Here is a 72,089-nt window from a genome sequence, read left to right on the forward strand (position 1 = left end):
CCTTTATTGTTAGTGTTCTGAGCCAATTTATGGCTGCACCATACACCGGTCACTGGGATGCTGCCCTTCGTGTCTTAATATATCTTAAGACCTCACCTGTCTTGGGTATATTATACTCCGATCAGGGTCATTGTCGTGTAGGTGCCTTCACAGAAGAAGGAGATGGTCGGATATCAGGGTTCTCAGATGCAGATTGGGCAGGTTGTCCGATTTATTGATGATTTACCACCGGATATTGTGTGTTTGTTGGAGGAAATCTTGTATCATGGAAGAGTAAGAAGCAACACATGGTTTCCCCCTCGAGTGACGAATCGGAGTATAGAGCCATTGCAGATGTAACATCAGAGATGACATGGGTTCGTCGTCTTCTCAGAGAGCTCGGGGTTGTTTCTAATGACTTGATGAGGTTATACTGTGATAGTCAGTCAGCCATTCACATAGCCAAGAATCAAGTATTTCATGAGAGGACAAAACATATTGAGGTCGACTGCCAACTTATCAGAGATCGAGTAGTAGGCACACAAACTGATCCTCATTCCATTCAACCAGTTATGTGAAGACAAATTTTCAGCTAGCAGACATTCTAACTAAACCGCTCTGGAAAGCTCAGATAGATTTTATTTGTAACAAGTTGGGCATGATTAACATCTATGCTCCAACTTGAAGAGGAGTGTTAGTTGTATTTAGTTATAATTAGGGTTTTAGCCCATATAGTTGGCTAAAGCCCATGGGCCTTTTATGGGTTGATAGCTAGGGTTTATTTGTGTATAAATAGATGTAGTTGTTTATGTATTTCTTACACCTTCAAGTAATAAACATTACTTCACTACAACCATCTTACTCTTTACATGGTTTATGCAATAACACCATTTGAGGCCCTTTTAGCATGCTACCTGCATTACTATTCGGGTAGTGCGGATCATTGGGAGGAAATTTTCAGCCAGCCTCATCGAGTTCTTGACTTGCACCTTGAGGACAAGGTGAATTTGAAAGGGAGTGAGTAATGTTATGAACATTATGGGTCCGAGCCCAGTTAACATATATGATGGTTACCTGGTAGAGCAGATCGAGTTGCACACAACAAACACCTCCTTATTCGAATATTAAACATAAACTCACAAACTATGATCGAACTTAAAATAAAAACTGAATTACAAGTCTATAGAGTACTTTTGCTGATGTAGCAAGAACCCTTTATTCCTATACTCCACCTCGAGACCGAGAAAATGCCTTAGACGGCCTAAATCTTTCATTTTAAACCTCATATATAGATTACTTTTAGGTTGGATGATTTCATCTTCAAGGCCATCCGTAATTAATAGGTCATGAACATATACAAGGACTATAGCAACCTTGATTGGCTTTTACAAATACGCTCGCAACTGAAAGAGTGCACACAAAGCTGTTATGCTCTAGAAACTCAGCAACTTTCCCATACCACGTTCTCTGTGACGTCTTCTTTAAACAAATAAACCGTAGAGCTTCTCTTTGACTAACATACATACCCTTGGTGCTTCTTGCTTTCAAAACTGGCGAGTTGCTCCATGTATATGACATGATCAAGGTCACCGTATATAAAAAGCGTTGTTTGCATTTATTTGCCATAGATTCCAGTTCTAATTACTTGCAGCTAGGGCAAGCGAAACTGGAAAGTGGTTAATTTAGCCACGGGGCTAATTGTCTCGTCATAATCTAATTTGTGGGGCCGAGATCTCCATCCTTTCTGTTCTTGATGATACCACACAAATATACACCGGATCGCTTTCTTCTCGAGTTTATGTCTCAAGTAACTTGGCACAAAGACCTTACATTTGGGCTCGAGTTTATGTCTCAAGTGACTTTCTTCAAATAGCTTACATTTGCTTTCTTCTCGGCGTCGAGTACGTAAACTGTTTCCAATCTATATATCTTAAACTTCTCAGAACACTTTCATATATTCGGGCCCAAACAGTGCATAGTTACCAACTGAAGTAATCTGTGGGGCCGAGATTAATGTTTTTACATTTGCTCTAAATATCTCCTAACGAAGAATAACACAGGGTAACTAAGGTTGGCGCCTATTACAGGGTCATGGATGTCAAACCGTTGTTGGTTTTAGACCCGAAGCAAAATCATAAACTACTTCTGTATTAGTATTGTATGTGTGTACACAAGTAAAGAAAAAATAATATTGAAAAATATTTGTTGTAGTGGAAAGATGATATAAAGTAAAAGGCTATAAATAGCTGACGGGTGGTCCATGGGACCTTAAGTGGTTTAAGACCGTTAATATTCATGTGTTTAATTGGTTTATCTTGTTGAATTGGATTACGTTTACTCGTGTAATGGCAGATATGAAAAGCTAGATGATGGAATTACGAGAACGTAGGCGAAAACGGTCCCCACCATAGCCTACGGTAGGTACCGTAGGCTACGGTGGTACCTGCAGGTTTTCCATTTTTTTCTAATAAACAAACTAAGAGAAACTAAAAAAAACCAAAAATGATTAACAACTTATTTACCAAAAATTAAAATTCAAAATTACCCTACCCACCATGAAAAACCCGAGTTGTCCCTAACACGGTAAAGAAAATCATAAAAATTTCCCCACACTTGACTTGGACAAACTCCAAAAAGAGGAAGGTAATTTTTAAAACCAATTTTTGAATAAAAACTAAATTAACCTATACTAAAATATACAACATACCTTGGCCTCTTAATTCGTTTCCTCATTCTGTGAGCGTAACAAGTAACTCACCCGGTCCACATCGAGCATATTGATGTCCTTTCCTTCCAAGTAAGGTTTAAGCCTTTGACCGTTCACCACCTGTTTCGTTTGTTCTTGGACATCTTCTATCTCCACATCACCAAACTGACCCACTTTTGTGATGACATATGGGCCCATCCACTTGCTCTTTAACTTACTCGGAAATAACTTTAGCCTTGAATTATACAACCACACCCTTTGACCCACTTCAAACGTCCTTTTTCTCAACTTTGCATCATGGACCTTTTTTAGTTTATCTTTGTATGCGGAAGCACATTCATAAGTTTCATCCCGGATTTCCTCAATCTCATTCAACTTCAACTTTCTCAATTCACCCGCTTCCTTATAATCCGCGTTACCATTCTTGATCGCCCAAAACGCCTTATGTGCCAACTCCATTGGTAAATGACACCCTTTCCCATAAACTAACCGATAAGGAGTTGTGCCAATAGGAGTTTTGTTGGCAGTCTGATATGCCCAAAATGCATTATTTAACTTAGAAGACCAATCCTTTCTATCGACCCGCATTGTCTTCATCAAGATTTCTTTAATTTGGCGATTGGACACTTCGACTTGTCCACTTGTTTGTGGATGATAAGGAGTAGTAATTCGGTGATTCACATTGTACCTTTTTAAAAGTTTCCCAAAGTTGAAATTCTTGAAATGTGACCCACCATCACTTATAATAACTCTCGGAATGCCAAATCGAGCAAAGATATTGGATTGAACGAATTTGCAAACTACCGAATGGTCATTGGTTCTTGTTGCTACCACTTCTACCCACTTGGACACATAATCAACCGAACCAAGATATATAAAAATCCATTCGAGTTTGGAAACTGGCCCATAAAGTCAATTCCCCATACATCGAAAATCTCTAACACCAAAATCAGTTGCAATGGCATTTCATCCCGTTTCGAGATACTACCCAACTTTTGGAAATTCAAACAATGTCGGGCATACTCACTTGCATCTTTAAAAATGGTGGGCCAATAAAACCCACATTGGAGCACCCGGTAACCCGTCTTTTGATCGCTAAAATGACCTCCGCACGCCGATGCATGTGCATGAGTCAAAACCTCCCACACCTCGGAATCGGGAATGTATCTCCTTATCACTTGATCCGAACCAATCTTGAACAAATCTGGTTCATCCCAAATATATTGTTTCACTTGGGCCATGAACCGTTGCCTTCTTTTCTTCACCCAATGACTTGGAATAGACCCCGTTGCTAAATAGTTCACAAAGTGGGCATACCACGGAGTGGTCGATACGGTTAACAGTTGTTCGTCTGGAAACCGTTCATTTATCTCTATCGAATCGTCAATACATTCAAGTGGAATCCGAGACAAGTGATCCGCCACTACATTATCACAACCTTTCTTGTCCCGGATTTCAAGGTCGAATTCTTGCAACAATAACACCCATCGAATCAAACGCGGTTTCGCGTCTTTCTTTTCCATCAAATACCTTACCGCACTATGATCCGAGTACACCACAACTTTACTTCCCAAAATATACGACCGAAATTTATCCAAGGCGTACACCACCGCAAGTAACTCTTTTTCGGTAGTGGTGTAATTTAATTGCGCCTCGGATAAAGTTTTGCTTGCATATTATATTACCGCCGGCTTTTTCTCCACTCGACCCAATACCGCTCCAACCGTGCTATCACTAGCATCACACATGATCTCAAACGGGCTTGACCAATCCGGTGATTGTAGAATGGGTTCTTGTACCAACTTCTCCTTCAAACTGTCAAAAGCTTGCAAACATTCATCAGTAAACTCAAAGGGGACATCCTTCAATAAGAGATTACATAAAGGTTTTGAAATTTCACTAAAACCTTTAATGAATCTCCTATAAAATCCGGCATGTCCCAAAAACGATCTCACCCCTTTAACATTTTTCGGGGGTGGTAAAGATGAAATTACTTTTATTTTAGCTTGGTCAACTTCCATTCCCCTACTTGAAACCACATGACCCAACACAATGCCCTCTTGCACCATGAAGTGACTTTTTTTCTAATTCAACACCAAATTTGTCTCAACACATCGTTTTAAAACTTTTTCTAAATCAACGAGACACGACTCGAAAGTTGAGCCAAAAATAGAAAAATCGTCCATAAAAACTTCAAGTGATTCCCCGACCATGTCAGAAAAAATGCTTATCATGCATCTTTGAAAGGTATCCGGGGCATTACAAAATCCAAATGGCATTCGCCTAAAGGCAAAAGTACTATATGGACACGTGAAGGTGGTCTTATGTTGGTCATCGGGATGAATTGCAATTTGATTGTAACCCGAATATCCATCCAAAAAACAATAATATTTTTGACCTGAAAGTTTTTCAACTATTTGGTCAATGAATGGTAGTGGAAAATGGTCTTTTGAGGTTGAATTATTTAATTTTCTATAATCGATGCACACTCGCCACCCGGTTACCGGTCGGGTGCGATTTGTTCACCATTATCACCTTTTATTACCTGGATGCCGGATTTCTTGGGCACTACCTGTGTCGGGCTCACCCATGCACTGTCCGAAATGGGATAAATGATCCCCGCATCCAACCATTTGATAACCTCCTTTTTCACCACTTCTCGCAAATTCGGGTTCAACCGTCTTTGAGTCTCCCTTGTGGGTTTAGCCTCCTCATCAGTAATTATTTTATGCATAACAATGGAAGGACTAATACCCTTTAAATCCGCCAACGTCCATCCAATAGCAGCCTTATGTGCTCCCAACACTTTTACCAACGCCCTCTCTTGTTCTTCCACCAAGTTAGAAGCAATGATAACCGGAAAAGTTTCATTCTCCCCTAAAAATGCATACTTCAAGTGACTTGGGAGTTCCTTCAATTAAACCTTTAGTGGACACTCCAAAGACGGCTTTGTGTCCGAATTGATCTCCGTTGGCAAATTCTCAAATTGATGTGTCCATGGGAGCCTTCCCTCTTGCATAGCTAAGACATCCTGTTTTTGTTCTTCCATCCTCAAAGCACACACGTGTACCTATTCAGAATCATCACAAATACAAGCTTCTACACAATCTTCATCATATTAATGAAGAATACAATGGTCCACCAAATCTGCCATAAAACATTCTTCACCACTCAAAGAATTAGAAACGTTAGTAAAAACATTAAGGCGCATTTTACGATTACCAAACGCCATGTCAACGGTACCAAATCTGCAATCAATGATTGCATGATCAGTGTTCAAAAATGGTTGACCTAAGATAACATTTTGTTGTTGACTTGGGTCACCCGAAGAATAGTCTAACACCAAAAAGTCCACAGGATAGTAAAAATCCTCCACTTTCACAATAACACCCCGCACGATTCCACGGGGAAGTTTATGAGACAAATCCGCCAATACAACCGTGGTCTCAAAACGTTTTAAAGGACCAAAGTCATATTGGTCATAAAAACCCCCCGGGAGAATGCTTACTCCGGCCCCAAGATCTAGTAACGCCCTAGACATTTGAAAATCGCCTACTTGAATATTAATTAAGGGCGTTCCCGGATCTTGAAGCTTAGGAGGAAGATCTCCTTTTAAAACCGCACTTACCCGCTCATTTAAATCCACCCATTTAGGCATTTTTTGTTGCCTCTTTTGAGTGCATAGATCTTTTAAAAACTAAGCATAAGCGGGCACTTGTTTTATTGCCTCAAGTAAAGGTAAATTTACCTTTACTTGCTTAAAACTTCCCACATCTCTTCTTTTTGAGGACCCCTTCTAGAAATGATGTTTTTCTTACCCGGGTCGAGTAAAGTCGAGGGAAATGGGACCGCAATTGGTTCCACTTCCTTATTTTTATCATTTAAATTTGAAGTTTGACCCGGATTTTGTAATGGTTTTTCAAAAGTGACATGTTTAGTGGGTTTATTTGTTACAATTTCACATCACTTTCATTACTCGTAATATCCTCAACTTCCCCATCAACCACACCCGGTGATAAATCCTTTTTGTATTCTTTACAACTTCTTAAAACACTAACGTGGGTAATAGGAACATTGCGAGAAGAGTTATGAGAAGGATTTACCTTTGTGTCGCTTGGCAATTGACCCTTATTCTTCTTCAAGTCCGACACTTCAGTTGCTAGTTGACCCGTTTGTGTGGTCAACGATTGGATGGCCTTATCTCTAACTTCATCTTTTTGCATTCTCACTTCATCAAGTTGATTTCTTCGTTGCATGTCTTGTTGCATCAACTTCAACATGTCCATAACCTCATTTCCACTCGATGAACTTTGACCAGTTGACCCGCTTTGACCGCCACCCCCTTGACCTTGAAACCCTTGATTGTTCTCGCCATGAAAATTACCTTGGTTATTGTATTGTTGGCGTGGAACATAATTGCCTTGATTTCCTTGAAAATTTGGGTTAGATTGAGTGGCCGGGTTTCCATATCAAAAATTCTGGTGATTTCTCAACCCGGGGTGGTAGGTGTTGGAGTTCATGTTGTAATTCCTACCACCTTCCCCTTGCAATGCATTCACCTCTTCCACCGGTGCTTGACCTACCTCACACACCTCCGAAGCATGACCCAACTCGTTACAATTTGTACAAACATCAATTACTTGATTAGTGGTTTGTACATTTCCTTCTTCCACGGCTTGCACTTGCGGTCTACCAACCGCCGGTCTTGCCCTTCGTCCGGTTTGAGTCTTTCTCTTTGATGTAACCGCAATTTGTTCCAAATACGCCCAATCATCTTGTTCATAATTGGTACCAAATGTACCATTAGTGATCGACCGCAAATCCCGTTCATCCTCCATACTCAACCCTTCATGAAACGCATTCAATAACTCCCAAAGAGCAATACCATGACGAGGACAATTTTTGATCATCATATTAAACCGCTCAAACGCATCATGAAACATTTACCCCGTTTGTTGTTGGAAGGTTCTCAAACTTCTTATCGCATCGTTTGTCTTTTGGTCCGTGTAAAATTCTTCCAAAAATCTTCGTTGCATTTCGGCCCAAGTATAAATAGAAGCGGAAGGCAAAGTGTAAAACCATCTCTTTGCCTTGTCTTTCAACGAAAACTGAAATAAAACAAACTTTACCTCATCCGATGTAAAACCTTGACCCCCAATTGTGTTGCAAATGGAATCATATGCCTCCAAGTGGAAGTAAGGTTCCTCCGTTGCTAGACCTTTATACTTCGGAAGACTTTGAAGGGAATTGGTTTTTACTTCAAATGTCCTCCCTTGATGATTGAGAGGAATAACCAATGTTTTGAAACCTGGCTTGGCCGGTCGGACCGGGACCCGGTAAGCACAACGGTCTGGGTGGTGCAATTAGCCCGTTTTCTAAGTAACCGGCCGGGTTTCAATTTTTGGCGGTTGAACCGGACTGGTGAGCCGGCGGGCTAACCGGTAATTTTGGTTTCTGCTTGCTTTGAAGTATATTCTGGATCTGAAAATCAAAATCTATTTAACCCTAAAGACTCCATTAGCCATCTCACATCTATTTTGCTTCATACTCGCTTAAATCTAGTCGGCTATGGTTTGAATTTGAGATGAATATAGAATACCAAGCAACTATTATGTTTCTTAAAACTAAATTACAAGGAAAAACTAGAGAAAATAGATATTAGTAGATGGGAAGAGTATGTAGATCTAGATTGTAAAACTGATGGGTAGAGAGCGGCAGGAAGATGTCTTTTGTTTGCAAATTTTAACACAACCCTAACTAATTCCTTTTAAGTGTTAATAATCTGGACCTTCTCAAGCCTCATGGATTTTAAAGTGGGCTATAGATTTGGGCTTGTAAAACCTTATAGATAATAATAAATCATATAATGAATCTGAATATGTAATTCTTATATTTTATATTATATATTTATATTTATATTATTTGTGACATATCCGGGTCGATGACCGGTCCAACCTCCCGGTCCGGTCCGACCTATGACCCAGTAAGGCTTTCGGGTCGATGCCCGGTCCGGGTCTGAAAACATTGGGGATAACCACCAGAGAAGGATTATTAGTAATTATAGGTCGGAAGTGGGCTTCAATCCCCCTAATCGTCTCTCTTGCGTGCCTTCTTTGTACCCCCATTGGTACTCTTGGTTGACCCATTTGCCTATAAACGGGCATTGGCTGCACATATTGTTGTTGAAACTGTGGTTGGGGCATTTGCGGTTGGAATTGTTGATCTTGAGGCTGCCCTTGCGGTTGTTGAATAATTGGTAACCAGTGGTTGTTGTTGAGCTTGTTGTTGAATCGGTGGTGGTTGTACGTTTTGTTGGACAACCACCGGTTGTTGCTGAGGTTGTTGTTGAACAATCGGTGGTGTATTAAACCCTTGCATCGATTCCGATGGTTGCCATTGACCATAGGCCAAATTTCCCGGATTTACCATTTTTCCTCCATCACCTCCCATGTAGTAACCTTCCACTTCATACCCTTCAAATTCACCATTAAATCCATATCCGTATCCGTCACCTTGTGTTCTTGAATGCTGCATAAACGGTTGGGGTTGGTATTGGTAGTTTTATTATGATTTTTGAAAGGGTGGTGGTTGATATTGTTGAGATGATGATGACGCACCAAAGTTAGGAAAAAGGTTGGTAATAGGTGGCAATGTAGATGATGTTGAGTAGGTGTATTGAGCAGCTATGGGTTCAGTTGTGGGTGGTGGTTGGAGTTCACTTGATGCTGTAGGTATATTTGTAGTAATCGGTGGAGGTGGATTTGGTGGAGGTGTAGTCAGAATTATTTGAACCGAAGTGGGAACTGGTGAATCCATGTTGTTTGATGCGGTTGGAGAACCAAGAAGCTTATTCTCTCTAAGTAAGACTCGGTTTCTTTGAAGTGTTCTGTCAATCTCGGGATCAATAACTAGCGGTGATGACCTGTTAGAGCTTCTAGTATGCATACACCTGTAGGTACCTGCACACTAACACAACCCGCGTAAACCCGAAAATAACAGACTAAAACTACTAAAGCTAACACACGTTGTGCACTACTCCCCGGCAACGGCGCCAAAATTTGACGTGAGGTCGAAGACTCACTCAAAAATAAACCGATTACAACTAATTAGATAGTGGTAAGCGAGTATCGAACACAGGGAGTTTGTGGAAAATGTGTTACTAAGTAGCTTTGTAATTAATCTATATTAAACTAAATGAAGAAAATAAACTCAAGTATTTTGTTGGTTGATTTGATTAACAAAAAGAAATGAAAGCAATTTAACGAGTTTTAAAACAATAAGAGAAAATATGCCTTCCATCGGTTTCAGGTTTCTATGAATGCCAAAGTTAATGTTTAAACTGAGATGAACAATAAATAAAGTTCATGCTTATGTAAACGATTGCGATAATTGAGGATCAAGTACTTGGATTATACAACGCAAGGTAATCACTCAAAAACCAATTAGTTTATCCAACCCCGAATCCCTCCCGATTAATCTCGATTGCTTAAAGCACCAAGAACTGATGGTTTAGAACACGAATTCAATAAACTAACAATCTATCAATCAATGCATAAACACCATAATAATGAAATCAATAAGATCAAACTATTATCTCAGAAATTGCATAAACATTCAATCAAACATTCATGAATAAACCTTACAATCCGAGGGAAAACACAAAGGGATTTAGCCGAGCATGATTCGGTTCATCATTCCTTAAATTAAAGTTTGCATATGAATCGAAAGCGAGTCTCTAATGATTACCACACTCACAATAATGTTATTTAACCCCCAAAGTCGCCTCTAGGTCGCTCTAGGATCAAAAGATATGATAAGGATCTCAAAAGCCGCCCAAAAATACAAGTTATAACGTTTTTACGACTTTCCTCGTCAGGTCTACTGTAAGCTGGTAGCTTACGGTGGCTTCCAAATACCCTAAGGTGGCTTAAAACTGCCTTACGATAACCATTTTCATCAGGTTCCACCGTAGCTTACGGTGGCTACCGTAAGCTACGGTGGCTTTTAACAAAGCCACCTTGTTTTCATCATATCTTTCTCGTTTCAACTCCGTTTTCTTCACCGTTTTCGCCCACGTTCTCGTAATTACGTCATCTATATTCTCCTACCTGCAATTATATGAGTAAACATAGTCAACTAATTCCACAAAATAAACAGGTTGTATGCATGGTTATTAACGGTCTTATATCACTTAAGGGTTGTCCCATGGACCACTCGTCAATAGCCTACAAATATATAACGGAAATAAACCATTTCCAAAAAAAAAAAACAAATATATAACGAAAATAAACCACTTCCAAAAAAAGGTGTAGTCAAACAAGACAAAAACAAACTTAACTAGTCCATGTTCTCCAACGTTCACATCCTACCAACTCCAGTCAACCTTGGATAATTATTTTAACAACTAAAGGAAACAAATACTAAACTACAAACTAATAAAAACCGACTCATTAACCCACCCGTCAAGATTAAACCCAACATTCATCCCCTTAATCTCGACGTCTTGACCTATGCATTCATCCAAATGCCGTGTAACATGCCGAAAACTTCCATACCAATTTTCACAAATTTAGAAATTTGAGGGACTAGTTAGTCATTTAGCTAATATATATATATATATATATATATATATATATATATATATATATATATATATATATAACTCTCATGAAGTAACACATGTTCGATGACTAATCGCATGAAATCTACATGTGTCCAATGACTAATCATATGGAATGACATGTGTCACCACATGTCAACATAAATGGACACGTGTCATCACAAGAATGAATGGTGGCGAGCGACGGTCTGACCAAGGGTGTGAGTTTCAGTTATAAATAGTGGTCATGGGTTGCTCATTTGTGACATCCCGAACACCAAACCACTCTCACTTTCTCGAAGTTTGTGCCACCGAGTTGGAGTCCCAACTCCACTATAGAGTTTCTTTGTTTCAAACCCCGACACCCTATGTATAGTCGAAATACTCCTCGTTCGTCCTTAAGCGTTATACCCATTGTAAGGTAATTGTTATGTTTAATATATTTTACTTCATAACTTCGATCTTAGTCGAGGGTATAGCCTAAAACTTGGAAACTTTATATATATATATATATATATATATATATATATATATATATATAAGCCTTTTATATATAAAGGTTTAGAAAAAAATAAAGGTTTCTTTATTATTAAGATACATAAAGTTTTACATACAAAGGTTATTGTCAATTTACTTTCTTCTAAACGAAGAAACATCAATATATATATATATATATATATATATATATATATATATATATATATATATATATATATATAAACAAGAAAAGTGTGTCGGACATGTAGTAACTGGAAGGGTGACAATACCGGCAGTCGAGTTTCTTAGACAAAGTAAATCGTATGAATCCCAATAAACCACGGGACCCGTTTACTTTCCTGGAGAGCTTGATGAGAGTGTTCGAACCTATTAGGCCAAAGCATGCCACACCAAACGTCATACAAACTAAAGTAATCATTTTGAATAAAAATGACTTTTATATCAAAAGAAATGTTTTATCAAGGTTTAAAGCTATAAATTGGACTAAAGGTCTGAAGCTAGATCATTCGATCTAGATAAATTATTAAGCTATTATTCTCGAACTATAGGTCCTAGGTAATCATTCAAACACAGAGAAATATGTTAGTTGAACAACTTATCAAAAGGTGAATACGTCTAAAACTCTCTATAGGCATGAATACGCCCAACCTTTTTAATAGCTTGAATACGCCTAACCTTTTTAATATCATGAATATGTACTATTTTTTTAAAAGTATTTACTCTTTTAGATTATGGAGGGTTATCCATATGTAAAGGGTTGGAAAAGTATTTACATTAGGGTTAGTTCAAATCCTCTAAAACATATTGATACAAGGTAGTATTAGAAACTCAGGCTAAAATACACATGTGTTTGGATCATTACATATATGAACTGTAGTGGGCACACTACAGACACACTGACCATGGGACAAGTAACTGTCTTTAGGGCGCGTAACCGTCCACTAAGTGGTATGTGCGTATGTTTAGTTCCGATGAGATGGAATTGAGACCCTCTGAGTCGTTGAACGCTATTGGTGATTGTGCCATAACGAATTATCAAAACATTTTATCGAGTCAGCTAATTCACCAGCATATATATGCTGACGTATTTTTAAAAGTGTTTCCAGGTAACCAGGAGTAAGGTATAGAAGTGAATATGCCTGGTGGAGATAGAAGATGGCTAGGCGTAGAATACAGTAGATAGCTTAGCAAAATTTTGTAAACGAAGCATATGTAAAACTTGTGTTAAAGCAAGTACAACAAAAAAAAGGTATTTAATTCCTTATGTTATGAAAGTAAATAATTTACTAAAGATTTTCCGCTGCGTAATCAAACTTTGATAAATTAACAGAAATGGTACCAACTATGGGTCACACGACTAGGCCCCTGAGGCCGGGTGTGACGTGCCGGTTCTTTCTTTTGCATCAAATTTGCTTCTTCATCCTTCCATTTGGTGCCCTCATAACCAAAATTCCCAAATCCTCCACAAATGAAACACTAAAACATGCTTTTATCACCACCTCAACCCGTACCTCTTCCTCGACCTCTTTCACCTCTACCATTGCTTCTTCCATGACCTCTTTCTCGTTCACAACTTTCACCATACTTTTTTTCGGCCATCAAGAGTTGGCCTTGCTCTTCTTACTTTTCACCATGACCTTTTAGTCTTTCTTCATACTCCTTAAGCCTTCCAACCGCTTCATCAAAGAGCATTGAGTCCAAATTGAAACATTGCATAATTGAAGTTACAATTTGAAGACAGGACTTTGGTATTGCATCAAGTAGCTTGCTCACCATTTCTTCTTCTTCAACGTCATGCACAAGTCTCTTTAACTTCGAAACCAATCCTCTCACTAATGCTAGACTGTCGCTATCTAGTAAAAAAAATAATCAAGTGTTCCTAATCACCTTAAACTAGTTAGGGCAAGTAAGGTGTTGAACAACGAGGAGTATGTGGTCAGTGTAACGTGAAATTAATTTCTAACGTTATGCAGTAAATAGATTTAAGTGCTGATCACACTAGCAATGATTTGAGTTTTAAAGGAAACGATTAATTGATCAAGTATTAAACAATTAAAAAAGCAAATAACACCCGATGTTCAAACATGTAACACACAACAATCTCGTGTAATTTAACAAATTAGTTATCAAAAATCGAATCCGGTTAATCAACTAGTTAAACCTTAGGCATCAATAATCGCTAACACAAGACACTAGTTATCAAACGGTTTCTGCTAGTATGACTCAACTTGTGACATTTGTCATTTTTATTTGTATTCATATTTGTATTTGTTAAACCGACCCGTTGTGTCATTTCATTGTATTCTTATTTGGCCGTTTATCACTTAATATCAAATTCGATGATTTAAAGTTTTTATCCGTTCATTTCCATCGTTTTTATTCAAATTACGATTCTCCGGGATTTAGAGTTGATAAAATAATCAATCTCCAAACTATGCGGTTATAATATACAAATAATCCAAAGTTATAAAATTATATAAAGTTATATAACATTTGAAAGTTCAAAGTGAAATTAAAGTTTAAATCTGTTTATATATATATAAAAGGATCAGAGGCCAAAGTGTAACATTTAATTCAAAATATAACTAAAAAAAATAAAATACCCAACCCTACCACCCCCCCCCCCTCATTTTTCTGGTTAATTGGACCAACGGCGATGAAAATTTTCTGACAACCTTTAATACTCTCCAAAACGAAAATTAACCCCTTTTTAATGATTTAAACCCGTTGCACCATAACGACAATGCTTAATCAAGTCCTATTACGCGTAATAACACCTTCAATGGCCGGATTTCAACCCAGAACCGTCATATTATATTAAAATTCCAATAACTTGAATTAAACATCAAACGGTCCAATTGAGACTATAAATAGGAACCTAACCTTCATCTAAACTTGCCGAAACATCAAATTATACAAGTAAACTCTCTATAATAATCAAATCATTCGTTAAAGTTTAACTCCGGTCAAACTTTGTTCACCCTTTTTTCGGCATCATTTGAGGTAAGTATTATATGCATTTTAATCATTTCAAGCCGTCTAACAAAACCCCTGAACTTAATTAAGCAACAATCAGCGGATTAAGAGAATTGAAAATCTAGGCTTTGAAGGAAGAAGATGAGGTTAAAAGTTTATATATAATTAATTGTTTTCATCTTATAACATAAAACCCAAGCCTGTCCGATGGCTAAGTTACTAAGGTGTGGTCCAAGGGACCTAGGTTTGAACCAGGTCAGCGTGTTCTGTCTTTTTATTTTTTTAAACATCTTTTCTTTATTCTTAAAAGTCAAATAAAATTTATAAAAATTATTATAAATCAAATAAAATCTTTTTAAGTTGAAAAATTCTTTTATAATATAGAGAATGAAACAAGAGAAGACTCTAGACTTAGGATTATTAATAAACTGTTTGATATGTTTCATTTCCTTGTAATTTTCTTATTTGACAAAAAAAATTTTATTTAAACCATCAATGAAATAATAATAATTTTGTCACTTAATAGTGTCACATGTATTTTAAACAATTTGTACGTCACACTATGCGTATTCCGATTTAGCCTGGGTGTTACACAACTCAGGGCAATTGTATGCTTTATCACATTCAAACTAATCAACACAACCCTATGAACACGTATCATAGTAATTGGCAAACCAATCGCTCAGAGAGAAATAAACCTAAACCGACTGAGTGCACAATAATACCAAAAATCAATGTTCATAGATCGAAAATCAACAATTTCAAATAGTTTGTTCTTGAAACATTAGAAAAACTATAAAACTACATTTTTCTACATCCCAGGTATGACTCGAGGAGATTAGCCGCTCATGTTGATGGAATCTTCAATCTTCATGAAATCCAGAGTTGATATGATTAAATAGTTGTAGTTTCTATCTCTAATAATGGTCTCCAGCCTCCAGAGAGGTGATTTTTTCTCAAACCTAAACTTTATCTTTATATAGGGTTTAAATTGCGACTCCCGTAGTTTAATTCGTTTCAACACATGGTACTCTAGTTTCAGCAAATGGTACTTTGGCTCTGCATATGGTACTATAACTTTAGAGTATGATACTCTAATTTAGTAAACCATACTTTAAAAACTCTTGATGTACGCTCCTCTTATGCTCAACATATGATACTCTATTTTCAGCAAAGGATATGTTGAAATCAACTTCTACCCAAATTCTCAAGTTTTGATCTAAACTATCACACATCATCTCAGGTCTTCATTCAATGTTCGTACAAGTCCATTTTATCCGCATTATCAACCCGTGACCCATAACACATTAATAAACATGTACAAAGTACCATAGTTTGTGCAAATTAACGACTACAACTATACAATTAAGACTCTAATATATAAACTTAATACATAACCATCACATATGGCGATAATGAATTCCGCTGATAACCATTTTGGCGATAATCACTCTGCTATTGGTTTTGACCAATACCCTGAAAGTTCGGGTTTGGTTGGCTCGCTGCATTCCCGTATTTGAATTTGGGTGATTCCTCAAGCCGGGGTGGTATGTGTTTGAATTGAACCCTGACCTTTGGAATCCACATAAGCATAACTAACCTCTTCGGGCTCCTCCTCGTCTTCATCCTTGGGGCAATCATCTGTTATGTGTCCCAGTTCCCCACAATCTTCACAAACTGGGAACTTTACCCCAACTCTACCAACCTCCTTTTTACTCTTATGTTTCTTCAATAATGCCGGTGCTCGCTCTAAAGCTGCTATACGTTTAGATTCACTTGATGATGATTTTGCCAATTTGGTTTTTGAGTGTTTTCTTCTTATTTCAGCAGAGGCCTCAAATTTGAAATCTTAACACATCAACTCAAGGAAATCCCAATCATCTTCCTCGGGTTGGTTTAATAGTCTACTGTTAATCGAGGCCTTAAGATGCTTTTTTTCTTCATAAGTCAACCCGTCTACAAAACACTTCACCAATTCCCAAAATCAATCTGGTAATGCGGACATTTTCTGATCATTTCTTTGAAGCGGCTGCATGAAGCAGTTCACCCGCTAGCTTATGAAAATGACGGATTTCAATTCTAGCTTCATCTATTTTCGCTTGTGAATAGTACTCGTCTTAAAACACTTGTTGCATCTCTGCCCAATTACGGATATTTTACATCGGTAAAGAGTTAAACCAATGTTTGGCCTTATTCTTCAACGAAAACTGAAACAACCATAGCTAAACTTCAACCTGATTAAACATTCCATCACCGATATAACTACAAATTGCACCAAAATATGACAAGTGAGAATACGGGTCTTCTAAACCCATCCCGTGAAAATGTGGCACAATGTTAATATAAGACGGATGCGAGCTGAAAATATGTCGTTTCAATACACGCACCTGCGGGACTATCGTGTATGCACCATCAGAAATAACCGGTCTGAGCCGACTGTTTACACCCTGAACGGGGGCTGCAACAATCCTTCTTCACTCCCCTCTATTAATCAGACCACCTTTGTTAACCTAAATTATGTGACCTTAGTCAACTCTATTTCTTCGATCACCATTTCTTCCCCTGTTTCTGTTCAATAACCTGCACCTTGTTGATTTACATGTTCATCTTCTTCATCCCATTCATTATCTAACTCATTAACCAACTCAAACTCATGATTTTGTCTAATATGCCCCATTATTACCATACTTCCCTTGATCTAAATCATTCCATTCCTCTTCACCCTTTTCGTCTTTGGTGTGAATACTGATATAATCTTCATCTCGGTACACTGCTTTTCTGCGACGGGGTGTATTGTGTGGAGCTGATGGTCCGAGTTGGTGGTTCTTTCGGTTTTTGGATTGATGAGTTCAGTTTTTAGGGTTTTGTTGTTGGTTTGCGTTGATGGGTGGATTTGGGATATTTCCGGGCCCGTCTCGGTTATCATTATAGTTTGGGTGAAAGATGTTGTCTTTAGGTAGTGGGTTTTGGTTTAGATTCTGGTTCTGGTTCATGTTCTGGTCTTCCATTTCTAATCCTCTATGTTGGGCTCGGTTCTACCTATCTATCCTTTCGATTTCTGGCTCGAAGATAAGCAGAAATTGTCTTTCTGAGTGACGGGTGTGCATAAACATGTTACCTGCACAAATAACACACCCCACGTAAAATGGGAAAATAATAATAAATACTAAAATTAAAATTAAAACTAATACTAAAATAAAACAAAGAAATCAAATCACACAAAACACTAAGCACCCTAACTCCCCGGCAACGACGCTATTTTGATGCTAAACTGTCGCTATTTAGTAAAAAAACAATAATAATCAAGTGTTCCTAATCACCTTAAACTACTTAGGGCAAGTAGGGTGTTGCCACGAGGAGTACGTGGTCAGTGTATGTAACATCCCAATTTTTCGTTCGGATAATAATAATAATAATAATAATAATAAATATGATAGGATAAGTAGGCTTTTAGATGGACTTAATTATGGACCAAAAGGGAAAGATGGGCCTTAGGTCCATGGGCTTAAGGGAGTATAAATACCCCTTATACCCTAATCCTTTCCATTATTATCAATCTCTACACCATAGCCTACACCTTAGAAAACACACACAACACCGTCTCATAACCCGAACCAAGATCCGAAGGCGAAAACCCGAGCTTGTTGGTGCTGGAACGTCGTGACGGACCAAAACAACATCAAGGCTTAACCGTGTTCGTAGTTCGACTCGTTTAAGGTACGTTTATAGAAATCGTTCGTATAGGTTCGGTTTGATTTGGGAAATCATAGATCTGTGTTAGTTTGTTATAAACGAACCCAATTACTGGAATTGATTAGCATTTGATAGGTTAATTGTTAACCTAAGAGAACCCGTAACCTATATGCCTAAATCGCACCCCTTAAACATCGATGTTAGGCCGATTTGATGGTTGGGGTTTGTAGGCGCTGATCAGACGATTTCGTTGATACCAAAATCGTGATATTTGGTTAAGAAACGAAGGTTTAATTGCAGATCTAAGATCTGTTGACTATTTGTTGTTCTTGACGATTTTGACTTTGACCCTTGAGTCAAAGTCTGGATAAGAACTATTGGTTATTCGTTATGGGTGATTCTTTAGCTAGTTCGTTATGGGAGCTTAGCGAATCAGAGGGTGATTCGTTAGCTAGTTCGTTATGGGAGCTTAGCGAATCAGAGGGTGATTCGTTAGCTAGTTCGTTATGGGAGCTTAGCGAATCAGAGGATGATTCTTTACCCAATTCGTTAAGGGCAAAGTAACGAACTAGGAGTTTAATATAAAGACAAAATGGTCCCTGGACTTAGAAAAGAATTATATAATTACATAACAGCCCTTGGAGTTTGGCAATTTATGAAAGATACCTTTAAAGGTTAATGAGTAACGATTAACTAACCAGGTAATGATTTAATGAAGTAAAACAGCTTAGACGTGTAAGACTAATTAAGTAGCAATGAGATGACTAGAGCGGTACTTAATACTGTAATTATTAAACAGTTAGACGCGCACGGGTCGAGAAGGAGTAACCGTTAGCGGAAGAAGTAACCGAGTTCAGGTGAGTTTCTAGCCCCATTCCTTGTTATGTTTTCGGGGCTGTGTGCATATTCGATGTGTTTGTTAATACATTTATCCTAAGTGATAAGTGTATGCCATATGTGATATATGTGATAAATATGAATGATTGCTTGTCGGTACGCGAACGATCTTCGGATATTGCGCGTACTGTCAGGTCATAAATAAAGATATAAATATTATAAATGGATGATGTATGATTGTTATGAATGAATGCTTATCGGGGCGTGAACGATCTTCGGATATTGCACGTGCCGACAAGGAGTATGATTGTTAATTGAATGATGTGAAGAACGCCTAGGGTGTTCTTATGCTATAAATTGTATATGTGAAGAATGTGTATGCAGGTACAGGAACGGTATGGTAGTTCTACGTCCGACGTAGCAAGTTAGGATGGCAAATCCCTCTAACTCCCGTTGGACATGGACTTGGCAAGTGATGGCGTATGTTGGTGCATGATGTCAGTAGTTCAGTGTCTAGTGTCTGTAATCGAATCGTTTGGATTTGTGTTATGTATGTAAGCTAGGTTATCACAAGTTCGCTTAATATAGGTGAACTTGTGGAACAAGCGAAGTTAGGGACAACTTCGCCTGAACATGCCAGACGAAGTTGTCGTGATATATATGCATTAGGTTACGGCTGTAGTTTAGAAGAAGAGTTAATCAGTTATCGAGTTGTAACGAGTTGTGTAATCGGTGATTGATATCACGTGTTTCCAGTTGCAATATACAACGTGTCTTAGCTTATTGTAACGTGTGTTCGATTGTGTTAACGTATATCGTCTTCTACGCTCGTAACGTATTACGTAGGGATTCCGCACCTACGTAGAACGAGATATTCCGTGTAGATCCAGCTGGGAACCTACAATTGGTATCAGAGCTTTTGCTCGTGATTGTGTGGTTCGGGATTATCACGCGGGTGTAGAAATCGTTCCGTTTGACTATTCGCGGGACGAGTTTACCGAGTTTTTGTGTCCTACTCACCTCCCACCATCATAAACAACCCATAACACCTTCGCATACCTCGCAAAACCCAGAAATCAAACCTGCAAATCCATCGTGTTCATCAGGCGAAGTTGCTCTACTGTTTGTAGGGTTTCGGCGAAGATATAAGGTTAAGCGAAGTTATCCACAACTTCGCCTACCTCTCAAGTTCGCTTATCTCAAGCGAAGTTATCCAGAACATCGCCTACTTCACAAGTTCGCTTATCTCAAGCGAAGTTATCTACAACTTCGCCGAATCAGGCGAATTTAAAAAGGGGAGCGAAGTTAAGAATCAGCGAAGTTAAGACTTAAGCGAAGTTATCCACAACTTCGCCTACAGTACTGTTAAGAATAAAATTTTTATTTTTCGAGTTTCTTTGTGTTTCGTGAAAGATGACTTCAATAAATATTACGGAACTGGTGAAGATGGAAGTGGAAGCGGGTTCAGCTACAAAGGCACCGAAGATGCTTAAGGGAACCGATTTTGTAGCATGGAAGGATCGGTTTGAACAATATGTCAAGTACCAAGATGCTAAAATGTGGGTGTGCATACAAGATGGTTACATTCCACCAACTGCTGAGTATGAGGGTCGTGATCAGATTAAGAAATACAACAAGATGGAAGAAGAAAAAAAGAAAATGTATGAGGCTGAAAGCAAAGCTCATGCAGCAATAACAATGGCTCTTCCACAAGAAATTCTTCACACCTTCAGGAAGTATAAAACTGCTAGAGAGCTTTGGGAAGCACTTGAAAACCGATTTGAGGGTAATGTGGGGATTCGTGCATCAAAGATTAAACTTCTCAAAACCCAATTCTCGGTGTTCAAGTATCTGAAGAATGAATCACTTGATGATATCATCACGAGATATTATCATCTGATGACCGAACTCAGCAATTATTCCATTGCTTACAAAGAAGATGAAATCGTAGAAAAGCTTCTTGATGCTCTCCCACCGAAATGGGAGATGTACACTGTCTTGATGAGAGAAGACAAAGAGTTTGCCGACTAAGACTTGGAAACAGCAGTCAACAAACTAAGAACTTTTGAACTTAACATGGTTCGTAAAGAGACACCAACTGATCAGGTTCAGGATCCAGGAATGTATGGTGCAAAAGTTAATGCAAGTTCAAGTTCGAAGTCTGAATCATCTGCTTACTACTCAAAGGGAGAGTCGGGCGCTAACTCAACACATGAAGGACATGTATCTCTCAACATGAATGGTGATGTGTGTTTTGTAGCTGGTGGATCAAACACTTCTAAACCTCAAGCAACCAAGAGTAGTTTTTCCTCAAGTGTCCCAAACAACAACTACTCTAAGATGCCCATGAGTGTTAAATCTGCTGAACAGCAGTTTGCTCTCTATGCATCTTTCATTGCTTCGTATGAAAATTACATTCAAGGCAAGATTGTTGATCCTGCAACTTTAGACGAAGACTATGATCAGATCGACGCTGATGATCTGGAAGAGATGGATCTGCAGTGGCAGATGGCGATGATTGTGAGAAGGGTTAAACGGTTTATGAAGAAGACTGGTAGGAAGTTTGTGGGTGAAAGACCAGGGTTTGATAAGTCGAAGGTTAGGTGTTACAACTGTCAACAGAATGGCCACTTTGCGAAGGAGTGCACAAATGAACGTGTAGAACGCAGTCAGAACAGGTCTACACAACAGAGTGGGGGTGGTAATGAGAATAGAGCCATGATATCCAGACAGAACGGGGAGTACAACTGGAATCTGCATGTTGAGGAAGTGTTTGAACAGGCTAATTTGGCGAACATCGAAACTGCAGAAAGTGAGAAGGTGACTTGAGAAAATCAAGCTTTCATGGCCGATGTGACAGATCAGCTCTCCGAGGTAAGTACTAAACTCCCTTGTACTAAATGTGAAAATCTGTCTGAACAATTGACAACTATAACTGATCAGTTTGTTAGTTTGGATGCTCAATTTAAAACATTAAAAGAAGATCATCATTTCACTAAAGCTAGAGAAAACAGTTATAAGGTAAAAATAAAAGCTAGTGAGAAAGATATTAGAAGTCTTAAAGCAAGTCTAGCTGAGAAAATTCAAGTAATTGATCTTAGCTATGAAGTGTTAGAAGAGAAAACCAAACTAATAGCTGAAAGGGATAAACAGATAGCTGATCACCAGGTGAAAGTGGTGGAACTTAACAGAAAACTTGAGCAATTCAGAAATTCCTCTGCTATACTTGATCACCTCGTTAGTGATCAAGGTTCCCCAGTTAAAAGGGGAGGAATTGGATATCATGAAGTTCCACCACCTTACAATCATAATTACACTTATGATCCTAGTAATCAGAAATCTGTTGATGTTGATTTTGGTCAGACAGTTCCGGTTAAGGTTACTATTAAAGAACCAGAAGTTAGTAAAGGCGAAACAAGTAAGCCTGTTTCGAGTGTTAAGATTTCTGTTCCTAGTCCTGTCTCATCAAACTCGGACAAGTCATCCGAGTCGAGTGAGACAAAAGAAAAGGCAGTGTTACCAAAAAGTGGAGAGAAACATAAAACACCTGAAAAGAAATCTCCACTAAAGCCGTATGTCCCACCATATGTGAGACAAGCGGGCAGTAATGCAGCCTCAACATCTAAAACAACTATTGAAAAGAAAGTTGAACACAGGAGTTGTTTCAGATGTAATCAATTAGGACACCTAATTGCTGATTGCCCTCTGAAGCAGAGATTCAGAGGTGTGAGGCCTTCGAAAACTGAGAACAGAACTAACAATAATCACTATAATGGTAAAAATGAAAACTCATCAAAGTTCAGAAATTGGACTAATCCTGGTTTTCAAAGAAATCTATCTCAGTTTTTCACTGCTAACAACCAAACCATAAGTAATAATTCATTTAATTCACGAAGGTTTGGATGGCCTCATAGTCAATCTACAAGAAGGTATCCATTTAGGACTTACAGAAATTATTCTGATACTAACTTTGGACAGCCAAGGTACGGGATGTATCGACCCAAGACCAATAGGTCTTGGATCCCCAGATTTTAATCATCTGCTTTAATCGTGCAGGAACAGTTGAACAGGGCTGCAAACAATCTATGGATTGTGGATAGCGGCTGTTCCCGGCACATGACGGGTAACAAGAACTTGTTACACGAATGGAAACCTGTTCAAGGAGGAAGAGTGAGTTTTGCTGGAGAGAGCGGTGGAAGGATTACAGGAATAGGGACGGTGACTAACGGAAAAATGACGTTAGAGAAAGTGAATTTCGTTGAAGAACTGAAGCATAATCTGCTGAGTGTATCGCAGATATGTGACAAAGATTACACCGTGCACTTTACCACAAATGAAGCGATCGTGTTGTATCCTGGTTTCAAGATACCAGAGGATTGGATAGTTATGAAGGCTCCAAGAGAAAAGAATACATATATTATGGACATGAGGTCGACTGAGATGGCCACAGAAGAATCGTGTCTTCTGTCAAAAGCAACTGAATCGGAGTCCGAGTTATGGCATAGAAGAATGGGGCATATTCATCTTCGGAAAATGAACTACATTGTCAAGAATGGGCTGGTGTTGGGTGTTCCCTTGAAGAATTTCAACTTTGAAGACCAATGCCTATCATGCAAAAAGGGAAAGCAACACAAGAAATCCCATCACACCAAGAAGGTTAATTCAATAGTCAGTACCCTAGACCTACTTCACATGGATCTCTTCGGTCCCGTGAATGTAAAAAGTCTAGGTGGAACATCATACTGCTTGGTGATAACTGATGATTTCTCTCGATATTCTTGGGTATATTTCCTGAAGTCAAAGGATGAAACGGTTCAGATGGTAAAAAACTTGATTACCAAGGTTGAGAATATCATGGGGAAAAGGGTTAAATACATCAGGAGTGACAATGGGACAGAGTTCAAAAATTATGAGATGGAGATCTTCTGCTTACAGAAAGAGATAGAACACCAGTACAGCGCTCCGTATACTCCGCAACAAAATGGAGTGGCTGAGAGGAAGAACAAAACGTTAATTGAAGGAGCCAGAACCATGCTGGCTGATTCGAAACTTCCTGTGGTGTTCTGGGCTGAAGCTATTGCAACAGCCTGTTATATCCTTAATAGAGTTTTAACTGTTAAAAGACTGAATAAAACATGTTATGAACTTATGCATGGGAGAAAGCCCAACTTGAGTGGTCTCGAACCATTCGGGTCCCCGTGTTCGATATTAAAGACAAATTCTAAATTTGGTGAAATAGCCGACAAAGGTATTTTAGTCGGATATGTTGTTGGGACTCCCAACAGACAAGTCTTTAATATATCGACCAGCAAGGTTGAGGTGGTGTGTAACACTGATATCACAAGTTACAAATCACCAAAACCAAGCACGGGACCCGCTGGGGTTTTCGACTATGATAGGCTTTATAAATCTTTTAACATACCTTATTTGGATTGTGCAGAAGTTGATGAGAGAATTGCTACGAAGATGATTTACGATGAGGAAGACACTTTGGTGCAACGACCGCAGTATGATGAATGTCAGCCTTCCTCGTCAAATGCTGTCGATACCCCTGCTGCCTCTACTGAAGAGGAATTCTTCAATCCGTTTCACTCTCAATAACAATCACCCATTGATGAGCTACCTTCGAACCTGGAAGACAATCTACAAGTCAGTTCGGTTCCGACTACGAGAATTCACAAAAATCACCATTTGGAGAACGTAATAGGTGATCTGTCCGACGGTGTACAAACAAGACAAAGCTTGAATGAGCACACCAGTGTTTACACAAGAATTAAAGAATCAGGCATCATTAACGAATGCTTGTACACCTGCTTCATCAGCCAGATTGAACCAAAGAACTATCAAATGGCTCTCAAGGACAGCTCGTGGGTCGAAGCCATGCAAGAAGAGTTAGCCCAGTTCAAGAAGATGGAGGTATGGAATTTGGTTGCAAAACCGAAGGATGTGCATGCGATTGGCACAAAATGGGTTTTCAAATGCAAGAGAGATGAGAAAGGGATTATTATCAGGAACAAGGCGAGGCTGGTTGTAAAAGGTTTTAATCAGCAAGAGGGGATCGATTACAATGAGGTGTTTGCTCCTGTGGCGAGATTGGAAGCCATTCGATTGTTTTTGGCATTTGCTGCACACAAGGAGATGAAGGTATTTCAGCTAGACGTGAAGAGTGCATTCCTTAACGGTAAAGTCGATGAGGTTGTGTACGTTGAGCAACCTCCGGGTTTTCCTGACCCAGACTTTCCCGATCACGTGTACAAGCTAAGTAAAGCGCTGTATGGACTACATCAGGCCCCACGTGCCTGGTATTCAACACTATCCGATTACTTGCTTGAGAATGAGTTTGAAAGGGGAAAGATTGATAGCACATTGTTCTTTAAGAGAAAAGGGAGCGACTTTCTTCTGGTGCAAGTCTACGTGGACGAGATCATCTTTGCTGCATCAAAAGTCGCCATGTGTCAGGAATTTGAGGCCGTCATAAAAAAGAGATTTGAAACGAGTGCTATGGGTGAACTAACTTTCTTTTTAGGACTGCAGGTTGATCAGAAGAAAGATGGGATGTTCATTCATCAGACTAAGTATGTCCATGATGTTCTCAAACGCTTCAAGATGGAGGACAGCACTCCATTTGATACTCCAGTCTGCGTCAACCATAAATTGGGTGCTGATTCAGACAGTTATGCAGACGTGGACCCAACCCAATATCGGGCAATAATAGGTTCTTTAATGTACTTAACTGCTTCTAGGCCTGATATTATGTTTGCAGTTTGTCTTTGTGCTCGCTTTCAGGCAAACCCAAAGGAATCTCACTTGAAGGGTGCGAAGAGGATATTGCGCTATCTCAAAGGCAAACCTAAGCTGGGGTTGTGGTACACGAGAGGAGGAGACTTGGAGTTGGTCGCCTACACGGATTCTGATTATGGAGGATGCAATCAGAGTCGGAAGTCAACAACAGGTGGTTGTCAGTTTCTTGGAGGCAGATTAGTGTTATGGCAGTGCAAGAAGCAGACCTCAGTCGCCATTTCAACCTGTGAAGCAGAATACATGGCAGCATCAAACTGCTGCTCCCAGGTTCTTTGGATTCAACAACAGTTGCGCGATTATGGTCTGAATTTCACTCATACTCCTATTTGCATTGATAACACTGCTGCTATCTCAGTAACTAACAATCCCGTAAAGCATAGCAAAACTAAACATATTGACATCCGTCATCATTTTATACGGGATTGTGCTGAGAAGAAACTGATTGTGCTCGAAAAGGTTGATACGTTAGATAATTTCGCTGACTTGTTTACTAAAGCGTTTGACAAAACTCGTTTTCAAAACCTTGTTGAGCTGAATAGGATGATCAATCCCAAGTAACCGTGTTTTTTGTCTTTATTTAAAAAAAAAAAAAACATCACTATCGCTTAGAATTATGTCAGTTGCCTCAGTTTGAAGGACATATCTTCGGATATGTTTGGTCCTCATTTCTACGTGTAGACTATGAGGATAGCCATTAACCAGATGACTGAAAGTGACTGGGGCGGTTTATGATGTGTTTTTATTCTTTCGCTGAAAATTAGTCGATCATACTTAGTTAAAAGGACACATACTTGTATGTGGTCGGTCCAGCTGATCCATTGGATCTTCAGGATAGCCGTTTACCTGAAGACTTTGACTTGATCGGGGCGATAGAACTTAAAATTTTTTTTGGGAGATGAAATTATTTTTCAAGTCTACTACTTCGTAAGAAGTTCCTTTACTATGTTTAACAGAATATTGATCCAACCTTGGAAAGTGATAGATATACTGATTCTGTGTGCTTAACTAGTGAAGTTATTAGGCCTAAAAGACTTTAGAACAGTCATTGTATGTCATGGTAGCTTCTTATGGTGCGTAAAAGTAGAAGTGATACTAACTAAATCTACTCGATTTTACGTGGAAACTCCTTAAGAGTTGTGTATGTCTCCATATATATCTTTCCGAATGATAGGCAGAAAAGCGATTACCCAGTCATACACGAGCCCGTTAGTGTTCTGATTCCCGTAAAGATAGCGTGTCAAGATACTGTAGTGATCCAGATTCGGGACTTGTAGTAGTTTATCTGAAGTTATGTAAATACTTAAAAAAAAATGTGTGTTATTGAGACATTCTAGAGTTCATAATGTTAAGACTTCTCAATCAAGATGCAAGATAGAGAACGGGAAGAAGAGTCTAAAGATCGAAGAGTACTTACTATTTAATCAGACTCTACGGGTCGAGGTCAACTCGGGGTGACTTGGGGAAAGCCAAATACACTTTGAGAATAGATAGGAGGCATTACAATCTCTGAGTTGTTGCCCACTTAAGTTTTGAGCTTAATTGAACCTAACCCGTATCACAGAAACAATGAAAACCATTCTAAGTTATTTACCTGCTTACAACCTGTTTCTTTATGTCATAATACAGCTGAACACGGATCTGTGTGACAATCACGTAGTTAGTATGATTCCTGTTCGGATCTTTTCTAAAACATGGTAGTCCCAGTCGAGACTGAAATTTGATCCCGTGTACTTTAATTTTTAAAAGTTCTTTTCTACTTATGTAGTTGTGTGATTTTATACCTGGTTACTTGGTCTTGATCGTATCATTTAACGCTTTAAAGGTTGTTTTAAAACTTAATTGCAAATTGTTCAAATTAGGGGTTTGTTTTGAAAATTTTAACATCGGCGAAGTTGTGCATAACTTCGCCTACCATAGGCGAAGTTATCCATAACTTCGCCGGTATAACTCTGACCCTATATAAAGGAAATTAAAGGTCAAACTATTCATTATTTCAAAAACAAGCGAACTTGTCTTTCTTTAACCCAGCGAACTTACTCTCCGTATCCCTAGGCGAACTTATCGATCAATCATCTGTGTTATTTTTCCTTCGATTCTAATCCGATTCAAGGTGTGTAGGTTCGATATATCATATATTCACTGTCAATTGATGTTAATCAAAGTGTGTTTCGACCCGATTTGTGACCCTGTTTTGTCGAAACCTTAACACCCGATTTTCAAACTTGTTATTACGTGGTCGTAATCTACTTGAACGTCTAGATCGTCATAAAATCATGTTTTACGAGATCCTCAATCTCCAAATTCATCAACTACACGTCGATTCGAAAACCTAACTGTTGCCGATTCATATTCAGGCGAACTTACAGGTTAGGCGAAGTTATTCTTAACTTCGCCTGAGGTTTAACTTCGCCTGATAATTAATTATGCAACAGTATATGAGGCGATGTTGTGGTTAGGCGAAGTTATCATTAACTTCGCCTGGCCCTTTTTACTTAACTGTTATCCGGCGAAGTTCAAGTTGAGGCGAAGTTGTTCCCAACTTCGCCCCACCTCTAACTTCGCCTATACAGAATAAACCACAACTTCGCTCATGGTAACAGGCGAACTTGTGATTTGCCTTGACGTTTATCTAAATTAGTCTGTTTGATGCAGATATGGTTGCTGTAGCTGGAGCAGGCGGCACAGGTGGTGATGATGGAGGAGATAACCAAAGACAGTTTTTCCCGGGTCATAACATGTACATAACATTAGACCCGGACGCGAGTGGTGTTGATGATTTCCGCGAGATCATCACGTTCTTACTCCGCTCGCGTATATTCCACGCGATTACCACGACTCTGCCGATATCCTTGCCAAACATCGAGGATTTTTGGCAGACTGTGGAATATGACTGTCGAGTCGAGCCCCCGGTGATGCGTGCAACGGTTAACAATCAGATTGTTCAGTTCTCATCTGAACAGATCCGGGCGGCTTTACGGTTTGGAGATGAGACGAGGGATGACCCGACAGATTTTGTGGCTCCTTTCCGAGATAGAGCGTTTCTGAGAATGGGATACTCTGGTCCCTTGGGGGATACTCAGAGACGCAAGGGATTCTTGCTTGACCAGTGGCGCTTTCTCATGCATGTCATGATCGTGTGCATGTCAGGGAGAAAGGCGGGCACTGATGGGATGGGCGCGACCATGCAGTCGGCGATGACTGCTCTGACTTACAATAAGCGTTACAGCTTCAGTCAGATGGTCTTCTATGAGATAGATCGACAAAGAAGAGCGGTGGCGCGTGAGAGATTTCTCATGTATCCAAGATTTCTCCAGATGATCTTGAATCATGTTGCTCCAACGCTACCTCAGCGCCGCCCAATCAGATATGTAGAAAGTGTGAGTAAAAGAATCTTCGCCCAATGCAGATCTTCCAGTGCGAGGAGCAAACCTGAGCTCCGTCCTCGACATACTCCACTATTTGGGTACTTGATCAACCCGGAGTATGTGCCAGCTCGTGGAGACGAGTTTCGGGACCCGGCACCACAACAGGCTGGAGCACCTCAAGCTATACCTGCTGATCCTGTTGTGTCACCGGAGGAGAACGTAGACCTTGATGCCGCGTTTAGCGGTCAAGGCTTCTTTGATATGGACCGGGTTGACCCTGAGGAAAACGTACAGGTCTCGATTGCACAAGTCTCGAGTGTGAATGTGACTAGGACAGCTACAACGGTAGCTGATTCTGATTCTGATAATGATGTGAATGTAGCGAGACGATTTTTGGTAAATCAAGAACGAACTCATGGGAAAAGAAAGAGAACTGATGATGACAGCGACTCAGATTATGAGGAGGAAGTACATCAGTTGATTCGCAGATCAAGAAGGGAACGGGCAGGTGCAGGTTCGGGAGCTGGTGAGAGCTCAAGGGTGGTACGTTTCACTCCACCAGCACTGTCCGGTATGACAATGGTCCCTTCATCATTACCTGTTACAAGATCATGCGCTACGGATGTTCCCGTGGTGCCTACCTCATCTTCATTTAGCCTCCCACCCACTACATTCCAACTTTCGGCTCCTGAGATTGTATCGTTGCCACCTCCAACTCTTACTCCAACGGAGGTCGTGGCAAGATTTATTGAGTCGACGGTTGTAGCAACTGTAGGATTACCAGTTACGTTGCCACCTGCAGTTACGTTTAAGCCTACTTCTGAGGTCCCGGTTACATTGGAAATCCCTCCTCAGTACACTCAAGATATATCTCATCTGAGGTTTGATTTCGATGCAACCTTATCAGACTCAGAACGAATAGCAGCACTTGAACGGGTCGTGGCAGAACAATCAAGGGTGAATCTTATCCAGACCCATGCTATTCAACGCATCATTGCAGAGAATCAGATACAGTCGTCCCTGCTGATAGAACATGGCAAAATCATTGATGCTTTGAAGGAGTTCTTGGCATCTCAAGGGGAGACGAGCTGTAAAGGCGATGAGCTGAGGACTAAGAAGCGAAATGATAGAGACGATGATCCCAATGCATCGAAAGGTGCAGGTGGAGAGTTGCCAAGAACTGAACAAGCTCTTGGGACTTCCACAACTCAAGGGGAGTCGACAAGTGCAGCTGGTGGTGTGATGTGGTGGTAGTGGACGTTGAGGAGATGGATGATGAGTTTATAGGTGATGATGATGTATTACCAGTTGATGAGATAGAGAAGATTGGTGCAGAGATAGTTATTGATTATGAGATAGAAGAGGGAGAGATAGTAGAAGAGAATATTGAGCATGAGATTCTGGAAGTCGATAAGGCAGATATGAGTCAAGAGATTGGAAGTGATGAGACGGAATGAGAAGAGCAGCCAAGATGGAAAGAAGGCTACGCTCAGTGGTTTGTAAAAACGAAGAAACCGGCGGTCCCTACTATGTTTAAGAAGAGTTACAACATTAGAGGCTATGCTGAAGCGAGAAAGGGGATTATTTGCTGGATATATGATGAGCAGTTGAGGCTCTTTGTTATTAAAAGATATGATGGTGTTCAGTACTTCAAAAGGATGTTGAGATCGTTGAATACACTGCCAGAATGTGAAGTGAAGGACTTAGCCAGATTGGGGTTAATAAACAGAAGTGATGATAATATGGCTAGAGTCATTGGGAAGATAGTTTGGAAGGAAAGTATAAAAGAGAAGAAGTTCGAGCTGTTGAAACCACAAAAGGGAAAACTTATTGAAGACAAAGATAGAGGGTTGAGAGCAGATGGCAAGCCTTGGATGATTATGAAGTATAAGCCGATCCGGTGTTTAAAAGAAGTGCCGATGAAACAAATGCCCAAGGATGTGCTGAAAGATCTGAAGTGGTGGTATGTAGATTGTGAGACAGCTGAAGCAGTAATGGAAGACGAAGATGAACAAGAGCTGCTGAGAGTATATGATCCGATGCATCTAGTGAACTTGTCTCAAGCTGATCTGCAGGTGCTGAATGAGAAGAAGATATTTTATATTCTGGCTTGGAAAGACGAAGCGAAGAAATATCAAAGAGTTGTTTCGGTATGTGTACGAGAAGGAGTGCATGCTTGAAGATGATGATACAAGATTGTTGAAGATTACAAGACACGTGTTTGAAGATAGAGATTGAAGCTACTGCCAAGGGGGAGTCTGTTGGTGCATGATGTCAGTAGTTCAGTGTCTAGTGTCTGTAATCGAGTCGTTTGGATTTGTGTTATGTATGTAAGCGAAGTTATCACAAGTTCGCTTAATATAGGCGAACTTGTGGAATAAGCGAAGTTAGGGACAACTTCGCCTGAACATGCCAGGCGAAGTTGTCGTGATATATATGCATTAGGTTACGGCTGTAGTTTAGAAGAAGAGTTAATCAGTTATCGAGTTGTAACGAGTTGTGTAATCGGTGATTGATATCACGTGTTTCCAGTTGCAATATACAACGTGTCTTAGCTTATTGTAACGTGTGTTCGATTGTGTTAACGTATATCGTCTTCTACGCTCGTAACGTATTACGTAGGGATTCCGCACCTACGTAGAACGAGATATTCCGTGTAGATCCGGCTGGGAACCTACAGCGTAGTTAAGGACTGTGGGCCTTATACGTGATATAGATGATAGAGGTAAACGTAGATAGGGACAGTGGACCTTATACGTGTTATAGGTATAGACGTCAACGTAGATAAGGACTGCGGACCTTATACGTACTGTAGATAGGCGTCAGCAAAGGAAAGGACTGTGGACCTTATACGTGCTATATTTGTGTTGTGGCAGCATAGGAAAGGACCGTGAACCTTACACGTGCTGTATTTATGTTATGGTAGCATAGGGGAGGACTGCGGACTTCGTACGTGCTATGGTTAGGTTGCAACATAGGGAAGGACTGAGGACCTTGTACGTGTTGTTAATATAGGATGGTATAGGGAAGGACTGCGGACCTTGCACGTACCATAATCGGTGAACATAGGTAAGGACTGCGGACCTTTTTCATGTTCACGACCTTGAGTACAGGTATAGATGGCGGACTATGAACGTACTCTCGGTAGACTGAGGATTGTGATTGTAGATATGTATGGTAGTAAGTATGTATGTAGAACAGAAGGGTAGCTAGTTAAGTATGAGTATGTATCTTCGGATACGTAAGTATGTATGATATGTGTATGTAATGTATGATTACCTGATTAACTAGAACTCACTCAGCGTAGCTGACTTTTAGTATGCACGCAGGCGATCAGACTGAAGAGTTAGCATGAGGATGGCACGTGGCTATGGACTGAACGACTGGCATCTGAAGATGAAAGGAATGATGTTTTAAAAGTAATGTTTTAAGTTGGTTTTAAAGAAAAGATTAAATGTTTTGTAATAAACGAATAAGTTTTATATTCCGCGAAAGTTTTAAATAAACTCTTATTTGTAAGAATTGTGTTTATGAGTAAATCCGACGCTAAAGTAGGGCTACCGGGAACGGGACCTTACAGTGTAGCGTGCAATAATTTCTAACGTTATGAAGTAAACAAATTTAAGTGCTGATCACAATGGTAATGATTTGTGTTTTAAAATGAAACTATTAATTAATCAAATATTAAACTATTAACAAAATTAAATCACATATGGGGTTCAAGCATGTAACACATAGCAATATCATGTCATTTAACAAATTAATTATCAATAATCAAATCCAGTTAATCAGCTAGTTAAATATTAGGCATCAACAATCGCTAACACAAATGGTCCCTTCTAGTGTGACTCAACTAAGAGCAATTGTATATTTGTATGCTTAATCACATTCAAATTAATCAATACAACCCTATGAACACGTATCACAACAACCAGCAAACTAATTATTCTGATAGAAATAAACCTAAACCGACTGAGTGCACATTAATACCAAAAATCAGTGTTTCATAGATCGAAAATCAACAATTACAAATAGTTCATTCTTAAATATGAGAAAATGTGTAAATATACAATACTCTACATCTCGGGTATGAGCCAAGGAGATTAGCCGCACATGTTGTTGATAGAACTTTCTATATTCATATACGGAGTTGATTTGATGAAATGGTAGTTGTTTTCTCTCCAAGAATGGTCTCCAACCTCTAGAGATGTGATTTTTTTCTCAAACCCAAACTTTATCTTTATACAAGGTTTGAATTGCAACTCCCATAGTTTAATTCATTTCAACACATGGTACCCTAGTTTTAACAAATGGTACTTTGGCTCATCATATGGTACTATAACATACTCTAATTCAGCAAACCATACTTTAAAAGCTCGTGTACGCTCCTCTTATGCTCAGTATATGATACTCTGTTTTTAGCAAATGATATGTTGAAATCAACTTTTACCCGAATTCTTCACTTTTGATCATACACTACTATACATCATCACGGGTCTTCATTCCATGCTCATACAATTCCATTTTATCCACAGTCTCTACATGTGACATATAACACAATAAACACGTATGAAGTACCATTGTTCATACAAATAAACGAGTAAAACTATTCAATTATGACACTAATATATAAACATAATACCCAACCATCACTCACCCTGGTAGCACCATCATCAACAAGCTATCCTTCATTCAACCGCAAACCTTCAAGCTCTCTTTTCAACGTTGCAACTTGAGCCTTCATCACATGATCTACACCCAAGTATCGTATTTTTAAGGCATCTCACACTTTCTTCGGGTCAGCATGACTTGACATTTGTATTACTATCTCTTCTGGTATTGCTTGAAACAAGAAGGCTAGAGCTTGTTTTAACTTCTTCTCATCTGGCTGTTGTGCCCCAAGAGACCTTGGTTCCACTGTATCCAGTAGGGCATGCGCATCCAAGATGGACATACTTTGATAGCCCATATCAGATAGTTGTTGGTTGCGGTCAAAGTCGTAACTTGGTAAGACATCGAACCTGCTTATTTTGATTGTACCATTGCCATGATTCACTTCCTTTTATGCTTTCTTTATCCCTTCTCTATGAATTAACAAGTCTCTTCCTTTCTTTCTTTCTTTCTAGTATTGTGACGCTGGTACTTTCTTTCTTCTTTCTTGAAGTGTTTCTTTCTTCTTGCTTTGCTGATTTCAATCAGCCCTCCTTTCTTCTTTCTTTCTCTTTCTGGCAGCCTTTTCTCTTTCTTTGTTGTTGCTTTCTTTCTTTCTCTTGGATCCTAATTCTTTATGCTAATCACAACATCATCTTGCTTCTTATTCTTACTAATCGACCCCTAACATAGATGTTGGTTTCAGGCCCAATTGCATAATCAGAAAATACTTCTGTATTGTATGTGTGTACCGAAGTAAAAGAAAGAATAATCTTGAAAATTAGTTGTTTCAGTGGAAAGATGATAAAAGGTGTTTCTTTATTCAATAAAGTAAAGGGCTGTAAATAGCCTACAAACATCCAACATAAATAAATTACTTCCATAAAAAATGGGAGTCAAATGAGAGAATAACAAACTTAACTGTTCCTACATTCTACAACGTTCACATCCAACGAACTTCAGTCAACTCTGAATAATTATTTTAACAATTAAATGAAACATATACTAAATCACTAGCTAATAAAAACCGACTTATAAACCTACCCGTCAAGATTAAACCCAACAACCGTCTTGTCATCTTGACTCAAATAAATCTTTACCAAGGCACAAAGGCTTGTTATAGGAATATCAAAATGAACAATCACAATCGAGTTTAAAGGTTTTGTCGTACAATAAGAATCTCAGAATGAACAATCACAATATTGGAGTTTACATGCATGAGATCAACCAATATTACACAAATATATTATGGCAACAATAATAAAGAAAAACAGCTACATTCGGCCCTCCATTATAGTGAGGGTCATATCGTTCGAAGAGTAATGTTTCGATCCGCTTTCTTCAGGAGTTGAATTCGACTCGAGTATGCCAGTAAAGAATGCTGGTATTTTTGGAGCCGGTAAGGATATGGTGTCGGTGAGAAGCATGGATATCATATCTGAAGTTGTTGGTCTATCCACTACACTTTCTTGTACACAAAGAAGTGCCACATGAACAATCCTTAAGAATTGTGGTACATCAAAAGTACTTCCAACTGTTGGATCATGCAACTCCAGCTCATTCCCATGTTGTAATAGCTCCCATGCCTAAATCATTAGAGTTAATTAAACTATTTTATCGTTAATTCCCGGCATAACTGACCAAAGTTATTGCCATTATTAGGTTTAAATCAACAAATCCAATATCCATTGAGGAAAATGATTGATTGGCAACTATATATATATATATATATATAGGTTAACGAGGAAACTCAAAAAAAAACTTGAGAACTCTTCAATTTACATGTAAAACTTTTTATTTTACATACAAAAAAAATACTAAAAAAAATCATTTTTCATGTAAAACACACATTTTTACATAATATTTTTAGAGATTTTTTTACATATAAACACATGTAAAACCGTTTAAAAAAAGTTTTTGATTTTCACTTATAAAAACATAACAAAATGTTTTTTTTTCAAAATTTATATTTTTATTGGAATGTATTCTTCATGTATTTATAAGTAAAATTTCTAAAACAATTATGCTAAAACTATTTTTTACATGTGAAATCGAGCTTTATATTATTTTTTTCACATGTAAAATGAATTGTTCCTTAGTTCCTAACATTTTTTGAGTTCTGCCCCTATGTATATATCCATAACTAACAAAATAAAATGAATGGACCAAGGCTTTATCCGCTTTCATTTATGATGCTATAAGATATAGGTTGATACAAAAACTAGCATATTCTATTTAGACCAACCAGATCAAAGTAAGCAAGCTAGCTAGAAAATGGCCAACTTAAATTTATCATAGCTTCCGCTATGTTTGGAGTTACTTAACCCATAATATATATTGAAAATGTCTCAACAAACCTGGCGCTTGAACAAATGCTATAGACGGTTTGTCTAAGTCTCGGGTCCAAATCTTTTCTTTATTTTGAATTTCCAGATTTTACAAGTTTTATTGTAAATGTTTCTGAATCCTGATCTCAGTCAATTTTAGCTTACTTCGTTATTTGACATAATTTTCATCTAGTAAGTTTTACTATTTTCTATGAACATCAATTTAAGTTTTTCCTAATAGAAAGGGTTTTATACTTTTATGTATGGGTCTAAAGTCTAAACATTAAAAAAAAACCTTAAAAGGTCCTCTTTGTTTATATCACGTTGTGTCATTATAATATGTGAATGATGCAAAAATTGAGTTTAGTAACACTTACGTAACCGAGAAGATTGAATGTGCGATTATTTTGAGTGAAGCTGCAGTTTCTTCTTCCACTGATAATTTCCAGGATTAGGACTCCAAAGCTGTATATATCAGACTTCACAGAGAATGTCCCGTCCATTGCATACTCAGGAGGCATATAACCGCTACGCATTAAAAATTGATTTAATTATGTTTCCAGAAACAAATATATTGAAATTGGACAAAAAAATACTCATATAAATGATGTTGAACCGAATATCCCATTTCAATACCAAAAAACTGGGTAGTTGTGACCAAAGAAAATGGTCGCAACGATAGCGACTACAATTTAAAATCGGTTGCAAAACAGTCACATTTTGTTGCAAAACGGTTGGAAATTTAGCTACCGTCTTTATTTGATTTCAAAGCAGTTTCACAATTGGGGTAGCAATACGCATATAAAAGATTAGCGACGAAGGATTTACAACGACAATCTCGGTCGCAAATACCCGGTTTTGTATTAGTGTAATTTTTGTTAGGATTGGTGAAGCCTTTGTGCTCGGGTTTACTTCAGATTACATGGAGGAGCTATTGGGCCGGGTTATTATTAAGTTTATTAGGCCCGTATTTATGTTTCTTGTTGGCTAAAATGGAAACGCTAATCCAAGTCTATTTATATCCCTTGTTGCAATTGTAATCTTTGCACCTAATCGATGAAATAACCTAGTTGCAGCCCGTGAACATAGATTACCCGCTATGACCGAACCACGTAAATTCTTGTGTCGTGTTTATCATTTATCATTTATTTTCTGTTTACCGCGTGAATAATCGTGTGTGCTTGTTTGTGTGTTGTTCCGCTGCGTGTCACTTTGTTCCTAACAATTTTGTGGTTTTCGGTAACAAAAAGAGCAAACTTACTATGTTCCTACAACCCGGTTAGTTATAGCCTCAGTCTCGTTTTCCTTGAACATTCTTGCCATATCAAACCATGTTAGTTATTACCTCAGTCTGTTCATTGTTTTCGATTTATTCTCGTTTGTTATTGTTATAACTGAAGACGAGATAGTTGTGATGCAGTAGTAAAATGAAAATGAAAATCAAAACAAGTTGATTCTACAAATTCCCGTGATGAACTTCCAAACCCCCAAATCCCACTCAAAAGGCTAGGGAAAATGAAGAGAAAATATTTATTAATCAAATTCAAGTCTAACTTTTCAGATTACATCAAGATCATATAAAAGACTTCCAAATACGAAATGCGCCCTAAAAAGGCCATGGGCCAAACACAAACCCAAAATGAAAAATGCAAAAACTGACAAAAAAAACATAAAAAGGCCCAATACTTTATTTAGGAGGTGTTTTTGGGCTTCGGACAAGGGTCAAACCACCGTAGACAATTTGTCACAATGTGCTCCTTGTCTCAAGTTTCGATTTGACTGGTAATGGGCTTGAAACAGAGCTTCGTGGGCCAAGATATGCCCATTTTCGTGGGCCACCTTTGGAAGCACGATCTTGGGCCTCCAAATATAATGTGGCACGTTCTTCAATGCTTGGGCCTCCATCAAGTTGTGACCAGAATGCTCGAAGGTTTGGATTTTTGGTTTGATTGGTTTGTCAAAGGAACTTGGATGTGGTACTAGTGATTATATCTGGAGAAAAAGAAACAAGTGGGTGCACTGGTAGTGGCATAAGTGAAAAAAGAGGTTAGTGGAAAGTCATGTGATCTGTTGATTGTTTGACCTTTCGGTTAAGGTTTGCGTTAACTGATCGTGCGTACGGTTATAGAAACCTTGGTACTGCTCACTTTCCATGAAAGCTTAATTGTTGTTATAACCATTTGCCTATTATATTAGCTGGTATGGAATTGTGAAGTTATATTTGTTCGATGTTGATCAATTGTTTCACATTTGAGGGATCTTTGTATATGTATTGGGGGGAGGTTTTCGCTTAGAAAGTGCGAGTGGAGATTCGACTCGTGGATTTTTTTTTCGGCATGGGTTGGGATAACATGGATAATGGGAGTTGGGCATAGTTTGACTTGGTAGGGTTGCATGAAGGTGTGGGACATTCTTTAGAGTCGATGTCCAAATATGGTAAATTATGATTCTGAGAATGTGTCGGTGGTGATGCAATGGGGCTCAATGGAAGCTAGTGAAGACTCTTAGATTCAAGATTCTGTTATGCTTCATTTTCTTATTACCTGCTTCAATGAAGGTGAATATATTATTGAAGACTTTTATGGGTTTGTGAAAGTTTTGGCTCGTTGAATTGGGTAGAGCTAAGTGGGTTCGTAATGCAAGCATGAATCCTGGAGCCATAAGGAAAGCTTGAGCATATTCAGAGGTTTAAAATTTGATGGGGATTTCATAACAGCGGGAGAATGGGGGTATTCAGGTATAGTTACACAGTGACGTTGGGGTTTTGGATCGGAATTCCGAACGGAAATTCTCTCCTAGGTGCTTGTTGTATTATGGGGAGTGTTTTTTTCTTCTGGAAGTCTTTGGAGCCGGTTGTGCAAGTAAGTAGGTGCTGGTTGGATTGAAGATGTGTCATTGGCGGGTTTTGCCATGACTGAGTCTGTGATGAACGTATTGGAGATGGGGTGCTTCAATGGGCCTTTCGGGAAACTAATGCAAAGGCCGGGAGCTACAACTAGGCGGATTGGATTGTTGAAATCTTAGCTTGTTCGCAGGGAGTTGAAGACTTGGAGAACTTTCGTTGTTGAAGTTTCAACTTGTTCTTGGAACTGCAGCTTGGTGGGTTTCTATTATTAAAGATTACTAGAGTTACTAGATTTGAGATTTACTTGGATAGCATTTGTGGATTTGCAAAAGCTTCAAGTAGGAGATTGTTAGGATTGGTGAAACCTTTAGGCTTGAGTTTATTCAAGATTACATGGAGGAGCTATTTGGCAGGGTTATGATTGAGTTAATTAGGCCTGTATTTATGTTTCTTGTTGTCTAAGATGGAAACACTAATTCTAGTCTATTAATATCCCTTATTGTAATTGTAATCTTTGCACATAATCAATGAAATAATCTATTTACAGCTTGTGGATGTAGGTTCCCCGCTTGGACCAAACCACGTAAAATTCTTGTGTCGTGTTTATCGTTTATCATTTATTTTCTGTTTACTGAGTGTATAATCGTGTGTGCCGCTTTGTTCCTAAACATTTTGTGGTTTTCGGTAACAAAAAGAGCAAACTTACTATGTTCCTACAACCCTGTTAGTTATTGCCTCAGTCTCGTTTTCCTTGAACATTCTTGCCATACCAAAATCTGAAATCTTCGGGTTCATATTCTCGTCTAACATAATGTTATTTGCTTTTAGGTCTTGAAGAGGTAGGTCCCAGCAGAGCCCAGTTGCACCCGCAAGACTCACCTCAAAGAGGGACGTCTGCGCAGTTGAACCCGCAAGACTCACCTTCAACAGGGACGTCTGCGCAAAGGCTAAACTCGCAAGACTCACCTTGAAGAGGGACGTCTGCGCAGAAACCAACTGGATCCGCAGGACCCACCATGCTCAGAGACGTGACGTCCTTACACGCAGTACGCAAGCTGTTCCCGCAGGAAAAGCCTACCAATGGTGAAGTACCCCGCCTGTTCCCGCAGCTGCGGATATAAGCCATCAGGGAAGGCTACCTGCGCAGCAAGGCTACACGCACAAGACACTTAACTCTTAAATAATTCAGTAATGTCACCTGAAGAAGGAGTGAGCAAGCCGGGAACACTCCCGCCCAAAGCCGGGAATACTCCCGCCCAAATGAGCCAGTCCGTACGCTACTGGAGGACCTTTTGTACTGTACCTGACGAGGTATGGACAAAAGGTCCGACCAAAGCAGCGACAGCTCACTGTGACAAAGGAATAGTACACAGCCGGCCTGGTCACTATCAGCCGCTGCCTACTCACCAACCCCTGTCACTATTAGCCACTGCCTACTCACCAACCTGTCGTAGCACGTGCATAGCCTGCAGTTGGTGGAAAAGGAATAGTACACAGCCGGCCTGGTCCCTATCAGCCGCTGCCTACCCACCAACTGCCAGCATGGCATGTGCGTAGCCCACAGTTGGCAGAACAGAAATACTATTCAGCCGGCTGTACCTTCTTGGAAACCTACCTTCGGCTATAAATACTTCAACACCTTGGAATGGTATGGACACATTACATTACATTACCTTATCACATCTTATCTACTCTAGCAATCTCTTAATATACACTTATATTCAAGAGCAATCTAGTCTGATTCTCACGCCGGAGGGTGGTCACAAGGAGGTACCCCCCCCCCTTCTCAGTGACGAGCTCACGGTGTCTGTTTTGCAGGTCACCAGAAGAACCATCTTTGCCGGACATAACCCCTCGTGGGAAACATCTATTTAACCCCCAGATTATCCGTAATCTGCCCGGGGTCACCCAGTGTTTCTTCATTGGCGCCATCCGTGCATAAAAGCTAGAACTTATTCTTTTTCAGTTTTTTCAAAACTTCTGGAAAGATGGTTAACGTTACTCCGGTCCCCAGGCCAGGGAGTAACCAAGAAACCCCGGTAACCACAACCCCAGCTACTGGGGGGAACACCGGCGAATACACACGTTTTACGAACACTACCCCGGTTACCCAAGCCGGGGCAAGTGCAGTAAATTTTACAAACACTACCCCAGTCACTCGAGCCGAGGCAAGTGCAGTAAACAATCATCCCCTGGGATTCGTTGATACCCAGGCGGAAAGACGACAGACGAGGTTCCCCCACCAAACACTTGATCAAGTTAAAGCGTGGGCGGAAGCACGTCAAAAGGAATTCCAAGCTGAGTTGGATGAACGCTTACGTTCACTCCAACAGGCTGACGAATTCGGAAGCCCTCAACAGCTCAACATGAGCAATGAGTGCGAGTACTTGGATGATGATTCGGAGGAATCCGACACCGACGCAAACCCTCGCCATAGGGCGAAAGGGAAGCGTAAGGAAACGGACTTCCAACAGAGAAGGAATTTTGGAGAAACTTTCAAACCAAAAAACGCGGGTAGAAACCCACGTGACTTCTCCAAAGCTTTTAGACCAACTGTTGCAAATGTGGGAACGTCCAAGTTTGCAAGGGACATTGCGGAAGCAATCGCCCCGAAGAGTGCCAAGCAGATGCCCAACATCGGCACTTATGATGGTATATCCGACCCAGACGATCATTTGAACAGATTCATAGCGGGGGCAACCGTCAGCAATTGGACGGAACCCACGTGGTGTTATATGTTCCAAATGACGCTAGTTGGAGCGGCTAGAGCGTGGTTTGACCGTCTACCGGTCCACCACATCTATGATTGGGCAGACTTCCAACAGAAGTTTAGCCAACACTTCATCCAACAAAGAAAGTATACCGAAGAGCAATGGACAATCCACAATTGCATTCGAGAGGAAGATGAATCTTTGCTAGACTTCATCACTCGCTTCAACTCAAAGAAGCTAAGTCTGGGTAGTATTAGCAAAGATCTTGTTCGCGCTGCTTTCATCCAGGGCGCAAAAGACCCAGAGCTCATCCGCACCTTAACGGGTAAAGATGGCATGCCATCCACATGGGATGCCATCATGACAGCAGCTAAACGCTTCGCGGAAACGGAAAAGCAACTGGGTAGAGATCTTCCCCAGAGCACAAACCTCTACACCCAGAAAACAAGAGAAAACAATGTCCTTACCGCCCGACTAAACAAAAAGAGGAAGCTAGGCATTTGGCAGTAAAGGGTAAACTTTGACACCTCATCCGGCTCGCACCCTTGGTTAGGCGGAAAGGATAACATGCAGTCATCGAACCGGAACTCCAGATGGACGCCACTCACCAAAAGCGTCACCGAGATATTCGACACCGATAGGCTCCCATGGCCAAAGGCTCCAATAATCCGAGAGCGTCACAACGCTGATCAGAGCAAATTCTGTGACTTCCACAGGACAAGAGGCCACAACACCGAGGAATGCGTAGACTTGAAGGACATCATCGAAGCATTTTTCAAAGATGGGACGTTGACGCACCTCGTGGCGTAATGAACGCTGAGCAGGCTAATGCGTGTAGAACCCCAGTTGGGGAAAACACGAATAAAACTGCAGCTTCAATGTCGGAGACTACATACTGCGTAAACAACGAGATTCCGAACCAAGTGCATATCGGCTCGAAAGGCTCGATGACACTCCCAAGAACATGGAAGGGAGCTCAATTACACAGTCTGCATGTAGATCAATTCCAAACTTGTAAAAGAAAAGGCCCAGAGCCACTTCTAATGGAAATGATTCTCCTTATCACATTGAATCTGATGGTCTTACATTTATACTTAATGAACTTTCCACACTGATATGCCGGTCTTCACCGCATACATAAGTGGGAAAGCAAGTCGTTGCGTGTGGAAGGCGGCAAAACCCGCATAAACACAAAACGACAAATTTCTAAAGAAAATATAAGGAAAGCCTTCACGCAGGTCAGTCATAGGTAAAGTTTGATCATCCTACTAAATGAAAGTGCCGGTCCTAACCGCACAAATCATGATAGAGGACACCGAACTAACCTATTGACAACCGCACGTCAAACAGTTAATTTATTCAAAACACTGATATGCCGGTTTTCACCGCATAAATAAGTGTGAAGAAATCGTTGCGTGTGGAAGGCGGCAAAACCCGCATAAACACAAAAAACGGCAAACCGTCACGCAGGTCAGTCATAGGTGAAGTTCGGTCATCCCACTAAATGAAAGTGCCGGGCCTAACCGCACAAATCATGATAGAGGAAACTGAACTTTAACCTATTGACAACCGCGCGTCGAACGGTTAACTTATTCAGAACACTTAGAAAATCTCTTCAAGGAAAAAATGAGGAAAACCTCCACGCAGGTCAGATATAGGTAAAGTTTAGCCATCCTACTAAGTGCAAGTGACGGTCTTACCCGCACAATCACGAAAGAGGAAGCAAAACTTTAACCTATTATCTGCCACGTTGATAGGTTAACTTATCCAAAGTACTTAAGAAATTGCTAAGTTAAACTAAAATATGCACAAGCGAATCATATATTGTTTATGCGGCAAAACAAGTGCCAAATTAAACTATAATATGCATGAGCAAGTCGTATAACGTTTATAAAGCAAGAGTGACGGTCCTACCCGCACTAAAGATTTATATTCCATAAAAATTCAACTGTTACAAGAATGGCCGGGTATCTACCCGCCTACAAGATTATAAATCTATACAAAGATATAAACCTATCCTAACAGTGGGAAGGATCTAAAGGTTCAAGCTTCAGGACCACTCCCTCCAAACCCACTTGTACCCGCACCATCACTTGGCTGTGGCAGTTCAAGGAAGGTCTTGAGAATGGTTAGCCCATCATCAGCAGCAGCAACTTCGTTCACCTTCTCCACCACCAAGTGCGGGAAGGCGGCATACTGGTTCACTGCTTGGTCATATACAGCTTCAGTATCCACATCATATAAAGGGAAGTTGGAAGGCGGGATGACCTTCTCAACGAACCCTAGACCAAGCAGGAAGCCAACCTTTTCCCCATCCTCATGAGAAGCGTTGAGAGCTGCGCTCATGGCATCGTCATATGATGTGTCCGTGAAGACCCGATGCACAACCTACAAATCAAAAATACAAGTATCAAAACCTTTTCTAAGTACAAAGAAAAGCGTAAAGATATTATGAAGCTATGCATACCTGCGACAACGCTTCTCGTAGAAGCCATTCCTTGGTAACCAGAGCCTCCTGGAGGGCAGCTTGAGATTCATTACGGGCGCGTTCGGCTTCGTTCTTTGTAAGGTTGGCAAGCAACACATCTTTGGCTGCAGCCTCTTCGACGCCCCTTAGCTTACGCTCAGTGTGGTCAAGCACCCCCTCTGGTCCAAGATCTCTTGGAGCTTCTTGGCATCTTCCATAGCCAAGGCATCATGAGCATGTTGGAGCCACTCTAGTTTGGCTTTGAGCTCCTCATTCTCGGCGCGCAGAGGCTCCGCAACAGCTTCAGCCTTGGTGGCCCTCCCGGTTGCGTTCCGCGCAGTTTCCTTAGCCAACCGAAGCTGTTCGTTAACAGCTTGGGTAGCCTTGGAACGGGCCTCGAGACGGGCCTGAACTTCAACCTCAAGGGCCTTGAAGGCCTTCTCCTTCTCCGCAGCAACGGCGGAGAGTCTCCTGTTCTCCTCCCGGATAGCCCGCGCCTGAGCTACTTCTTGGATGCGAGCCGCCTTTAACTTGTCGTTTTCACGACAAAGCAACTCGACGCGCGGCTGCATCCGGGCAAGGAGAATTCGAAGCTCGTTTGTCAGCCTACCCTCTTGGTAGCTTCACATAGCTTCTCCCAGTGCACCACTGGGGGCGGCGTGGCGCACCCACTCGACGCAATCCACAGCCGTCCGAAGGGTGGTTCCCCGGCGGATGTTCCACCGCGGAACAAACACCTCATTCGAATCCGACACTGCAAAAACAAAAAGCAGTTAGGAAAAGATGATAAAAAAAAATATATAAAAAGGCCAAATTCACCCTACGCACCTGTAGGGTCGACAACAGGCCGGTAGCCGCCGAACCCATCACCTGAACCTAACGGATATCCATCCAAGAGGTCAGGCAGATGGGAAGGAGGCAGAGATTGGCTAGAAGCCCCAAACATACCTGCTGAACCGGCCGGGGGCGAAGTAGTCGCCGGTGCCGGAGGCACGGTTGAAGCCGCCGCGGTAGAGACCACCGGTGGTGAACTCACTGGAGGTGAACTCACAACCGTGGTCATCGCTGCGGAAGAGCCCGCAGAAAAACTCACCGCCGGCTCAGTGAAGGAATCAGTGAATATGGCACTGACAGCTGGCAGAGACAACGTCACAGTTGGAACAGTTGCCTCAACCGAGTGAGCAACTGAACCAACACTTGAAGCAGGCGCAGCCGCCTGGGTCATCGCCTCGGGTAGGTTGACCAAACCTACCGTCATGGGTCCAGAGCTGCTCCTCCCCGCATCACCTTGGAATGCGGTAGCATCCACGCCTGTATGAAGACAAGATATTAAAAACAATGGCGGAAAGAAATTGCGGGTAAGATTAATTTATACTTACGAGTTCTCTTCAACTTGAAGGTTCTGACCGGCGGGGACGAACCCGACGGAGCCGGCCTCTTAACGCCGGTCACCATCGTAGAACTTGGTCGCGCGGCAGTGGCGGCTGTCTCAACCTCCGAGACTGTTGTCTCACCACCACCAGGGTTCCCCGCCACCTCCTCGCTTTCGGTCTCTGAGTCAGACCGATTCACCGGATCGGCAGTAGAGGCAACCTTCGCCTTGCCCTTCCCGCCAGCAGCCTTCTTCTTCCGCGTGAAGAAAGGACCATATGCGGATTCCTTATCAGAAGATGACAAAATTAGAGGAATTCCAGCAGAGGTTTGAGCATTGACAGGGCGGCGGTTAAATAACTCCTTACCTGGCCGCGTGGCGCTCAGAATCGGGTAGCCCGGCGGGTAGACCTCCACAAACCGATCCGCCGTTTGCTCCAAGATGGGCAACTCGTTCTCATCAAGAGCACGGGTACCCATCCGAGCAGGACCACCAGCTTCCCGCGGATGCAGGAGCGACTGTAGGTCGTTTCCCTCTGAAAACAAAAGAAAAACAGTTAGAAGAAAACTTTAAGTCAGCAAAGAAGACGGAGCATACCGTAAGGGATAGAGTTCAAACCGTATTCGAGGACGATGGGGATCTGTGGCGCCTTCGCCCCAGCATCTTTCCACACCCGCCTTATCCCGAGCATCACCATCCCGGACTCCGTAAAGCGGTAAACCGGAGACTGGACCCGGGAAATCTTGGAGAACCATTCCGCCTCCTCGTAGTTGAAGGCGTGAAGGTTCGGGAGAGCTCTCCCGTTCTTGAACGTCATCGCTATGGGGACGACGCGAGCGGAGATATAGAAGAACTCCCGCTTCCAAGACCGAAGACTGCGCTCGGTAGCGCAGATCTTCAAACCCTTGATCCGAGTGACCAAGTTATACCACCCCTGGATGCACCTCCAGGAATAGAAGGTCATCAGGCGGTCGACATGGGGCTCCACGCCCAGAATGAGGCACACCCATTCAAAATGGAGGATCTTTGCGATCGCCATTGGGTGTACCTCCGTCAGATGCACACCGTGTCTCTCCAGAACACGGTATACAAACTTCGTCAATGGGAACCTGAGATTCCCATAGATGAAGAATGCAGCATACACCCCTATTTTGCCCTTGGGGGCATCGTACACCATCTGGTGTGGCTCAGGAAACTCAGGCTCGAAAGGCTCGAGCATGAACTTCCTGACGATGTACTGATACTGGTCGACGGGAAGAGCACACTGGCACTCGCCAGCAGTACTCTTATCGTCCCTATCAGAAGTGGACGTCGGGTTCTCAGAATACACGTCTGACTCTTCAGCAGTAACTTCAAGATCATGAGAAGACATGTTTTGAATGTAAACAAGAACGATTTCAGGAGAATGCTCGACAGAAAAGTTAGAGTATTCGCCAAAAATCGTTTAGAAGAAGAAGAGAGGTGAAACTGTGAGTTGAGATGCAACCTCTCATCCCTTTATATATACTCATCGCAATGAATGCGATGAATGCGGAAGAGAGAGGAAAACGCTGGTGCAATGAAACTATGACACGTGGAAAAAGCAAGCTGGAAACAGCTGTTGACAGGACGCGTGCCGTAAACTTCGCGGCCACGCGCCCGAAAACTTGCGCCCACGCGCCTGAAAAAGCGTCTGGAATGACCATATACTGTCAAGTCGCCATAACTTCCTGCACGTCCTGACACTGTCAGAAGAAACCGTCGGACGACGTTTCAACAGTTTGGACTGTTCTTATCCTTTCACCAACTCTTCGAATTTCAAAAAGATTCAAAAAGATTCAAAAGTAAGCGGGACTATACCCCTTACCTTGGCAACCAAGTAACTATAAGACAGGTGCGAGTACAGTGTTAAGGAAAAACCCTTCACATACTTAGCACCTGCAGGGAATTGAAGCCAAGAATACCTCGGCAACTAAGTAACTATAAGACGGGTGCGTGTACAGTGTCAAGGCAAAACCCTTCACATACTTAGCACCCGCAGGGAATTGAAGCCAGGAATACCTTGGAAGTAAAGTAACTATAAGACGAGTGCGGGTACAGTGTCAAGGCGAAACCCTTCACATACCTAGCACTCCGCAGGGAATTGAAACCAAGAAGGATCTTCTGGGCCATGCTTGCGGAAACGGGAATAACATCCCCGCATAGCGGGAACGTCGAGAACTAGATTGTTTGAAGCTCCAAGATGGAATTGGTTGTTTTAACATAATTGATCACTATGTTCAAAACTACCAAAACCTCATGGAAAATCTACACAAGTGGAACTCAACGCTCCTGACTTGCGAGGAGGTTACAGACCTACCCGCATCATACCCAAAGTTCAAGCAGAAAAGTCGGGAATTTCTGCACGTGACATTAGGACTTCCGCGGGAAAAATCCCCATGGAAAACCTTAAAACTAAACCCTTTTCAAAACCCTTTGCTTAAGTCCAAAAGTTCATCTCACTTATTAACAATACATGAGAAGAACATTGGACTGGGGGGACTTGAAGAGGTAGGTCCCAGCAGAGCCCAGTTGGACCCGCAAGACTCACCTCAAAGAGGGACGTCTGCGCAGTTGAACCCGCAAGACTCACCTTTAACAGGGACGTCTGCGCAAAGGCTAAACTCGCAAGACTCACCTTGAAGAGGGACGTCTGCGCAGAAACCAACTGGATCCGCAGGACCCACCATGCTCAGAGACGTGACGTCCTTACGCACAGTACGCAAGCTGTTCCCGCAGGAAAAGCCTACCAATGGTGAAGTACCCCGCCTGTTCCCGCAGCTGCGGATACAAGCCATCAGGGAAGGCTACCTGCGCAGCAAGGCTACACGCACAAGGCACTTAACTCTTAAATAATTCAGTAATGTCACCTGAAGAAGGAGTGAGCAAGCCGGGAACACTCCAGCCCAAAGCCGGGAATACTCCCGCCCAAATGAGCCAGTCCGTACGCTACTGGAGGACCTTTTGTACTGTACCTGACGAGGTATGGACAAAAGGTCCGACCAAAGCAGCGACAGCTCACTGTGACAAAGGAATAGTACACAGCCGGCCTGGTCACTATCAGCCGCTGCCTACTCACCAACCCCTGTCACTATTAGCCGCTGCCTACTCACCAACCTGTCGTAGCACGTGCATAGCCTGCAGTTGGTGGAAAAGGAATAGTACACAGCCGGCCTGGTCCCTATCAGCCGCTGCCTACCCACCAACTGCCAGCATGGCATGTGCGTAGCCCACAGTTGGCAGAACAGGAATACTATTCAGCCGGCTGTACCTTCTTGGAAACCTACCTTCGGCTATAAATACTCCAACACCTTGGAATGGTATGGACACATTACATTACATTACCTTATCACATCTTATCTACTCTAGCAATCTCTTAATATACACTTATATTCAAGAGCAATCTAGTCTGATTCTCAAGCCGGAGGGTGGTCACAATGAGGTACCCCCCCCCCCTTCTCAGTGACGAGCTCACGGTGTCTGTTTTGCAGGTAACCAGAAGAACCATCTTTGCCGGACATAACCCCTCGTGGGAAACATCTATTTAACCCCCAGATTATCCGTAATCTGCCCGGGTCACTTAGTGTTTCTTCAGGTCTCTATGAATGACTCGCATTCTTGAGTACTTATGCATGTATAGCAATCCCTGAGCAATCCCTTCAATGATGTTAAATCGTCTTGGCCAATCCAGCTTAGCCTTTCTGCTTTCATCTAAAATAGAATAGAGACTATCATTATGAAAATCAAGAAATGAAATAGCTAGTCATAATTTATTCTGTTACAAGCATGCATACCAAAAAGGAAGAAATCCAAGCTTTTGTTAGGCATGTACTCATAAACTAGAATCTTTTCTTCCCCGTGAATGCAACAACCAAGAACCCGGACAAGATTTGTATGCTGGAGCCTGGCTATGAGTATTAGTTCATTCTTGAATTCCACAAGCCCTTGCCCTGATGCTCTTGAAAGCCTTTTGACTGCAATTTCTTGTCCGCCGCATAGGGTTCCCTGTAATTGTAATTTCACATCAATTATCTATTTACGTTAGAGAGGGTTGAATGAAAACCGTTCTGTGAATTTTGGCTGCTGAAAAAGTAACAACACCTTGTAAACAGGTCCAAAACCATCTTGTCCTAGCTTATTTTCGACCGAAAAATCACTAGTGGCAGCCATGATAGAGTCAAAGCTAAACAATAACAGATCTTTTTCGGTGCTGGTATTGCTTTCAAGTTGATGCACACCCTTGAAGCTTTCCGAAGCTGTTAACTCAAGAAAAGATTCACCTCTCTTTCGTCTCTCATTTGCTACAATCAGTATAAATGACTTAATACAAGAAACAGCTATGACATGCAAACAAAAGGTAGATTAATGTCACTAATAGTTCCATACCTTCCCATGCTTCTCTTCTCTTCCTAAAAAATTACATAAGATAAACAGACAGAGAAAACCAAAAGGTATAGAAGCACCTAAGAGTGACCATATCCATATCCATTTCGTATTTATTCCAGTTTTCTTTCTATCGTTCGTACCTGTACCTGTACCTGTACCTGTACCTGTACCTGTACTTGAACTAGTCAGATTTAGGGAACTGATCACATACTTTAATCTAGAATTTGAGCCAGAAGATCCGTGCGGAGACACCAAAAAACTACTGCTTCCACTCCAAAAATCACATCCAGTTCCATTGGTGGTATGGCTTTTATACCCCACGCAACTGCAATTATTCAAGCATTTAGCATAACAATCACTAATGCTTAGGCTTGAGTTGCTATCAGTAGCACTTGTCGATCCAGGATCAAACTCTCCATCGTGCTTTTTAAAATTATTTGTCTCTCTCCTGCAATGGGGCAAACCGGACGCTGCTACCACGTTATTTGGATGATTAAAACTCTGCCACAAAACCCTCTTATCGACTGCGTTGATCAGCCGAAAATTACCAGTGTCTTCTAGTGTTACAGTCACGTTTGGGTTTGGACCAGCTTGAACATCAGTAATATTCATCAAAGTCGTCCCTCCAGAAGTGATGATCAAGTTTCCAGTGCTTGGGTCAATGGTAAGGGCAACGTCGCCTGCTGACGTGGACATGATTGGCTTGTTAGAATTGGCTACCCATACCTTTCGGGTTTCAACATCACTGGTGTACCAAATTCCTAAATAACTACCATTACTTTCGAAGAAACCTAACGTGAAATTTCCTCGGATGGAGACAAGTTGATCATAGTAGCCAACTTGGCCACCAACTTTGATCGTTGAAAATGTGTCAGCAGGGGGACAAAATCTAACAGTGTAGTTGGCACTATCAAACCAATAAGAAGTATTGAAGAAGCCAGCACTATAGGATCTCGGGCAAGCTGACTCAAACAGCCGACTGTATGGCGTTGGCTTGCAAGAAATCAAGCTTGAGCTTCGGCAGCAATACTCCGGATTATGAAATACATTGCATGCACTTTGGCACCCTCCCCCTCCTTGTAACATCAGCTCGGTCGGGCACCGTTTATTCAGATCATCAACACAGCCTGTCTTCATGCAACCAAGTAAACTGTTAACCGACCCACCAGTAGCCTCCGTGGTCATCTGTAAATTGTACCCATTGACAAGACTGACATAATAATAATAATAATAATAATAATAATAATAATAATAATAATAATAATAATAATAATAATAATAATCTTTGAAATTTGTGGGTGTGAACTCCACAAGCGTAGTTGGTGGGGTCGCTGATCTTCCGTTGCACTCCATCTCACCGGAGCCACAATCACTTGTTTTACACGACCCGTGGCTTGACCCATTGAAGCTGCAACCGGTTCTACCCCAGATTTGGCCCTCCCATTTTTCTGGTGTTTGTATGGTGTGCTGACCTCCCACTGAGAGCTCGAACCGGTGATACTGAGAACAGGGTTGCCAGAGATTCCAGGCCAAACAGTGAAGCCGCAATCGTTGATAACAGAAATAGTTGCCCCTAAAGCTCCTGCATGTGAACCAAAATGCATTCAGAATATAAGGTAGCATGTGTTTTATATGCGTTAGTGTTACAAATTACAAAAGACAATAATATTCCATTATTACCATTGGAAAAGATGTACAGGAAGAAGAAATTAAAGATCAGAGTACATGTTTCTTGATGCTTCATTCTTATCTTTTTTGCATTATTTCTGTACCATTATTTTTGTTGTTATATATTATATTTCTTTCGTTACAAAAACTTATGAAATCGTTTGGATGTTTCTATGTTGTTGCCCGCTTACCTGCCACTTCATTGTAAATCGTTTGGATGTTTCTATGAAATATAAAAGGATTGACTCTTCCAAAAAAAAAATTTCTTTCGTTACAAAAACTTCCAATTTAGAATATTAAAAGTCAAGGTCTTGCAATGATTATTTTTTTCCCCCAAAAATATCCCCTTCCCTGGTAAATACGGCACATATTGAAGTCTTTTGGCAGGCACTCACACTGCTTCATAAAGTGATGAAACAGTTACCACTTTAAAAGTTAATTCTGGGATATATGGTTCCTAGGGATGGCTTCTATATGATGAAACATTCGATTACATTAATCACCCGCATATGGCATATACCGCTGATCGTCTGGTTACCATTGACCGTTAGTAACTGATCAGCTTATGACATTGCTTGCGACACTGCCTCTTAACCCTCGTATAAAGCCGGAATTTGATTTGTCTCAAAACGAATATGCACTCCACACCTCCTAAATCCCTTAGCATTATTTTCTAGCAACTTCATACTTATAATTTCAACAAAGATATGCTTTTAGCGGTTTTGCACATTTTTTAGTAATCAGTTTGCAAGCATCAAGGGAGACAGACAATTACAAAGGGTTTTTCGCCTATTGGTACCAAGGTGTTAGAAAAATGTGTGCCTCGTGAGGGTTCAAGTCCAATGGTAGACATAAGATATAGATTTAAGAGTAGAATCAGAGAGTGTACGAGTTAAACATTCTTTTTTAGAATTAGAGAATGATTCTAAAAAAGAAAAAATCAAGGGAGACAAAGCCTAAACATTCTTTTTGAGTACATACAAGCTTTCAGGATTGCACTTCAATTAGCAACATCTAGTAATAAACCGCTCAAAATTTGGAAAGAAGAATGTTAATAAAATTGATGAAAACGTAAATGGGGAAAGTGGGCATTTAAAGTTGGGCTGTAACTATAAAACATATAGACATACTAAAATAGTCTAGCATAATCAAAGAGCCTAAAGTCTTCACCATCCTCACCAATCACTACCGACAACAGAAGAGTTGAAGCACAGCCATCAACTTGATATAAAACCGAAACAAAAAATCACCACCCGTCTCGCAAAATCGAAACCAAAAAGGAAACACAATTTGATACCCAAAAAAAATAAATCAAAACTAAAACAAACACAAAGTTTTCGAAAGTACAAGAAATGAATCGGGTTGAAGAGACAAATCACATATGCTATGAAAATAAGTTAATAACGGCTTTGAATCTGAGCCTGGCCCCACATTGTAGCCCTCATTTTCCATCAATCTAACTATACCTACCGACAAAAGGGGCAAAATCATAAAATTTAAACCATTCAAAATCACGAATCCAACATGTAAATTAAGTTTTCAAAAAATCTCTAGCATCTAGACTTTTATAAGTCTTATTTAATTATTACTAAAGAGAAAATTACCATGTTTTCTTTTTTAAATTAAGGGTATGTTTGGTAGCCTCTTAATAGTCATTAAGAGGCTACCTCTTAATAACTGATAACCTCTTAATGGTTAAGAGGTAGTCTTAAGTTTAAATGATTAATCTCTTAATGGTCACTTCTTAATCATTCAGATTTAAGGCTATCTCTTAACCATTAAGAGACTATGAGCCATTAAGAGGTAGCCTCTTAATGACTGTTAAGATGCTACCAAACAGCCCCTAAATTATGGAATTGATACTTTTGAGAAATGATTTTCATTATTATTCTTTATTTGCATGTTTGACTTGGCTTTAGTCATTTACACTATCGGATATTTGTAATATGCAAAAATAGAGTTTTTTCCCAAACTAGTGTTGGTGGGAAAAATAATTACAAAATGGTGTTCATGAAATAATATTTACCAAAATAGTGTTTTTTAAAGTATTTTTTGTTTCTCACTCTAAATCTTATTTGGGTAAAAGTAAGATAGGTCTCTATTGTTATAATTTTAAAATAATAACATTAACTTATATTCAAAATACATAAATCTTTTTCATAGATTTAGTTTAATTCTTATTATTAATTTTAAAGAAACCGTAGAATAGCATATATAATTAATTACACTCGATTTATCTATCTAATTTTCCAATCACACAATTGGTTCTAAATTTGAGTCATTTATCTTTTCATTTCATTCGAATAATCTGTCTCGTGGGGTGCCCCATTTTCCTGAAGTTCACAAATTATTTCTTCTGTTAATTTGAGATATAATTTTTTGGATGGTTGCTTAATATTTTAGTTGCATTCACTGAACATTTTGAAAAAAAAATGATGGTTTACACTAAATTCATTTTAATTTTGATACATTTAACAAAAGTTGGTTAGAACTTCGTTTATATTATTTTTGAGCATTTTGAAAGTGTAAAATAAATCTTTTCAATGATTTAATTTAAAGAGGTTTGACTTTGGTTTGATTTTTTAGTTTTTTTTACCAACCTCTGTACATGTGATTTCCAATCTAAATAATGAAAGTGTTAGAATTAAAACCGATAAGATAAAATGAAAATGAAATATAATAAAACAAATAATTAACTTCAGTATATTAATTGAATGAGAAGTGCTAAACACATTAAAATTAATTTTTAATTTATACAATGTATAAAAATTGAATGGTAAATTGAGCGCATTTATATATTCTATAGTATGTATACTGTTTTAGCTTTTTAGGATTTATTTAAAAAGAGGAGTATAAGTTTTAAAAATGGAGAAATGTATATATTTGTGTAAAAAAATATTTTAGATTTAAGTTAATTTTATTTTTCTTTAAAATAAAAAGAAAAGAGGAATCTTGATCTTATGTTAGTTTTACCCAATAATATTTGGAGTGAGAAATACATAAATATTTCAATAACACTATTTAGGTAAATATTTTTTAATTAACATCATTTTGGTAAATATTTTTCCTACCAACACTCTTTTAGGAAAAAACCTCTGCAAAAATATAGAAATATATTTATTATTTTTTAATGAATACATATTTTGTTTATTGCTAAAATTATTCTAAAATCAACCTCCGTAGTCCGTTCTCAGCATTTAATTTGTCCAATTGCCACATGACTAGTGACAACATGTTAATCATCTCTTTAACTTGGGACATATATACATATAGTCAGCAATGTTACTATATATTTACAAAAATATACAAATGTTGTGTGGTATGTTACCAATAGAAAGCAGTGATGAAGGAACTGGAGGAATAAATGAATGAGAAAATGAGCGGGGAAGAATCTTGTTAAGAAATGGATCAGAAACTAAGAGAATAGTTGTCCTGTTTTGTGCTTTCCTTTATGTACCACTACAAAAAGTAAATAAATAAAAGGTGTGTTTTTCTTTTATTAAAAATGTCCTTATTTTATTGTAGTATGGCTGAAGGAAGAGCAAACAACAATCCTTCCGTAAGATAAATTGCTGAAGACAACAATATTACAAATGAATATATTGGTGGAATCTGTGACTTGATAAAAGAAGCGGTATTCCCAATTATTGATATGCTTATAAAGAATAAAACGACAAGTGGCAGTACGAGTACTTCAAGTCCTACAAAGAAGCTCAGCCGAAGTCAAAGGGAATCAGTCATCAGTGCATTTCAAGAAAGACTCCAAGAAAGAAGGCTACTAAAGCTCAACTGCTGATAATGAGCTAAAGAACGAATGTGAGATTTGCTTATGGCGTTATGTCTCGCACTTATACACAACACAAACTATTTATAGAAATGGCCAAGTAACTTCACGTTCAAGAAAACCTTCCAACCCATTTATGGGGCTCCTACATTCTTGCATCAGCATATCTATCTAATCAATAGACTTCCCTCAAGGGTTCCATGTGGAAGAAGTACCCACATGAAATAATTTACCATTCGTACCTAATCATGATCACTGGATGCCAAAAGTATACCTGTAAGGCTATAACTCCACTTATGACAAATTTGACACTAAAAGCAACACACAAAAGGGCTACATTTATGAAATTTAATCCTAAAAAAATATGTGACCAACAAATCCCTTTTTTTTAATCAGGCAAGCTCTATACCCTGCATCTCACTTCATTATGTGCAAGTGATTAAGCAGATCTAGAAGATCGATATTCGAAGTTGAATAAGAACCCTTGCTCATCTAGATTAAGCGTTCACAACATATTTTTACAAGTAAATGCCCCTTCTCATATGCTCAGGCTCTGTGATAAACTGATAATGCTGCTGCTTTATATCTCTATATCAACCAACTTTTCCATCATTGATGATATTCATTGTATCCTCCTTATTTTCAAACAAGATACATATGACAATGACTCATTAAACATGCAAATATCTAAAACAATATAAAACAATGGTGACACAGATGCTAATATCTTACACTTAATTTCGCAGTTATGATTTAAAAAAAAAGTCAAACATTAAAAAACTATATATCATTTCGAAATAAAAAAAACTAACCCATTTGTCATATCTACATTTCTTATTATCATATGTAAATAAGCCCCATAAATCAGAAAAAAAAATACCAAAACTTATTAATATGATAAACCACCAATATGATTTCTGACCATACTTTTCCCCAAAAAGTCAGCAATAATATCTATGATGGTATAAGAAAAGTCAAAACCAAAACTGTTGCATATATGACTAGCTCGGTTTCACTACCGAAAGAGCCTTGGCACGGATCTTTTAGGTATTTTTCCTTCAAGTTTGAGCCTTCTGTACGCTTCACGAACATGACACGGTCTGATTGGCCCCGTCCCCTTTCTCTCAGTCATCACCGTCTTCGCTGCAATGTCACATATTATGCTAATAATATGATAACATATTATGCTAATGTTCATATTATGCTAATAAAAATTCACTCACTTAGGTTATATGATAACATATGTCACACAAGTGCACATAGTTGTGAGCGTACCTGTTTCAACAAGTTCACCAACAAAAATCTTTGCAATTCCAGATACCACAATAGTCATCGGCAATGAAATTTTGGCACTCCCTGTAATACTGGCTAGCAACTGCATTCATACCACAAACAACAAACAAATGTTAGGTTCCATTTTGACCCGTGAGTCATGACTCAACTCAGTATGCACTTACATACCCTTTTCATATTAGCTTTCTGAAATCCAGATCTTCTAAAAGATTCATATCTACTCATTTGTTCCTCGGTGAACTGAGACAATATTGATCTGCAACATAAGTGAATAACCATTATCAACTATCAAACAATGCAAATGCACATAGTATTAGGTATCAATGTTTAAACTCACTGCATTTTAGCCATTTTATCAGGGTCCCCTGTGGATGAAAACCTTCCGAGTTCAACATCCATGTTTTCCTCTTCTTCCTCATAATCGTCTTCTTCTTTGTTCTTATTAGCAGTAGATGTTGATGAGAACTTAACTGCTTTTCTAGGCTGGTTTAAAGAATTGATGTTATTCTCCACATCATATCTTTGTGAGTTGATGGTTAAGTGTCCTGCCATGGTTTGAGCTTCAGTGACATCATTGGTGTAGGGTGTATCGGGTGGTGAATCGTCTATTTCCTCAAATGCTACTTCAAAAGGATCCTTGGAATGCTTCATTGGACTTTAAGAGTTTCAAATATTAAATCCTTTTGCTCACCTATAAGGCTATAATATGAATATGGTATGATGGCACATTAAATTGTTAGGTGAATGATGAAACCTAGGGCTGCAAACGAACCAAACCAAACAAGGCCTGTTTCATGTTCATCTATTAAGCTTTTATTTTATCGGACAAGCAAATGGTTCACGAACACCTAACTGAACGAAATTTCTTGTTTGTTCATTAAGAAAAAAAACTTATTCGTGAACGGTTCATGTACGAACACAAACAATGTTTCAATTGATCTGGCTAGCCAAGGATGGTCGGTGCCAAGAGTTCGGCTCGTATACCAAGTTTGTGTCGGTATTTTTTAACATTTATATACATATGTTCACTTACATATAAATTAATCAGATAATATTCATGCATATTTTTGTTTTGCAGTTGATACTTTTCCTTCGCCCTGCTTGTGGTGCGCGCATATAATGTATATATGTGTGAACCCTCGGGTGGGCAACAGTGAGATTGCACTAATTTTGACGTTATTTTACTAATCTCGTGAAAATAACGTTAAAAGTGGCCGAGGATTAATCAGGCATCATGTGGTGGCGTTGATAGCCGAAAGACGGGTACATGCACCGATCAACCGGTGTCCCGATGAGTGAGTATTATGTGCCTTATGTCCAAGGCTTGATGCAAAACTAGTATAGAGCCGGGGGTTTCACCGGAAGCAGCCTCTCTATCCCTATGGGGTAGAGGTAAGGTTGTCTACATCTTACCCTCCTCAGACCCTACCATAGCTTTGCTATTGGTGGGATATACTGAGTACGATGATGATGATGATGATGAGTTGATACTTTTCCTTAAATGTATACGCTAAGATTAGCAAAGTCATTAAATATTACTAAAAACCTCTAATAAACGGACATTAACGAACATAAACGGGAACATTATTGAACGTTCCCGAACACAATCAACAAACATGGCCTCTGTTCATGTCTATTCATTTATTAAACGAACGAACAGTTTGCTAACATAACATTTGTTTCGTTTACAGCCCTAAGCCGAAAACCTACAATGGCGATTGATTTAATTTATTAAACGAACGACCACACCGCCTAACAGTTTGCTAACATTTGGCGATTGATTTTATTTACCAGCAGATTTCATTAGCGTACAAAAACTCAAAACCCTAAATAAGAACTGGCGATTGAACATGAGCGAATGGCAAACACATGATAGATAATAGTATCAATTACAGCATTGAAATACATTAATTCTACATAATTATCTAAACCCTAAATAATAATGTAGGATTATAATAAAGAAAGATGGAACGGATGATCGGTGTATACCTTCGGAATTGGATTCTGATTCTTTTACAACGAGTTTTTAAAGGACATTGGCGATTTGAGTAGCTAGCTTCACCGGCGCCAATGAAACCGAGCCAATCGAGTCTCTTATTTATATAGCCTACAGACACCAGAAATATTAATAATATAATATGCTTAAAAGAATATTGGTGAATTACAGTATTAGTCCCTAATATAATATGCTTAAAAGAATTTTCAGTCGATGGTACACCATGACTTAGGGGTGTTCTTCGGGTTTGTTTTTTGGGTTTCGGGTTTTTCGGGTTTCAAAGTTTTAAATCTTGACCCGAAACCCAACCCAAATCTCTCACGGGTTTTTCGAGTTCGGGTAATTCGGGTTTGGGTTTTTTCGGGTCGGGTTAATCGGGTTTCGAGTATCCTATAAAACAAACAATAAAAAACACAAAAAAAAAATCTACAATGTTAAAATTAAAACAACATATTCTTTTTACTTATAACACAAATAATCAAATAACAAACCAACATAACTTGAAAAAACAATTCAAAAGAAGAGTAAAACTAACTCGAACGATAATCGTATTCAATCGGGCATGATTTGGTTGTTCGATTTGGTTTCTATTAGTAATAAACAAAAAACATAAATTAATAATAAACAATCGATTCATAATAGTTAGAATAACAGTCTATTAGAGCCAGATTCTTTTTTTTAACAACCAACTAAGTAACGCCGGATACTTCGTACGCGCCCCCCATTGGCTAAAGGTAGCCCGAGCCGGCCACTAGTCCGGACGGATGGAGCCCCTAGCGGTCCACCTATTGAGGGATTCACCGGATAAAACCCGACCCCCACACCCGCCAAACGGCAAGACAACGAGGAGCCGGTAAAACCGAGTGAGATCAGGGTACGAACCCTGGCAAGCCAGGGTCATCCCTCGTATCTCCCATACAAATTGGTGATAGTGATGTTTGAACCCCCTACCTCTCACTAGTTAGATTCTGATAACTTTAGTGGCTAAACTTGGCATATTATACCTAAAAAAATATTTAATTTCAAAACTAAAAGTTTATTCGGGTTATTCAGGTTGGCCCAAAACTTATAAATCAAACCCAAGAACCAACCCAAATTACGTCGGTTCGGGTTCGGGTTCTTCGGGTCGGGTTAGTTCGGGTTCGGGTACGTGTTTTTTCAGGTTGGGTTTCGGGTAAAAGTGACAGTCCTACCATGATTGAAGTTGAGAGATTGAATTACATTCGTAATCAACAAAAGGAGCTAAGATGTGAAAGTTTTGAGAAATTACGTAATTTACCTTATCGTGGTACTACAGATGTCTCAAAAGTTGGAAAGCGTGTCATACTACCATCTTCGTTTACCGGTGGTGCTCGATATATGACACAATATTATTTGGATGAAATATCTATTTGCAAGTGGTATTGATACCCGGATTTGTTTTTAACATTTACGTGTAATCCGAAATGGCCAGAAGTCAAAAGATTATTCAAAGACACCGACTTAAATGCTGAAGACATGCCTGATATTCTATGTCGACTATCTAAAATCAAACTAGATTCTTTGATTAAGGACCTAAAAGAGAAATCACTACTTGGCAAAGTTTTAGCAGGTGTTTTAGCACTTCTTTTTATAATCTCAAAATGTTAAAGTGATAGTACAATTAAATTTAGTTAGTTGTTGTAATACGTTTTCTTTTATACAATTTGTGGTTCTGAATAATTTACCAGCTAATTTTAATATAATAAATAAGTTAAACATTTCATGTTATATATACTTGTTTTATATGTAGTTGTTTATACAGTCGAGTTTCAGAAGCGAGGATTGCTGCATGCCCATATATGTTTGTTTCTGCATGCTGACCATAAATTTCCATCAGTTGAGCATGTTGATCCAATTATGTGTGCTGAAATTCCGGACAAAAATGAAGATCCGAAGTTTATATACACTTGTAAGTGACTTTATGATCCATGGCCCTTATGGTGCTTACAACATCAATTTTCCATGCATGGTTGATAAAAAATGTTCAAATAATTTCCCAACAATTCCGTGATCATACCTCTATTGATGAAAGTGATTTTCCTTTGTATAGAAGACGAGATTGTGGATCTTTTGTTGGAAAGTCTGATGTCACGCTAGATAACATAAATGTTGTTCCGTACAACAAAACTCTTTTGAAAAAGTATCAGGCCCATATTAATATTCAGTGGTGCAATCAAACTGATTCTATAAAATATCTGTTTAAATATATCAAAAAGTTACCGTTGTGTAAGGTGATCAAGAAGATGTCCAAGAACCAGCGGTTGATGAGATCAAGAATTATTATGATTGTCGATATGTTTCTGCATGTGAAGCATCGTGGCGTATATTCTCATATAATGTTCACTACCAGTATCCTTATGTTATTAGGTTGCGTTTCCATCTACCGAACCAACAACAAGTCATATATAGGCCAAACGAATACATCGACAATGTGCTCAACAAATCATAAGTGTCTTTTACAAAGTTTTTATCTTGGATGGAGTACAAAGAATGTAATGAAGATGCTCGAAATCTTACATATGTTGAATTTCCTACTAAGTTTGTGTGGAAAAGTGAACAACGGTGTTGGGCGCCAAGAAAGCAAGGATTTTCACTTGGTAGAATTCATGCCATTTCACCTTCTGCTAGTGAGGGTTATTTTTTAAGGATTCTTTTAAACAAAGTTAAATGTCCAAAATCCTTTGATGACATTCTAACAGTAAATGGTCATAAATATAGCACCTTTCGACAAGCTTGTTATGCAGCGGGGCTATTAGATGATGATACGAAATATGTAGAAGTTATTCAAGAAGCGAGTCATGCTGGCTCCGGTCATTATTTATGATGTTTGTTTTCCATGATGTTGACATCTAAATCTCTCTCGAGGCCGGATTATGTTTGGGAAAAAACATGGGAAATATTATTAGACGACATTCTTTATAAACAACGACGCATCTTAAAGTCACCAAGTATAAACCATTTACTTGCATTAGTATTTGAATAATAAGCACATATAAGTATAATTTTCATATTTATATTATACGCATTATACTTAAGCTCATAATTTTAAGTATTATTCATTAATGAAAATATATTTATGATGTGTTTTCAGATTTATTCCTTAATGAAGATCAAATAAAAAACTTGAATTTATACGAGATTGAGAAAATCTTAGTTCGTAATAATCACAGCTTACGAGATTACAAAAAAATGCCTTACCCTTGTTATGATTCGATTTCTTCTTCAAATAATCGTTTAATCACTGAAGAGATGGATTATGATAGACATCATCTTCAAATTGAGTTTGACGATCTTTTTATCGCATTAACCGATGAACAAAAAAATGTTTATAATGAAATCATTAATGCAGTTGGAGATAATCAAGGGGGTGTTTTTTTTTGTTTACGGTTATGGCGGAACCGGTAAAACTTTTCTTTGGAAGACATTATCTGCATACCTAAGAGCACAAGGAAAGATTGTTTTAAATGTTGCTTCAAGTGGGATTGCATCTTTGTTGTTGACAGGAGGTAGGACGGCCCATTCTCGGTTTTCAATTCTCTTTAACTTAACTGAAGTCTCTACGTGTAATATACAAATAGACATCGATGTTGCTAATCTATTATAGAAAACTTCACTTATTATATGGGATGAAGCACCAATGATACACATGCATGGTTTTGAAGCGTTGGATATGACTTTGAGAGATATTTTATCGCATGGTGATTCTAATACTTCTAGCATGCCATTTGGAGGCAAGGCAATCGTATTTTGTGGAGATATCAGACAAGTTCTACTTGTTATTCAAAGTGGAACCAGACAAGACATTTTTAATGCTTCTTTAAGTTCTTCTTACATTTGGGAATATTGCAAAGTTCTTAGGTAAACTAAAAACATGAGGTTAACTGTAGGAAGTGAAGCACATAACACCGAGGAAACTAAGATATATGCACAATGGTTGTTGGATTTGGGTGAAGGTAACATAGGTGGCTCTAACGACGGTGATGCAGTTATAGAAATACCTAATGATCTTCTAATTCTTGATTCAGCCGATCCCATATCTGATCCTATCGACTTTGTGTATCCCTCAGTTCTTCAAAATTTCAATAATACAGGTTTTTTTCCAGGAAAGAGCCATTCTTGAACCAACGAATGAAGTCGTTGACGAAATTAACGATCGACTACTATCGATGTTTCCGGGAGATAGCAAGGAATACTTGAGTCCAGATAGTATTTGTCCTAATGAACATATAAATTATGCTATTGATCCAAGTTTATATTCACTTGATGTGCTTAATGGACTTAAAATTCTCGGTTTGCCACACCATAAATTAGCACTAAAGTTTGGTGTTCTAGTTGATGCTACTAAGAACTATTAATCAGAAAGTAGGTTTTTGCAATGGGACACTTTTAAAGGTCGTATCACTAGGCAAACATGTTATAGAAGTTAAAGTGATAGTTGGAAGTAATTTAGGGACGCGAACTTTGATTCATAGAATTGCTTTAACACCTTCCAACAAAAGATTCCATTTAAGTTTCAACGAAGGCAGATTCCTATTGTTGTATGCTTTGCGGTGATAAAGAATAAAAGTCAATGCCAATCGTTATCTAGAGTTGGTTTGTTTTTTAAATAATCTGTCTTTTCACATGGTCAGTTGCATGTCGCTTTATCTAGAGTCTAAAGTAGAGATGGAATCAAACTTGTAATTTTTGATAAAGATGGAAATCTTACGAATAAGACATCCAATATAAAGAAGTTTTTAGAAATTTGTAATTTCTATGTTTACTCATACATTTGACTCAATGTTCCAATCGAGGGTGTTGTTGCCAAACAGTCACTTTGTTATTATTTATGAAATTTTCGTTTATTAATGAGGATTATTGCCTTCCACTCTAGGCCAATTTCTTCAAGTTATATGTTATATAGATCTTTGTTCCTGGTTATTAGTTTGCATTTCTTAATTGAAATTTGCAGTATTATATTTTTTTATTGTTTTTATTTAATTAGTGTCACACCCCGACCAAAGGCGGCGGAACATGCCGAGGTGTAACGATTGCCCATAAGCACATGACATTATTAAAGCGACAATATTTAATAAACTCATTTCATTTCACATAATCGAAAATGTCACATAATAATATTCATAACAAGTCATAACAAAATGTAACAAAATATAGCAAATCAAATATTGTTCATTTTTGCTAATATCCTAATGGTATTTGTGACGTTTTCTTCAAGCATCCGAAATCAACCAAGATGTAAACCTGTAACATTTCATAAAATAAAGTTTGTCAACACAAAGGTTGGTGAGCAATTCATAAGTTTGAGCAACAATAGTATATAGTAAGAAATGACACAAAACTAGTATACGAAACAATAAATAAGAGCTATAAACTTGGATAAAATAGTTATCGCTAAACAAGTTAGCGACACCTAGCTATAAGGGGATGCCAAATGGTCTAAGATTTTATAGTTATCGTTAATTGCATTACGTTAACGACACCTTGCCACAAGGGGTTGCCAAATGGTCTAGGATTTATAGTTCCACCATCCAAAAGCGATAAACACATAGGCAAATAAGCATAGAACACCAAATCGAGCAATTATTCAAGTAAAGTATACAACAACGTTTGTGGTTTAAGACCCAAGTATAAAACATTTAGTTTAGATAAGATGAAATGTCACCCCCAAAACAAAAGATAGAAAACGGGATATGAAGTTACTCACGTTCAAGTAATAAACTTGAAAGATTGATTATTTGGAGAGTTGCCGGAACGACGAGTTTAATGAACAAAGCCTAAAAGAAAAGAAATTCCGGGTTTAGAAAGGTTGCCTTAAAAATATTTAAATGAAATAATTGTTGCAAAAAGTAAACAATTTAAAGTTCAAGGTTTAAAATGTAACTATTTAAGAATTTATAATAATAACCCTTTAAAAATGTAAGTTTGCTCGAAACCGGGTTAAAGTATCTAACCTTAATATTTACTTAACCAATGTTAAGTAATAAGGTGGAAAAAATGCTAAAATGCAAGTTCCATTGGGCTAAAGATACTAAAACGGGTCTTTAATGAGTGTTCGGGTTGTTGGTTCGGATCTTGACGAATGGTCAAACCCAAAGTCAACTTTCCAAAATATTAATTGTTATGAGATAACTCACAAAAACTTTATAAGACTTAACCAAGTATGTAGATCTATTGTTTTAGAACTAACAACGTACGTTAAGCGAGTGTTCGGTTTTGTCGGTCCAAACTTTGTTATGAGATCAAGTTGGATCCAACATTTCCAAGTACTTGAGAAAATAAGTAAAATCAGTTTGTAAACTATTTTTAAAGAAATATACAAGTCTTGATAGCTAAAAACACACTTGTGTGTTTTAAGCGAGTAAAAATTGGATCGGTTCGGTTTCCATCTCACAACAAGTTCATAGATGGATTCCACATATCCATATATCATAGATATTGTATAATAATGTATAAATGAAAATATTTAAGTTCTACAACTAAAAAGTCAACAACAAGCCTTTTTAACAAAAGTTCGGTTTGGTTCGGTTTCCATCTCACAATGAGTTCATAGATGGATTCCACATACCCATGACTTGTAAATGTGACTAACAGCTAAAATGAGCAAAAGTTAAACATAAATAATATGTGCAAGCAAGTTATGTGAGTGTATATATATCAAGAACACGAAGTCCTCCATAAAGCCTTGCCTTACGAGGTCCGAAACTTAACCGATCGGAACCGGAGAAGCAACTACCAAAGGAAACAAGGGGTGTGTATTATATATATGTTGTACCACAATATTCAAGTGTTAGAAATGTTAGATGAACAAGTTAGAATTAAAGATTAAACTCAGTTTGACTTTTAGAAGTCAAACACTCAAGAACAACTATGAACAACCTTTTGAATCTTTGAAGTTTTGAGAGAGAAATGAGAGATGTAGTAGAGAATTATGGATAAGAATAGTGGTGTATATATAGGGTAATGTTGGTGGTCAAATATGGGTGTTAAACACAAGAAATTTCATGCAAAAAGGGTCAAAAACGAACACAAAACAACAAAAACATACAGCTGCTACAAGTCTGCCATCGCGCCCCGCGACCAGAATAGGGGTCTCCCGTCGCGCGGCGCGACGGGGTTGATTTCCTGATTTTCAATATTTTCAAAAATGACAGTTTTGGTCCCCGAAGTTCGTTTTAAGTGATTTTTAAGCGTTTTAAAGACCGAAATGAATGTTTTCAAGGCCCAACAAGTGTTAAACAATATTGTAACATAAAATCCATCATTTTGATTATTTCCAAAGTGTAGGTTTACAAAACGGGTTGGTTTACATAATAAAAGTTTACAAAACGAATACTATTCGGACCAGAAATTGACGAATGTCACAATTAGTAATTACAATCTCCTGTCATGCATAGGTTATAACTCAAGGGAGTCATATATTATTATTATTTTTCGGTCTTGAATGACATTCAGAAGTAGATAAGACCGGCATTTCTACTCACATTAAATAAATATGCAAGTGTAAATGAAACATTGTTAAATATAATTTGTATTTATTAATCATAAATTATTCATAATTTCATAATGTTCAATACCCATCCCCGTATAGTACACGGGTTATAAGCTAGTAATAATAATATAATATGCTTAAAAGAATACTGGTGAATTACATAATTAGTCCCCGGATAATATACAAACATGTGGTTTTTGGAAAATATTTGTTTGGTACAATTGCATACAGCACCCCCAGCGTGCACGTCCGTAGAAAATAAACGAGCCAGAAGAGGTTGACAAGTCCGGGCGGTCAAGGTACATGATTTCAAACCAAAAACCGGACGAAAAGAGTGGGCCCTATGCCCCCTGTCCATAAAAAATATAATAATTTTTTAAATTTAAACTATTTAAGAACAGTAACTTTTATAAGAAACATGTTTTTTTTCAAAAGTTTTTGCCTTTAATGACAATTCGTTTATTTAAATGAATTAATTAATACTACAAAAATTAAATTTTATGAATTGGTCTGAGTCGGTCCCTTGGGGACTAAGGCACTAGTTTTGGGGGATACTACACATAAGCTTCCAATACGCATGCCAAAGTCGACCTCAACGTTAATGATGTTTCGAACACAATTGATCAAGTCCCAGATTGATAATCAAACACGAACTAAACGAATAACTCTCGTTTATAATAATCAGAAAATATTACTCAAAAAAAATAATTACAACTCTCTCAAACCCTAACTCGGTTTGACTCTTGATGAACCTTAACTCGGTTACACCAACTCCACCATCTCTAATGTCTAACCATAACTCGGTTTATATAGACTAATCCTAACTTGTTAGCCAAGACATTACCAGATATAATAAAACCTAATTATTGGGTTGCGCCTTACACTTGGGCCAAACAACAATTGAGCCAACAATCACCCCCGCAATTGTTGTACCCGAGTCACCCGACTCACCCCTAATTTCCTACTCGAAATTGGCGGGTCTTCAACCTCACGCTTGTCATCATTCTCTTGATTCTCCCGAGGCTTTTCATGATCTCTTGCAATGTTCTTTAGCTCCACTTGGCTATAAGACACACTTGCTTCGTTTGATCATTACACGCCTTCCCTTGGGCTTGAATCACTTTCTTGACCACACGTTTAGTTTCTTGAACACTCTTCTTTGAACATTGAATTTTGGAACTTGGATCTTTGATTGGAATCTGACTCGTAACCGGCTTGTCTTCTTTCAATCCAATACTTTGAAGATCCCTACCTGCAAAATTCTTCATTCCAATGATACCTCTTTTATCAGGACTTGTTATCTTGAGACTAATCTTGTACAATCGATTATTGGTCCTTGTCACCTTCATCGAAAGCTTACCTGTATCATCTTTAATGGTTAGCAAATCATGCTTCATGTGAATCTCGCATCCACCTTCTGTTGCTTGACCAAGACTTATGATATTGCACTATAAGGCTGGGGATGTAGTAGACATCGGTCAACAAACGTTGCTTCCACGTTTTTCCTTCAATTAAGACCGACACTTTTCCCCGAATATCAATACAAGATTCATCTCCTAACTTCACCTTTCCCGTGACTTGTTCATTCAATTCATAAAAATACGTTTTATTACCCGTCATGTGATTCGATGCTCCGTTGTCGAGATACCAAACATCTTTCTCCATTGGTTCGGTTTCGAAACGCTTTGAAATCACACCATTTTCATTCAGAAAAACCGTTTTCTGATCATCTTTAATCATGAATAAACTTGGATCAAAATCATCAATTTTGTTCAAATTAGATTCTTCCTTTTTCTTCATACGTTCCGGACACGTAGACGCATAGTGATCAAACTCATCACAACGGTAACACTGAACCTGTGACATATCCTTCCTTATCCATTGACGATCCTTCGATCTTCTTTGACCTGTATACCTTAACCCACGATGTTGACCATCTCGGTTTTCACAACCATCTTGATCTTCATCATCTCGATATTGACCTCCGGTTTCACGGCCTTTTCCACGTCCCTGTGAACTTGGCCAACCCTTACCTCAGCTACCGGACTGATCATACGACTTCCCTTTGTAATTACTTTATGTCCGATTGAAAAGTAACTGACCTTGTAAATTTGAAGCGCGTTCTCTCCCTCGTAGGCGTTCCTCAAACGCCTTAAGTCTTCCGACATCATCTTCAAACACCGAACTATCAAGATCAACACTTTGCTCGATTGAGGCTACCAGTTGAAAGTACTTATCTGGAACCGCATCCAGTAACTTCTTTACCAAGACATCTTGCTCGAACACGTGACCAAGACTCGTTGCCTTTGAAACCATACCTGTTAATTTTCCTGCAAACTCGTCAATAGTCTCGTGTGTGCGCCTCTTAGATGAAACCTAACTCGGTTGCATCTCACACCACACCTAATGTCTATTCATGACATGTTTATATAGACTAACCCTAACTTGTTATCCAAGACATTACCAGATATAATAAAACCTAATTATTGGATTGAGCCTTACACTTGGGCCAAACAACAATTGTGCCAACAATTGAGGACATTAGGATCAATCTCTATGCAAAGTGTAGGAATTTATTCTTCCAACCGGCTTAAAGAAACCAAATGCAAAGACAAAAGGGAGAACGATACAAGAACCTATTGGCAACGAGTCAAATGAATGGAAAATTTTTATGTAAAGAAAAAAGGAAGCAGTACTAAACAAGTTTCAAGGACAAGTGTCACAATTCTATTAAATCAAGACATTAACATATTATTGATGACCCGTACACACATAGATTCGGATAGACTGGCAACACACTTAACGTTATTAGTTATTCAAGGAGATCATGTGAGGATTGAACTCTAAAAAATACTGCTATTAACCTTTTTGACATAGGCATGTCAAAGTTACAACTAATTGTCTCGCTCCATGTCTAACTGACAATAGTGGTAGTGGTGGTGATGTAGGGTGAAAGTTGGAATGAATCAATGGGAAAAAAACAATGGTGGTGAATGAAATGAATTTTGGCTGTTTTAGATTTCATTCTTTATCAATGATCCATTCCATATCACCTTCCATTTATGCATACCAAACACTAATAGTTTGTGTTGGAGGTAATTTCCAACTTAATAGGCCTGTCACATGTAGGTGACCGGGTTGGATCTATCGAGTCCATTAGATTCATTAATATGTAATGGGTTTATGGGGTTACAAATAGGGTTTTATTATATTTGGTAATGTTTTGACTAGCAAGTTAGGTTATTTTATATAAACGTAGTTATGGTTAGGCATTATAGAGGGAGAACATGATGTAACCGAGTTAGGGTTCATCAAAAGTCAAACCGATTTATGCTTTGAGAGTTGTAATTAGTTTTTTGAGTAATATTTTTTGATTAATAAACAAGAGTTATTTGTTTATATCGTATTTGATTATCGATCCGGGACTTAAGTTTGTACAACATTGAATACAATCCATGCCACTTCCTTCATAACAATGTATTTGTAAATAGAAAATTGAAACCAGCAGTTTGTAAACACTAAACACAACTAAGCGCCCATTTGCTTCATAACAATGTATATGAGTTAAAATGGGACCAAGAGTTTACACAACATAGCTAAATGTCTACTTACACATTTCTATAAACTTCTTCATCAACGTTAATTTATAAAAGCTAATCGAAGTAAAAATGAAAATGAAAATGAAACCAAGAGTTTGTATAACATGGCTAATCGAGCAGCGTGTACATTAGTTAAGATAAATTCAGGGATTTTAGTAAAAATGAAACCAAGATTTTGTATAACATGGCTAATCGAGCATGCCGTGAGAGATCACACGTTGTCTAATGCATGTGCCATGAATAGCAAAAACCGGGTTCTATTTCTTTCTTTGACGAGGCAAACCTAAAGTCTGGGTTCTAATTCCTTTACCATAGAAGTTGGTAAAATAGTGTCCATTAAAAATCGTGTTCTACTTATTTTCGCGGAGCAAATAGCTAGCTCGATCGATTGTTTACTTACCTAAAACATGGTCTAAAATTCTAATTATTTTCTAAAGTGTTAAAAACATAGGGAGCACCCCTTTTTTTATGTAAAGCTTTATTAATATACTAGGGTATAGCCCGTGTTGCACACGGGTGGAAAATAAAAAAAAACGTAATATATATGTGTAGTTAAATGTTTTAATGAATTGTAAATGTCAAATTTTTTATATAAGAACTTTATATAATTAAGTTTAATTAAAACATTCAAAATATTTGATTTTGGTCAATAAAAATAAGAAAAAAAAGATATAAATCGCTTGAATATTATACAAATTGTACTTTGTGAATTATGAAAATGACAACAATTAGATATAATTTTGATGTGAATGTTGATATAATAAAAGAATAGTTTTAAACGTAATAAACATATATTAATAATTATTGTACAAAATAAACAATACAAATAAAAAAACATAAGCATAACTTCAATAATATTCTAAATAGAAATAAAGCATAAATTTTTATGACGGTGAGGATGAGTGAGATGATGAATAATGGGTGGAAACCAGATAAGTATAGTTTGACTTATTGGTTGGACTGTTGGAGTGCTATTGTAAGGGCAAACATGTTTTAAAAAGCTATGGATGTGTTTGATCAGATGGGTGGATACGGTTGAATTGACTCGTATGTTTTCACGATATTGATCGTCTCAGCGAGTGAAGCAGTTAAGTGGATGGACAAAACGGGCGAGTTGAAGATGAGCTTAATTGAGAAAAGTTTTTATGTTTTGATTCACGGGTTGACTAATGGCTCAATTACAAATTATTCACCTTACTGTTCTCAAAAATTGTTATATGTGTACACTACAACAGAGTTGTCATTTACATATTTATTTAATACGACCCCAAACATTTTTACCCAACTTTCCTCATATTCATTTATCAACTGAAAACAGAGCTGTTATGATATGCAATTGAACTCAAATTTTATGCAGACATTTGGCAATTAAACCTACGCCTTTTAATATTATTCTGCAAAGGCATTTTGATCATTTTAATGTTTAAAGCCAGAGTACTTGTATATGCAGGGATTTAAGGTTCGGGACATTTTGATTCATAAAAGTCCGGATCAACTTGGTCATCCGAATCATCGAATGTATGGGATGCACTAATTTGACTTTTAGAGGTCAAACCTCATTATTATTGTTTAGTTTCTGAATACAAAAGGAGCTACTATACACAACACAATTTTTTCTGTAATGAAAATTAAATTTGAAAATTTCTAAGTTTGACGTCCAAAGTGCATGAAAACTGATTTCAGCTATACGCTTGAAAAAGTGCCCTATAATGCGGCCATACGCTTTTGGCACTATGTCACCTGAACCGTAAGTGACTGCCATTTGTACTCTTTGGATAACGAACTTCACAAACACAGACGTTTTAGAGTTGCTGAACTACTACAAACAAAAGGAGATTAAAAAAGGTATAGAGTTGCAATCCCATTTAACACTGTCGTTTAGGAGTTGATAGAATCTAACCACAGCCAATGGTTGTTTCAATGCATGGCACCGGTGTCGTATGATCACCGGTGAATGGCATAGAATACTTGGATAAAAAACAGTAAAGGAAATTGGTAATGCTAATTT

General features: G+C 38.9%; 3 protein-coding genes and 2 pseudogenes across 6 annotated transcripts; 1 reads left to right on the forward strand and 4 right to left on the reverse strand.

The window, feature by feature from the left end:
* Positions 1-35,379: 35,379 nt before the first annotated feature.
* On the reverse strand, positions 35,380-40,103 carry LOC143632060 (cysteine-rich receptor-like protein kinase 19 pseudogene; annotated as a pseudogene). The gene is made up of 3 exons (XR_013153478.1): positions 39,984-40,103; positions 36,810-36,960; positions 35,380-35,691 (listed from the first exon to the last, which is right to left on the reverse strand). The product of XR_013153478.1 is annotated as a cysteine-rich receptor-like protein kinase 19 pseudogene (transcript).
* A 9,322-nt stretch (positions 40,104-49,425) lies between these two features.
* On the reverse strand, positions 49,426-50,249 carry LOC143632061 (G-type lectin S-receptor-like serine/threonine-protein kinase At1g67520). The gene is made up of 4 exons (XM_077100654.1): positions 50,232-50,249; positions 49,947-50,146; positions 49,640-49,850; positions 49,426-49,556 (listed from the first exon to the last, which is right to left on the reverse strand). Exons 2-4 carry the CDS (start codon positions 50,013-50,015, stop codon positions 49,426-49,428), a joined length of 411 nt encoding a protein of 136 aa, XP_076956769.1. The 5' UTR covers positions 50,016-50,146; positions 50,232-50,249.
* Positions 50,250-50,456: 207 nt separating this feature from the next.
* Positions 50,457-51,975, reverse strand: LOC143632063 (uncharacterized; annotated as a pseudogene). The gene is made up of 2 exons (XR_013153479.1): positions 51,912-51,975; positions 50,457-51,813 (listed from the first exon to the last, which is right to left on the reverse strand). The product of XR_013153479.1 is annotated as an uncharacterized LOC143632063 (transcript).
* Positions 51,976-56,607: 4,632 nt separating this feature from the next.
* LOC143632006 (transcription initiation factor TFIID subunit 11-like) lies at positions 56,608-59,025 on the reverse strand. Of its 2 annotated transcripts, none has more exons than XM_077100606.1 (5): positions 58,966-59,025; positions 57,314-57,675; positions 57,145-57,232; positions 56,959-57,058; positions 56,608-56,826 (listed from the first exon to the last, which is right to left on the reverse strand). In XM_077100606.1, the coding sequence occupies exons 2-5, from the start codon at positions 57,625-57,627 to the stop codon at positions 56,699-56,701; spliced, it is 630 nt and encodes a 209-aa protein (XP_076956721.1). In that variant the 5' UTR covers positions 57,628-57,675; positions 58,966-59,025; the 3' UTR covers positions 56,608-56,698. The 2 variants fall into 2 exon arrangements, with proteins under 2 accessions (XP_076956721.1, XP_076956722.1); XM_077100607.1 differs by having other exon boundaries at positions 57,314-57,631; positions 58,966-59,024.
* Positions 59,026-62,864: 3,839 nt separating this feature from the next.
* Positions 62,865-63,348, forward strand: LOC143632064 (uncharacterized). The gene is made up of 2 exons (XM_077100655.1): positions 62,865-63,047; positions 63,097-63,348. Exons 1-2 carry the CDS (start codon positions 62,865-62,867, stop codon positions 63,346-63,348), a joined length of 435 nt encoding a protein of 144 aa, XP_076956770.1.
* The last annotated feature ends 8,741 nt before the right edge of the window (positions 63,349-72,089 follow it).

This window comes from Bidens hawaiensis, unplaced genomic scaffold (assembly GCF_021521415.1).
Source record: "Bidens hawaiensis isolate Kalapana, Puna unplaced genomic scaffold, B.hawaiensis_p1.1 tig00006359_1, whole genome shotgun sequence".
In the NCBI taxonomy this organism is placed as follows: domain Eukaryota; kingdom Viridiplantae; phylum Streptophyta; class Magnoliopsida; order Asterales; family Asteraceae; genus Bidens; species Bidens hawaiensis.

Coding starts and splice junctions, on each gene's coding strand:
- LOC143632061 (XM_077100654.1), bottom strand. CDS start 50,015: ATGGCTGCCACTAGTGATTTTTCGGTCGAAAATAAGCTAGGACAAGAT. Junction 49,851..49,946: donor GTTTTGGACCTGTTTACAAG/GTGTTGTTACTT, acceptor TTACAATTACAG/GGAACCCTATGCGGCGGACA. Junction 49,557..49,639: donor CTTGGATTTCTTCCTTTTTG/GTATGCATGCTT, acceptor ATTCTATTTTAG/ATGAAAGCAGAAAGGCTAAG.
- LOC143632006 (XM_077100606.1), bottom strand. CDS start 57,627: ATGAAGCATTCCAAGGATCCTTTTGAAGTAGCATTTGAGGAAATAGAC. Junction 57,059..57,144: donor AGAAAGCTAATATGAAAAGG/GTATGTAAGTGC, acceptor GTATGAATGCAG/TTGCTAGCCAGTATTACAGG. Junction 56,827..56,958: donor TGGTGAACTTGTTGAAACAG/GTACGCTCACAA, acceptor GTGACATTGCAG/CGAAGACGGTGATGACTGAG.
- LOC143632064 (XM_077100655.1), top strand. CDS start 62,865: ATGAGGTTAACTGTAGGAAGTGAAGCACATAACACCGAGGAAACTAAG. Junction 63,048..63,096: donor TATCTGATCCTATCGACTTT/GTGTATCCCTCA, acceptor GTTTTTTTCCAG/GAAAGAGCCATTCTTGAACC.